This window comes from Arachis ipaensis, chromosome B6 (genome assembly GCF_059453495.1).
Source record: "Arachis ipaensis isolate K30076 ecotype BB chromosome B6, ASM5945349v1, whole genome shotgun sequence".
Taxonomy (NCBI): Eukaryota; Viridiplantae; Streptophyta; class Magnoliopsida; order Fabales; family Fabaceae; genus Arachis; species Arachis ipaensis.
The window spans coordinates 137,385,866-137,457,954 of NC_142441.1; the positions used below are offsets into that span (position 1 = coordinate 137,385,866).

General features: G+C 35.8%; 6 protein-coding genes across 9 annotated transcripts in view; 3 read left to right on the forward strand and 3 right to left on the reverse strand.

Moving 5' to 3' along the window:
• Positions 1-14,864: 14,864 nt before the first annotated feature.
• Positions 14,865-16,666, reverse strand: LOC107647455 (protein FAR1-RELATED SEQUENCE 5-like). Its single transcript, XM_016351528.1, has 3 exons — positions 15,972-16,666; positions 15,775-15,866; positions 14,865-15,328 (listed from the first exon to the last, which is right to left on the reverse strand). The coding sequence occupies exons 1-3, from the start codon at positions 16,664-16,666 to the stop codon at positions 14,865-14,867; spliced, it is 1,251 nt and encodes a 416-aa protein (XP_016207014.1).
• An 11,516-nt stretch (positions 16,667-28,182) lies between these two features.
• Positions 28,183-34,912, forward strand: LOC107605066 (NAD kinase 2, chloroplastic). Of its 2 annotated transcripts, none has more exons than XM_016306807.3 (8): positions 28,183-28,595; positions 29,786-31,741; positions 32,173-32,294; positions 32,408-32,549; positions 32,640-32,864; positions 32,996-33,070; positions 33,393-33,494; positions 34,472-34,912. In XM_016306807.3, exons 1-8 carry the CDS (start codon positions 28,383-28,385, stop codon positions 34,673-34,675), a joined length of 3,039 nt encoding a protein of 1,012 aa, XP_016162293.1. In that variant the 5' UTR covers positions 28,183-28,382; the 3' UTR covers positions 34,676-34,912. The 2 variants fall into 2 exon arrangements, with proteins under 2 accessions (XP_016162293.1, XP_088347598.1); XM_088491472.1 differs by having other exon boundaries at positions 28,250-28,595; positions 33,383-33,494.
• Positions 34,913-37,069: 2,157 nt separating this feature from the next.
• On the forward strand, positions 37,070-39,705 carry LOC148562875 (uncharacterized). The gene is made up of 2 exons (XM_088491036.1): positions 37,070-38,451; positions 38,535-39,705. The coding sequence occupies exons 1-2, from the start codon at positions 37,070-37,072 to the stop codon at positions 39,703-39,705; spliced, it is 2,553 nt and encodes an 850-aa protein (XP_088347162.1).
• An 11,137-nt stretch (positions 39,706-50,842) lies between these two features.
• On the forward strand, positions 50,843-53,641 carry LOC107605067 (uncharacterized). Its single transcript, XM_016306808.3, has one exon. The coding sequence runs from the start codon at positions 51,046-51,048 to the stop codon at positions 53,440-53,442; it is 2,397 nt and encodes a 798-aa protein (XP_016162294.1). The 5' UTR covers positions 50,843-51,045; the 3' UTR covers positions 53,443-53,641.
• Positions 53,642-55,535: 1,894 nt separating this feature from the next.
• Positions 55,536-58,187, reverse strand: LOC107605071 (ubiquitin-like protein 5). Of its 2 annotated transcripts, XR_015885639.1 has the most exons (5): positions 57,918-58,187; positions 57,517-57,836; positions 56,694-57,290; positions 55,832-56,172; positions 55,536-55,736 (listed from the first exon to the last, which is right to left on the reverse strand). XR_015885639.1 is itself a non-coding variant. In XM_016306814.3 (3 exons), the coding sequence occupies exon 2, from the start codon at positions 57,751-57,753 to the stop codon at positions 57,532-57,534; it is 222 nt and encodes a 73-aa protein (XP_016162300.1). In that variant the 5' UTR covers positions 57,754-57,836; positions 57,918-58,057; the 3' UTR covers positions 57,093-57,290; positions 57,517-57,531. The 2 variants fall into 2 exon arrangements, 1 of the variants encoding a protein (XP_016162300.1); XM_016306814.3 differs by lacking the exons at positions 55,536-55,736; positions 55,832-56,172 and having other exon boundaries at positions 57,093-57,290; positions 57,918-58,057.
• An 11,399-nt stretch (positions 58,188-69,586) lies between these two features.
• LOC107605069 (putative membrane protein At3g27390) overlaps positions 69,587-72,089 on the reverse strand; it is a 6,986-nt gene continuing 4,483 nt past the window's right edge. For both annotated transcript variants that reach the window (XM_016306811.3, XM_088489302.1), the window contains 6 exons: positions 71,865-72,089; positions 71,238-71,344; positions 71,004-71,145; positions 70,713-70,908; positions 70,392-70,632; positions 69,587-70,293 (listed from right to left, as the gene is read on the reverse strand). The exon at positions 71,865-72,089 is cut by the window's right edge and continues 64 nt beyond it. In XM_016306811.3, the coding sequence (XP_016162297.1) occupies positions 70,059-70,293; positions 70,392-70,632; positions 70,713-70,908; positions 71,004-71,145; positions 71,238-71,344; positions 71,865-72,089 (1,146 nt within the window). In that variant the 3' untranslated portion in view covers positions 69,587-70,058. The remainder of the gene's footprint in view (positions 70,294-70,391; positions 70,633-70,712; positions 70,909-71,003; positions 71,146-71,237; positions 71,345-71,864) is intronic.

Sequence of the window (72,089 nt, forward strand, 5' to 3'; positions counted from 1 at the left end):
GATGAAATTGGCATGTTTTGATTGATTTTGAAAAGAGTTGAAAGTGGCTTGTTTTGAAAATGGCACTTTATGATTTTGTATAAAACATGGTTTTTGGGCATATTTTAACGGGACATAACTTGGACTACGGATCTCTGATTTGTGCCAAATTTGTTTAGAAATGAAATTGAATCCGGGATGTCCATGCCATTCGAAGAACGAGTGAAAAACAAATTAAAATGAGAAAGTTATGTCCGTCAGAAGATTGGGGGTTGAATCTATAAATTATGCAGCTTTTAACTTAGAAAATTTTTTAGCAGAATGACCCTCCGCGCGTAGACGCACTTGGCGCGTACGCGCCGTTCTTCAAGAAAGCACCATCCACGCATGCGCGTGGTGTGCGCGGGCGCGTCGATGCGCTGCACCAAATGCCCAGCTATTTTTCCGAGAGTTGTGCCAGTTTTGTGCCTGGGGCGCAAGAGCACCCACGCGTACGCGTGGTTGACGCTCGCGCGTCGTTTGGCTATTTTTCAACCCGCGCGTCCGCGCGTATGACGCTTGCACATCGATGAGATTTTGTGGCCATCCACGCGTGCGCGTGGAGTGCGCGTACGCGTGGCCCTGTTTTCATCCCAAAGTTGATTTTTGAGTTTTAAAAGCCGAATTTCATACTTCTAAGCCTCCGATCTCACCACTTATGTCTTAAATCATTATGATATGCCTAGCAATGAGGCAAGGGGCTAGTAAATGTGATAACTTGCGAGTGAAGCAAGGGAAAATTTAATGATCAATGAGGATCAAAGATGATTATGTGAGATGCGGAGGATGGCGGTGGAAGTGCTTGTTGTGCCATGGGTCGAAGGGCCGTAATTGTTAATGAATTGGCTGGTTATGGATTTAACCGTGAGCCGGATGGCTAGATTATTGCTGTGTTAAGACGGAGCCATGATTATGGCTAAGTATAAATGCATATATGTTGTTGAATGAATTGTGAATGTTCGCACTTCCACCATCGGAGATGAGGGTTTCCTTGGGAGGAAGCAGTGGCTAGCCACCACGTGCTCCAGGTGGAGACTCGAAGCTCTTTTGACCCTATGTCGTAAGTGTGGCCGGGCACTGTGAAAGGCCCGGATGAGCTCACCTCCGTGAATATTCACCAGTGAAGGTGATGGATATGGATCATGAGTATGATCACGATTATGTTGAGTATAACTCGAGTTGGGGATGCGCGACAGAGGGACAGTCCAATGGTTAGCTACCAGGACTTGTCGGGTTGGCTCTATAACCGACAGATGATATCATCAGCCACTAGGGACAGACATTCATCATATGCATACTATATGAATTGTTTGAGATTGCCTATTTGACTGCATATTACTTGCTAATTGTCTAAATGCCTTATCTGTTCCTATTTGTAAATCTCTTGTCTGATATAGCTGTGTTTGCTATATTATACTCCTGCTGGTGGTTGGGAGGTCTGAAGGAATTGGAAAGGAAAGTATTAGTTAGACTGAAGGATCTTTAGTCAGTTGCCACTTACGGTTTAGTTTGTTTATAAGCTTTGATATTATCTGGAGGAAGTTCTAGGATTTGCCTTCGGCTTTCCTCTATTATTATGTATTATATATGTGGAAGATGTTACCATGCTGGGGACCTCTGGTTCTCACCCATGCGGATTTTGTGGTTTTCAGATGCAGGACGTGAGGTTTCTCGCTGAGGCATGCTGGAGACTTCTGGATTAGCGAAGATCCTTTGTTCTCGGGACTCTGTTTTGGTTTATATATCTTGCTTAGATACTTTTATCTCCACTAAATAATACAAACTGTGATGACTCCTCTTATAGGAGATTTTTGGAGAATAGGGTTCTGTATTTGTGTCCCTTTGGGTTTCCTTTGGGGTTTCCTTATTTTATTATATGTATATATATATTGCTATGCTCGGACCGGTTATCTTCACATCCGGATTTGAGTTTTGATATTTCCGTTTTTGACACTCTTTTGTATATATATAATATCGCGTTAACTTATCCTTTGCTCGTTGCGTTATCGATCGGAGTGTTGCGCTTTCGAGTTGCGATTTTTGTTTACCCCTTTTTCTACAAAGGCTCCTAGTTATAATCCTTATTCACACTACTATACGTACTAGATTTTTGTTTTAGAGGTCATAATACCTTGACATCTCTGGATTATGACTTAAGCATAAGACTCTGTATGGTAGGGTGTTACACTCTGTCTCTCAGTATCAGTCTTTTCGTCTCTGTCTCTCTACCAAACGCTACCTTAACAATTCAAATGCTTAAAGATGAGGTAATGCAGTTCTTTAATTTGGTGTTTCTATTCTTTTTATTTTTACTTGTGCTTTTTTGGAGACAAATAAAGAAGCATAACATTGGTGCACCAAGCTAATAATCCATTTTGCATTTGTAGTAGTATATAGAAGTCGTCGGCAAAGGAGCTTTCCTAACTGTGTATCCATTGCTTTTGCTTCCTTAATGTATGTGTTTCTTTTAGTAGTAGTAATCCACACCTTTTTGCTTCCATTGATGACTAATGCTTTGATGTGCGTCCATGCTTTGTTGCCTCTCTATTGTTTTAACATCTTTGATTTGGTTCTTTCAGGTGCAAGCTTTGTTTGATGATGCTGGAAAGCGTATTGATTTAGCCACACCCTTTATACCGTACAAGTTTGTTAATTATTAGGAAAAATGAAGACATGATGTGTTGCTAGATTTTTGCTCATATTCATTTAGAAATTATTCAAACTCATTATGTCATGCCATATATGTTGGCTTGACATTTTCCTGGGTTTTTGAGTGCTAAATTCATGATTTTCAATTGAGAAGTTACATTTTATTTATTAACTGCTCTAGAAAATAATAAACAAATAGATTTGAGTTTTGAAATGATATAATTTTAATTTCTATGACATATAGAGAAGAAAGAATAATGTTTGAAAGAATAAATCTTTGTATATTTCATTTTGACAAATTAGATCCAACACTAAAAGGATAAATGTGATGGAATTCAAAGGTCCCAAGAACAAAGCTCATCCATTCCTATTCACCTGCTTCTATGAATTTGGTAACATTTAAAATTTATATGTATTTAGCTTATAATAAACTAAGGGGTGTGTTCAGTGTCCCTTATCATTTCATCTGTAGCTTTGGTCTATAGAAGTTTAGCATTGTGAGTTATCGTATCTTTTGTCTTATTACCATATTTTTGGTAATTTTTTGGATGGTTTATGAGCGGAACAACTAAAAAGTAGTAAAAGAAACTACAGAACACATATTACTAGCAATAGGAACAATATTTAAATGATTTATTGTGGTATAGCATTTGGTTAGTCTTAGCCATTTCTTACTTTTAATCACTTTTGATGTCATTACTTAATCAAATCGGAAAGCTCTTGGTTTCTCCTTAATGAACTATGACACTTATGATTGATGTGAAAAAAATTTCATATCTGCATAATTTTCTATATCTATTGGAGATGTTACAGGAATGAAAATTATCTAACACTTTTGGTGGTACATGGGCAGAACATCTAGAGAGGAGTAAAAACTTTTGCATCATCATTTTAACATTTTTGCTCTAGAATATATTTGCTACTAAAATCATAATTTCTTACATGATTGTAGCCATAATTTTTCTTACATAATTTCTTAAATTCAAAGAAAATATACAGAAATAGTGATCAATAGTGAATTGCTTTATCTAATGGCAGTTTCTTTATAGATACTAGAAATGGATGATGTAATAGTGGTGCATACTGGAGGTTGCCATAGGAAGAGCTATTTTATATAGTATATATATCTAGTGATAGTTGTTTATATAGCGTGTATAAATTTTCAAACTGAACCCACTAGAACTTGATTTCATAAAAATACTTATATTCTTTAGCTAATTGAAATGGCACAAGGTAACAATAATTTCTTTTAATGTGGATTAGAAAATTGAATTTTAACAATTATATATAAGCTTACCAATACAATGATAAATAAACACTTCAGGTTTATTCCAATGCACCGGATGGGAATGAACCATTGGCTTTGGACATGGGAAGCACGGGAAAGGGTCAGGTATGGATTAATGGAGAGAGCATAAGAAGATACTGGATGGCTTATGGAAATGGTGGGTGCAATTCTTACAAATATCTTGAGATGATTCCACTTTGCTGTAAAGTGCCAACCCATGGGAAGCAAAAGGTGCTTTTTCATTATTATTATTTTATCTCCAATACTCTTTAACTTTTGATATTCTTACATTATTCTTTTTATTTATTTAGTAAGTTTTTTGTTTTTGTTTTGTCCTTTCCAACTTCTCTCCAAAAAGATTGATATAAGCATTACTTTTCTGTTTGAGAATGTACAAAACAATGAAGCAGTATCTTTTATGTTGCTCTTAACACCTTTCTTTATTAGTGTGCTGTTAGCTTCCATAAGTATCTAGATTTTGTTGTTGCATTACGTTGTTTGTCTATATCAATGAAGAGTAACTGAGGAATAATTATGTTAATTATTTCTTTTTCTTCCACTATTTTCTTTTCTTTGATTTGTCACACTGGCTTTTGTAAATTTGATTTTTGTTGAAACTGAGAACAGTTGTATTAGTTTTCATTCCTAGGTGGATGAAGATGTTGTTGCATTGTGTTATTTGTTTGACAATGAATTATGAGTAATTAATGAATTATGGTTTTCTTTGGAACTACAATACTTTCCAAAGACTGAGAAGTATTCTCCTTTGTCTACTGTAGGTGATGATTTGGAGAGTTGACAGAAGGAACGGGTTGCGGTAGCAAATTCATGCCAGATTGACTGCAGCCACAGCAAGGGTCAAGGACTTAGAATGTTTCATTTATTGTTGATATTTGTCTTATTAACTATTATCAATACTTAAAGTATGTGTTGAGATACATAAGTGCTCAAATTCAATTTGGAACACTTATGTGGCATTAAAAAAACATTTGTATATGTCTTTTTAACATTATTTGTATTTGTTGTTTGAAAAGATGTAATATTTGGAGCAAATGGTGATGGAATTGGTAAAATGAAATAAAAATGGATCAGAGATTGAGACATGAATTTCATGTTCAATTGCCAATGATCCTTGAATCAAGGGTTAAGGATGCACTTGGATTTAAAGATATATCAAAGTTTAAAATTAAAATATTTCTGTCTGTCATTTTTTATCATAAACAAATATCTAATCTATTGTTGTTTGTAAGACCAATTTCTTATTGCTTTTTATTTTTTTTCCAACATTTTTTATCATAAAATTAAAATATTTTTGTCTTTGTCTTTGTTGCAAACTGCTACATCTTGATGTAAATGGATTTTTGAGTTTTTTGTTGAGATCATGTGTGAGTATGATACTGTGATCTTTCTCTATTGTTGATCTTTGGCCAATACTTAATTTAGATTTGTTTTTAGATTGTGCTCTCTCTTTTTTTCTTATTTATTTGTTTTGTTTTCACTTTCAAAATTATCCCAGATAAAAAGTCAAACTATTTTGTGTAAGTTTCTGCAATTAAAAAGTTTCACTGCTACAAATTTATTTGTTCTATTTTCATTCTCACCTTTTTATGTTAGTACATCATCTAAACCTATGTTAAAAAGTGATAATTTATTAGCTAATATTCCTATGAGAAGTGCTAGGTAGTCAAAATATAATGCATAATATAGATATAGTACAGAATAAATACCAATTTCATGATAAGCGAGTGGAGTACACCTGCTTATCAATAACATACTTATCACTCTACCTTCTTCTCCATGCCTGGAGCAATTAATTTTATTCCCAAAATTAATTTCAATTTCCTCTCAATCAAATCCCTAAAAATCTCTCATCTACATTTATATCAATTAAAATGCAATTTCTATCCATTGAATTAACATCCGAAAACACTCCGAAAAGCCACCCAAGTGAAAGATCAAGATTTTTCTTCCCATTTCATTCGAGCCATAACCCCAGAACCGAGAAAAACAAAAAGACGCAGAGAGGAGAAAACCCAGTAGGTTCGTCGTCGGAGCATCGCATAGCCTTATCTCTGACTCCTATAGGTATGTTATCTAGTTTCATGTTTCAATTAATTGGCATTTTGGGGATCCATTATCTGTTGTTGTATGTGGCTGGAGTCGATGTTAACGATGAAAGTTTTGGTCTTTATCTCACGTTGATAGGAAAAAGGGAAAAAGGAAAAGCTTGAAAAAGATGGCATTTTGGGGGTGGAGATGAAGGAAAGTCATCAAAAGAGGGTTTTTTTTTTTCATTTTCATAAGTAGCCATGATTTTTCTTGGTGTGTTACGGTTCCCCTGATTTCTGATCTGTTCAACGGTGGTTTGAATTGCTATTTTGTGTGCTTGGTGTTGTGCTTTCTTTCAAGTAGTTAATAATGTGACAAACTTGAAGCAGTCATTTCGTTCAAGTTACCTCCATATTTCGAAGGTCACCACTGTAAAAGCTGAGCATCGCATAGCCTTATCTCTGACTCCTATAGGTATGTTATATAGTTTCATGTTTCGATTAATTGGCATATTGGGGCCCCATTATCAGTTGTTGTATGCTGCTGGAATCGATATTAATTATGAAAGTTTTGGTCTTTATCTCACATTGATGGGTTTGGGAAAAGGAAAAACTTGCAAAGATTTTATTTTGGGGTGGAGATGAAGGGAAGGCATCAAAAATGGGTTTTTTTTTTTTTTTTAATTTTGATAAGCATCCATGATTTTTCTGCGATGTTACGGTTCCACTAATTTTTTATCTGTTCAACCGTGGATTGATTTGCTATTTTGCGTGCTTGGTGTTGTGCTTTCTTTCAAGTTATTAACTGTGTGACAAATGTAAATAGCCATTTCTTGCCTCCATACTTCGAAGGTCTCCACTGAAAAAGTCGCGATTGTGTCTCTAGATGATAAAGTTGAGACGAAGGAGTAGAGAAAGAGCGAAATCGCTTTCATTCTAGCTGCTTCAGTACCTTTCATTTTTTTGTTCTCTTTCTCAATTCTACTATGAGACAGAAAAAAAATATGAATAAAGTATTTTTTCATGTGTGTCACTAAGATTATGTATTTTTTAATAGTTGACTGATTATGGTAGTTAACTATAGTGGGAGTACATTAGGAGTACTTAAGGTTAGTGGCAAATTATTTTTTTTTTAGATTTTTGTTTTTATTCATGTAAAGAAAAAAAATCCTGCTAGATACGGATGCAATAAAGATGTTATGCCTTGATATTTTTTTAGTGTGAATTGCTTTATCTTTATGAAAGGTTGCGTTGGAATTTTGCATTGAATTTTTTTAGTGTGAATTGCTTTATCTTTATTGGTGTTTGATAAGAACTGAACATAAAGACATATATGAATATTTTAAATAATGGTATATAGTTAAACAAATTAATTCACTCAATTTTGGAGAGTTACTTTAGTGAAATGATTATGAGAATGATGGATACATAGTAAATAATCATGATTTTTGTATTGAACCAACCTAATTAGTATGGTTATCACAACAATCACGGTAGAAATAGAGAATCAGATATGAGGGAGGATCATAATTTCATATGCAATCTTTTGATGTCATACTTTTTGTTCAAAGTTATTTGCAAGCAAAGTTGTTAGATTAGGTGGATATCGAATTTAAAATTTTATAGAGATTAACAAGAACTCTCAAAAAATTAGACATGTAAATGGTATTTTGAGGGGCCATTGTGATAGTATAATGATAGAGCAAGATATGTTTCAATCATAGATGTTATACTAAGCAAAGTTGTTAGCGTATCTATGCTATTGATAAACATGTTGGTATGTTATGATTAATTAAAGTGGGTTATTTGAGTATATATAGCAATTGTTTGTAAACAGGTGTTCAAAAAACAATAAGTAGGCATGGCTCGTACCAGGAGCAAAAAAGAGACACATAAAAATAACACTCCCGAAAGAAGACCGCAAAAAAAAACTGATGGACCAAAAAAGGTACGTTGAATGGTTAGCGGTGAATTAACTATAAACTCAGGATATTGTGTTTTAATAGTAAATATTAAAACTGACATTCTCCTTCGTTGTCACTTTGTATTGATTATGAATGTTTGTGTAGAAAACACTGGTATCTAGGTGCTCGCCATGTTGCGTGGCTTCAGTTATGAAGCAATTAGGTTCAGACGCGGGCAGAGAGAAAATAATGGAGGTGCAGAACATGGGATTTGGCTGGCTGTAATATGTGTCTGAATGGGCTGTCAACCAAGATACGATGGTGGCATTAGCATCTTCATATAGTCGGGAAGAGAATTCTTTGATCGTCGGAACAAGAAAAATCCCCATATCGGTTCAATCTATTGCGCGGTGTTTCGGACTACCGAACCATGGTAAGAAATCCTCCAAATAAAATAGGAATAAAAGGAAAAAAATTATCCACAATAATCTTGTTGAGTATATGTTTTCGGTAAAATTAGCCATTAAAGATTTGGACTGCATCGACTCATTTTATATTTGGCAGGGAATAGTTTCAAAATTCCAGAAACACCAGCAGAGCACCAACTTGTTAATGGCTTCACATGAAAGACACAAGCAGATCTGAAAAGGAATGTTATCACATGCTCGATGCAGTCCGATGCCGATAGAATCAACTTCTGGAGACAGTTCTTCATGTTGATAGCGAAGTGTTTGTTCTTTCCCTCGCCGAAGGCCACCATTTCAGACATACATATACGGGCTGCCATTGATGTATCTAACCCAAGGAAGATATATTGGGCGAGGTACATTTATGATTTTCAAATTGAGGGAGTTCTGAGGTTTCAGGATGTGGGAAAGAAGACAATGGATGGATGTATGTTCGCATTACTGGTGAGCTGTATATCCCTAACCTTTGATTTGTTGTTTGTTATTCTATAGTATACCTTGTTTATAGCAATTACTATAACTTTCAGATTATATATCTCCATGCTAACAAGAATGGAGATTTAGGAAGATATAATGAGAGAGAACCGTGGATTAGAGACTGGTCGCTTGCTAATCTGAAGAAGATGGATGAAGAGGAAAGTACATCTCACTCGGTGAGGCATATGATAGATATATAATCTTTTAATAGTGATAACTGTAAAAGATATATTAATCGGATCACTTCTCTTAAGCTCTGATGAAAATAAAACTTATACTTTGTCCACTGTAGGAGCTTCTAAATTTAATTGGGAAGATGTCTGGGTTACGGAAAAAGCACAACCATGTATCAAAGAGAGGTTGCATTAGGAAAAAAAAAAAGTCTAATAGAAAGACTCGTAAAGAAGCTCCCACGGTAGATGAAAATGAGACCGACATACCGGCTGGTCATGCATCACCTACTAAATCTGATGAACATCCTTCCAAAAAAGGCAATTCAATAATTTTTCAGTTTTGTTATAAAATTTTATTGCTCTAACTTGCGTTTTTTTAATAGTATTCTAGTATAAATATTTTTCAGATTTTGCATCTTTTTAATCGTATATAAAGTTTTACCATGTATTGAGTAATTAATTATTTATCTAATTTTAGAAGTGTGATATTGATGCTGTAACTTGTAAATCTATCTTTAAAAAACTGTTGGAGCTACTTATCTTGAGCATGTAATAGACTTGACATATGTAAATACATCTTTTTGTGTTTTAGCATTCACTTCATAACATAATAACTTTGAAAACTATGTGTCATCTTCCTTATGTGCATAGCTAAATACCCTTTACTAAGCTGCTTTGGTTTTAATGTGCAACATGGATGACAGTTTGATGAGCGTTATTCCAATTAAATAAAGATCTAAGAAATGTCAATACTCCTTACTTTAAATAGTATTTCGAATAGCTAATTTTTGTCTTATTAGTTTGGATGTTATGTATCCCTGACACATGATGTTATCCGTGTGGCCTTATGGATGTTAACTGATTGGAATTACGGATGTTATTGTCCATTCTATACTATACTCGGCACGAAGCAGCCTTGGATAAAATTTTGAATTAAACTCATTTATATATTTGGGTGTACTAGATTTACTTGATCGGGTTATATTTGTGCTAGGTGACCTTTTTTATTATTAATTATAGTTGTTCATCCTCAAATTTATTTAAACAGAAATTGTAGCCAAGATTCACAAAACAAATGCATTGAGGGGATAAAGTGTGTACGAACAAGACATGTATGAAAACGCCCACAGGGGAGAAGACATTGGCTGACACGCCAATGGTAAATGCAGCAGATGATAATGTTAATGAAGGGCCTTCCGAGGAAAGGCAAGTTACTGATTTTTCAGTTATAGTATGAATTTTTAATGCTCTAATTTGCCTCATTTTAATAGTACACTAGTATAAATTTTTTTTTGTTTGGACATCTGTGTTGACATAATTAATCATTACATTTGTTTGTATATAAAATTCTACCATCTATCAAGTAATTTTAATATACGTTACCTACGTATAATATTGTGCTTAGTTGAGGAGGATGGCAACGCTAAGAGTTGTAACTTGTGGTTTTATCTTGAATAGGAATTTGAATAGCTAATATTTATCATTTAAATTCGGATGTTATGCATGCCTCATACCCGATGTTATCTGTGTGGCATTATGGTTGATAAATGGTTGGCACTGCGGATGTTACTATCCATTTTTTACTGTATTCTGCACAAAGAAGCTTTGGGTAAACTTTCGAATTAACATCATTTACACATTTAAGCGTACTATATTTACTTGATCTGATCAAATTTTTATCAGGTGTCTTTTGTTATTATCACATATAGCTGTTCAACTTATAATTTATTTAAACAGAAACTATAGTCAAGAGTCCAAAAACAGGTCCATTAGGGGGAATACTGTGAGTATGAAGAAGACATCTGCTGAAACGCCCACAGGGGATGAGACAATGCCTGACACACCTGTTGAAAACGGAACAGATGATAATATTAATGAAGGACCTTTAAAGAAAAAGGCAAGTTAGATGAATTTAACAATAATACGAAGTATTGATAATTATAGTAGGTGCATGATTTTTTATCTCTGACTCTTTACTGCTTTTGAGGTGGAATGTTTAATCAATAATAGAAGTTATCCATCTAATCTTATGCTGGTTACACAACTTACTTTATTTTACTTCGCGCTCAATTAAGAGCACTTAATTTTTAAGAGCACTCAGTTAAGAGCACTTAAATGTTAATGAATGTGCAGGGAATCCGGAGAACTTGCAATGGTAGTGTATGTTGCGCCAGAGGACCCATCTCAAGTTGACTTTCCAATCCCGTCATTCTCGCTTGGCATCACTCAGATGCACATACCGGACTCAACGTCAGGATCTCCGGTAACAACTGAAGGAAATGCAACTCTGGAACTTGAAGCACCAGAAAACATAAGAAAAACAAAAGTTGTGGTGGATACACTAATGCCATCTGGGGGTGCTGCAAGGCCTACAGGTGATGACATGAACAGGATATACAAGTAGGTGATAGATCGTAGGGGTGCAAAGAATGCCACGCTCGCGTGGATTCGCAATGGTGATGATGTTCAGCTGCAGCGAGCGGACCTTCAATCACTGAGATGGCGTAGAAGAGTAAGCGATACGGTAAGACCAAACAAAAAAAATATAATCAATTGCTGAGTATGTGTTCTGCATTAAAGAGCTATGAAATGCAATGCGTTTATTCTATTCAGATGGTTGATTACTGTTGTGCTATATTCAACGCTTCGAGCAACGCAAGGTTCTGCACGGATTTTTACTGTATTCCGCCGAGACTAATGGTTATTGCAATCTGTCCTTACCCACTTAATATTAATTAATACCTATAATTGCCTCGGTGAAGGATACTCTAAATTATTTCATTAGGTGTTTAACTAATACAAAATGGGTTTGCAGGCCCTAATATTGACTGATGACAATATTGAACGATGTGCCGGCACGAACACTGGTTTTGTCCCTGTTCTTAGCAGCTTCATGGGCCGCGGGCAGCACTGGTTCGATGCGGGGAAGGTGAAACAAGTTAAATATGTAAGTAATTCACGTACTTACCTATCCACACACAAAATCTATTTTTTATTACAAGAATGCGAAGAAAAAATAATTGTATGCTAACATGCTTTATTCAATGATGAAGTGGTTTGTTCCAGTGTGTCGAGATGATCACTAGTGGCTATATGTACTCCACCGGTAGACTAATAACCGATGGATATTAGACTCCATGCACAATGGCCCACACTCCGAGTGCCGAGAGAAAATAGATAAATATATAGTAAGTGAGAATAGATTTGATGATGCATATTTTTTCGGGTGTTAGGTGTTACCTTCCATGTACTTTTTTTTTATATTTTCCACCCTAATTTTTTCTATCTGGCTTGTCGAATGGCTTTCTTCTCCAAGAGTTGGCAGCAACTGTAGACCCGAATGTAGTATTCACAACTGAGGGCTATGAGTGTTTCTATGAAACAAGGCTCCAAAAACAATCAAATGGGTAAGTCTAGAGATGAAAATGAAAAAGGGTTAAAAAAATCAACCCACACAAAAATTTTTTAATATGTTGGCATGACTTTTTGTTGTTTGTGATGCATAGGTGGGACTGTGGTGTATGTGTCATTAAATGGATGGAAATGTGGGATCCAAAGAGCTTGGCAGAAGATGATTTGAATATGCCTATTTGGACGACGGTTAGTGAAATCCAAAACATATGCTGATGCTTATTTGCGTATTTAATAATTGATAAATAACTCTTTTTTGATGAATTCTACTTATAATGGCTGGATTTATATTTGCTTCTTCAAAGTATTTTATACCAAACACAAATACATCTGTTTGTCACCACAGGCCCAGCTGCAACAAATTTGGAAAGAAATTGTAACTGACATACCAATTTGCAAAGACAACATCTCCAGGAGTGAGGTAGAGGGTGTACTCAATGTGCCATGTCACCATGTGGAGGATAGGGGAAAGAAGAAAAATATTGAAGACCCTTGGACGAATCTAAGGACAAGATCACTGGTTCGAAGGGCGGAACGGGCTAAGAAAGCTAAACGGAACTTTAAGCCATAAATCCCTTTTAGAGTTGGTCTGTGTGTGTTTTATGTTAATTTGATTTTAGAAATTAATGGATGTTATCATGGAATACAGATGGATGTTATTGGATTTAAACCAAAACCGGGTGCATCTTTTTTAAAGGGTTACCTATACTGGACAGCAGGATAAATATATCTACAAACAATTAATTAGGACTAGAGTTACTGTGTGTATTTACGGTTAATATGGTTGCAAGATTTATTGGATTTTATCATGAAATACTTGCGAATGTTTTTGGATTTGGGCTGAAAAAAAAAACACAAGAATTCAATATCACAGTAAATAATTATGTATGAAAAAAATTGTTTTTAAATTCTTAGTTTATTTTTTTATATGTGTTTGGCTTGTTTTTGCTCAGATAGAGAACACATTGATTGAAGTTTGACCTTTCTTTCATATATCCAATAAAAAAATTTTAATTGAACTATGAAATTATCCATACTTAACAGCCAGCTAAAAATATCTATGTCCAAGCAATAAATGCTCGATCGTCGTTGTTATTCTAATAAATTAGAGGATTTTATTGGATGTAAACAAAATACATGCCTAGATATGACTTTTTGATGTCTAATTTTTTAAATAATAAAATAAAGACCTTATTGTGTACGAATACTTTTACAATTCAAGTTTAAACTTCATGTAATGCACCAAATTATCATAATGATCAAATTATCAACTGAACATTTATTCTTTTAGATATTAGTAAGAAATAATAACAGTAAAAAGAGTAAAGGAATAAAAAATGGTATATTAGTTGCCCAAGTATGTTATTATATTTTGTTTAATAATGGTATATGAAGTTGTAGTAAGGTAAAATAAAGTTGAGTATATTAAAATATATAAAACAAACCCAATAGACCACCAAATCATTATACAGGAAAATAACGTTGAAGCATGGGCAAAGTACAAAGTACGTAGTTGCTAAACTCTAATGCTTATGATATGTAGTGCTGTTAAACTTTGAATCCTCCAAAAATACTTCCTGTGACAAAAAATTTAAAAACAAAACAAAGAGGAAACAATAAATAAATGGACATGACATTAATGCTATAGAAAATACACTAGGTACACATACACAATTGTTCGGCGTTATGGAATGAATTCAATAGTGATATGAAGGAACCAGAATGTATAGCCAAATTGTCTGTAATTTCTGAACAAGCCCATTGCGTATCTTTGTAGGAAGATGCCACATTGGTAGGAGATGGTTGTGCATTAGCATTAGGTCCCTTAACACAAATCATATTGAAAAATAACATCATAACTTATCATCCATTCAACACACTTAAAATAAACAAATGACGTGAAAAAAGGGTAGATCTCATGTGTACTTTGTTGTGATTGTGAGTGTTTTTGTGTTTGCGTGCCCTCTTTTTAATAGATTTTTCTAGATCTGTCCCAAGTCTGGTGGACATTGGACAACCTCGCGTAGGAACACGACGTGGGCCCTGTAGCTCATCCATGCCAACGGAACACTCATCACGCGTATGTGACTTAATTGCACTTGGTACATGTACAGCTTGATGCTCGGATTCCTTGTGTTCTTTGAGCTTGTGCCGAGCACTGTCCATGACATCATGCAATATAGCAGCAACCTCGGAGTAGCTACGAAATCCTGAGCGACGTTGTAAAAATCAGAACACAATTCCCTAAAAATGGTCATGCTTTCATCAGAACGGTCCATGTCAATGCTACTCCTGATGTATGTGTGTTTCCAACTAACATTCTTACTCCATCGGGATAGAATGTATTGTAAGGATACTACTGTTACACGAAAATATAAAAGAACAGCAAGACTGTGGCAGCACAGAATACCATTCGATTGGAACATAAATCAATCACATTGAACTTCTGATGACTGCGAGCAATACACGACTTGGTATCTGCTATACACTAACATGTCAAACACCATATTTTGTTGGTCAACTTCACAAACTATACTTGTGCCATGACGGTTGATTGAGGAGATGTCACAATCGGTCTTTTTTAAAAATTGATCCTGAACGTCTCGAAACATGGAGTTTGTATATTCTCTCTGGAACTGCTTCTCTATTGGTGAGCTGGAAACACAAGAGATAATCCCCCTTAAATCAGCAGCGTCACACTCAAGCTCATTTTGCTCCTTATCTATAACACATTTTTGGTATTGGCGAACAAATTGCAACAAAGAGCTCTTACTGTTTAAGTACTTATCGAAAACTGAATGCATGCTCTCGCTACACTGTGTGCTCCTCATGCCAGCCCAGAATTCGTCCTTGAAAAATACTGGCACCCACATGTGTCGGTCAGCAAACATATCTGCCAATGAATAGGGAAAACACAAAATGCAAAAAAATAGCGTACGTTAACCCTTAAGTGCAACATCCATATTGACTATAAAATAACATATATAAAGAAGCCACACAGAGGCAGTAATAAACCGGAAGATTATACTACCATTTAGCCACCTAGAGTTGTGGAGGTCATACTCTTTAATAAAATTGTACCAATCTCTCTCAAATGAGTCCTTAGATTTGGATTCAAAGACAATCCTCTTCATGCACGTGTTGAGCTGATCGAAACGACGGTAACCTACCAGCTTGTTTGATATCTTATTTAGGATATGCTATATGCACCATCTATGGCGTGTGTGTGGTAATGGGGTCTCTAACGCAGAACGCATCTGCAGGGATTGATCTGTTATAACACATATGGGGCCTTACCCATGCACTTCAACCAAGTACAAAAAAGCCATTGGAATGTACGAGTGTCCTCATTCCGCAATAATGCGCACCCAAGAAGCGTAGATATCCCATGGTGGTTGACACCTACGAAAGACCCAAACGGCATGTCGTACCTAAACAATGGAAATATAAAAACATGTAACATAGGTGTAAACTCCAAATGCCTTAGCTGAAAAAAAAATCTAATTAAGTCGAACAAAAAAATAATAATTTGGTACCTATTAGTCTTGTAAGTAGTGTCAAACGTCACAACATCACCAAAATATTCCCATGCAGCTCTACATCGAGCATCGGCCCAAAACACATTTCTAATGCTATGGTTTTCGTCCACATCTATTTCAAAGAAAAAGTTTGGATTGAGCTCCTTCATCAGTGAGAAGTGCTTAAGTAACTCTTTTGGATCCGTCTCATCCCCGGAAATGCGTAAGTGACGACTAATGTAATTTCTAACATCCTTCTCCGTAAAGGTGAAGTTGGCAGGGCCACTGGCGGCATTGAATAGTGTCTGGTATGTCTTACTCGGTCTAATACCAACTTGGTCGTTTTGCTGTATCAGGTCCTTCACATGCATACTTAGCTGATGGTTTGCTGAAAACATTCCAGATAGCTTCAGATTAAGCGGGTGTGAGTGGGATACCTCTACTCGAGAAATTCTCCACTGTTCTGTCATCTTATCTAATGCCAAATAGCAACGGACTTTGCAGTTTGTTGAGGCCACCGTTTTCCTTCTCTTGGGTGCCTTTACACGGGATGTGCGGTATCCATCTATGTTACAATGCAAAGCCTGATTAATAACCACTCTCTGACCGTTTCTAGTCTCCCAACCAGTGGTTCTTATTTTGACGACAAAACCAGTCCTAGCCGCATATCGGTAATAATATGTACGCGCATCTTCTAATGTGCCAAAGCACATTCCCTCCTCGAGCTATAGCTCCTCATCACCAATGGCTTGATTTATGACCTGGAAAAAAAAAAGAAAAAATAAATAAATGAAATTCTACCTAATAGTTAACTATACAAAAGTGGCTAATTTCACTATCGAGTATAACAAATAAAATACACTACTGTAATTTTAGGTGCTAATTTCGTTTTATTATGTATGTTAACGTGGATGTTAACTTCGTATAATTATGGATGTTATTCATATGAACTTATTGATTGCATAAAACATGAACTTTACAGGAATGTTATGCATATAACTAAAGTGTCAAAATTGACAGTTCACTAAATAGTTCAATATAATTATAATTGAGGATACAATTAGTACCATACTCGATACAGTGAATATTGTATGACTGTTCTGGTTCTTGAAATAATAATAACAATAGAAATAATACTTCATATATAGACATAAAAACATAATATGTCTATTTTGATTTTTTTTTTGTCTAATAAAAATTTGTCGATAAATAAAATAAAATGTTCCAATCTTTTAAAAAGATAATATAAAAATTTTATAGTTTTTTTTATGGATTAATGAGCTCGTTAATATAAAATAACTTTTATATATTTATTTATTTTGAATTTTCTAAAAAAATTACTGTTATTAAGGAAATTAAAATAAAAAAATCCATAACTTGATAACTAATTAATTATAAGAAGAAGGAATTAAAAGCATGTTTAATTATATCAAAAATAACATAGGTATTTATTTAAATAAATATTATTTCTTTCGTCCACATTTGCACAAAAAAAAATACAGCATAGACCAAAAGGCCATAATCGACAGGATTTTAGAATAATAAATTATAGTGCCTAGTCTTTCTTTCCTGTTGTCTTATTTGTTTCTTTTTTCTATTTAATCAAAAAAAAATTAGTGAGAAAAATAAAAAAATTTAAATACTAATTACCAAAAAAATTAAATACTCAAACAAAAAATACTTCTTATTTTAGAGATCAATATGATAAAAATATTTTTAAAAATTAAAAAATATAACAAAAATAAAAAAATTATTTTTCTTTACATAAATAACTAAAGTGCATATAACTAAAGTGCTAAAAAATAATGATTAAGAATATTATGCATATAACTAAAGTGCTAAAAAATACACAAAAAATAATCCGGATTATTACCATATCTCATCAGAACTAGTGTAGTTTTTCATATTCTCAGAAATTGATTGACTGATAACAATCTCGTCGGGTGAATCCGTCTGTTGTTCAAATTCTTCAGCACCTTCTGCCATAGGTACTGTATTAAGGTTGAAATCAATTGCCATACAAATTACAATGATAAAGACGATTTCTTGTAAAATTTCTTGGCTTATACACTATTATGCTTACAATGGTGTTATTCTTATGATTTTTGAATGAAGATGATTGAATTAACATAAGGTATATATTAGGGTAGGTTACATGTTTTATATCTCTAATAATTGATGATAAATACCATAACGGACAAAGAATCAATTACAATTATTTAATGTAATTGATATCATAATTACCGTTCTTAATTATAACTATTATTAATTTTTATTGTATTTTTTAATATAAAAAACAAATTATAAAAAAGAATATTAAGTATTAATTACAAAAATACCTAATAAAAAGGGATATGATTTCATAATTAATATCATTAATAAATAGATTTGATAAGAATATGATAAGTGAAATGCTAATAGACTGGGATAAAAAATAACACTATTATTAAGTGATATAAATGAAATAAATTATGAAAAATTTTAGCTAATTACGACAAAAAAGTTTTGGTTACCAAACTTTTTCCTATTCCTATATGCTTTGTGTTAGTCACAATTGGTTCATTCCTTTTTCTAATATTTTCTTCATCTTCGTGAATTGTTTAAATATTTTTGGGTAGGCACCCTCCTCCCGTCAGACTTCCTTCTCTCCTCCATTCTATGACCCACCATCTCAGCATTCTCCTCTACCTCCACGGCTCCCCTCTTCAACCCAATAATTGGATTAAGCTCTCCGAACGATGTTTTTCGAGCTAAGTGCTTTAGTTTCAGCTTCTTATTTCTACTCATCAGAATTTTTGAGTTTTTCCCAACTTGGAATGAACCCGAATTCTCAAGTTCTCCCTCGATTCTCTGAGCTGAGTTCTCTTTCATCATTCTGATATCTTCGATATCTTCACTTTGCCTCGCCACTGTTGTGTTGAATTGAGAGATTTGTAGTATTCCTGGACTTCTATTTTCATCCGAATCCCCTTTATCTTCGTTCCTGTTTCTATTTGAAACAGAGTTTTTCTCAAAACTTTTAATGAGACTAACTGGTGTTGGTCGTCTTGCTACCTGTGCCAAACCATATTCCTATCTTCTTTTATTTGGGTGCTGATTCTCCTTCATCTCTTCTATTTTCCACCCGACAAAGCTCGCATTTAGATTTGCCCTCCATCTTGCCTCCAAGTTTTAATCTTCATGTGTGCCTTCCATGATTATGCTGCAGTTTTTGGAATCATGACCTATGAATCCACAAAAACAGCAATATAATCCTAAACGTTCATACTTCAAAAGCACCTCCGCAACACTTTCACCTGGGCATGCTATTTTGATTGTTTGCTTCAGCTGTTTTGTCACGTCCATGTTCACTCTCACCTTCATCAATCGATCAATTTATCAAATTTATCATACTAACAAACTAAACATTTGATATATATTATAATAACATACTAAACATTTGATATAATAGTTAAAATTTATCAAATTTTATATAGATAAATTTTTTTGGGCAAGTTACTTAAATAAATAAATTGGAGAAGAAATTTACCTGAATGTGCAAAACGGTTTCTTGTTACCTGCATGTGCAAAATGGCATTTTTATGTAAACCGTGGCAACCCACCACGGTTTCTAATCGTACATAAACCGTGGAGACCCATAGCGGATTAGGGTTTAGGAAAATTGAACGTAAACCGTGGTAGGTCACCACGGTTTACTAACGAAAATTTGCATGCATAAACCGTGGAGGGTCACCACGGTTTATGAAGGAATGCATTTGCACGTAAAACCCTGTGGGTCACCACGGTTTACGTTGACAGGAAGTCTATATATATGTTGGTGAATGAAGCTCCATAAGAGATCATTTTCACAATGGCTAGTGAGGAAGAGAGTTTTCTTGCCTTAGTGCATTGCTCTGGGAAAATAAAAAAAAGCAAAAGCAAAGGTGTGAAGTTTACCGACAGAGAACCACTAAGTGTTTTCATCAGGTCGTCGATGACTTTGTCAGATCTGAAGAACAGCATCTTGGAGAAGCTTGGCGTGTTGGGTAGCAAGTGGGTGAAGAAACTATTCTACAAGATTCCCATGGCGGTTGTATCGACCGGTGTTCAGTATGAAACCTTTGCGGTTAAGGCTGATGAAGATATTAGGGTTCTGTTCTACTGTGTACGGAGTTTTCCGGAGATCAGAATCCATGAGTTGTTCGCGAAGTTGGAGGTTGGTGTCGATAGTTCTGGGGCATCCGCGCCAGTTCCCTGCCCAGCTGCCGCGGGTGGTGCATCTAGTTCGATGCCTGCGGTCAGACCGTATGTTCCGCCGGTTCAATCACCTTCGTTTGCGGCTGATTTAGACCCAACAGAGGTTGTTGGTTCTATACCTTTGGAGAATGCAGCAGTTATTGAGCCTCCGCACGTTGTGGGCACCGGTGGTGGCCTCGTACCTTATATCGAAGACTTTGGTGGACCTGATCAAGTAGAAAATGCAATGCGTGACGAAGAGTCTGACCAGGAGCCTGTTGATATTGATGGTGACAGCGACGATGACAGACGAGGCGATCCACATGCGCAGCATAGGCCAGGAAGTTCTGGTTCTCATCACTACCCTCCACACTTCTCGACACTAAACTTGGAAGCTCTTGGTCAACAGGAAGACAGCGGTAATAGAGTGGGGGGATCTTCTGCAGAATTTCAGATTGGGCAATCATTCCAGAGTAAAGATGAAGCTGTGCTGAGTGTAAAAGACTATAGCATCCGGCGAGGTGTTGAGTACAGAGTCGTCGAATCGGATCATTTGAAGTATCATGGAAAATGCAAGGAATTCGGCAAGGGTTGTACTTGGTTGATTCGTGTAGCGCTTCGTGCACGAAAGGGGACTTGGGAGGTTAGGAGGTACAACGGGCCACACACATGCCTCGCAACTTCTATTTCAAGTGATCACCGTCAGCTGGATTACCACGTTATCTGTGCTAGGATTCTTCCTATGGTTAGGGCAGATGCTGCGGTTACGGTAAAGGTACTTCAACAAGCGACAGAAGCTGATTACGGTTTCAGGCCTAGTTACAGGAAGGTTTGGATGGCTAAGCAGAAGGCAGTGGCAGAAATATATGGAGATTGGGAAGAGTCTTATGCGGAGTTGCCACGTTGGATTCTTGGGATCCAGGCGACAATGCCGGGAACAATCACGGTGCTGAAGACGTCTCCTGTTCGGATTGGTGGTGGGGTTGATGAGTCCACCGAGTACTTTCACCGGCTATTCTGGACATTTTCACCCTGTATCGAGGCATTCCGGCATTGCAAGCCCCTCGTCAGTATTGATGGTACCCACTTGTATGGGAAGTATGGAGGGACGCTGCTGTTGGCGATAGCTCAGGACGGGAACTCGAACATCCTCCCGATAGAATTTGCCCTTGTGGAGGGCGAAAATGCAGAGTCGTGGTCATTCTTCTTGTCCAATCTCCGAGAGCATGTGACTCCTCAGGAGGGTATCCTTGTTATCTCTGACAGGCATAATGGCATCAAGGCAGCGCTTGAGGCACCTGAGACTGGGTGGCTGCCTCCTCGGGCGTTCCGGGCTTACTGTATTAGGCATGTGGCTGCGAATTTCGCCCTAACATTCAAAGGTAAGGACTCCAGGAGGCTGTTGGTGAATGCTGCCTACGCAAAGACTGAGGCTGAGTTTTACTACTGGTTTGACATCATGCGGACTGAGAATCCGGCAATGTGTGACTGGGCCAACCGGATGGAGTATGACAAATGGACCCAACATCAGGATGCTGGTCGACGGTTCGGGCACATGACCACAAACATCAGTGAATGTGTGAACTCCGTGCTAAAGGGAACTCGCAACCTGCCGGTCACATCTTTGGTTAAGTCAACCTACGGGAGGCTTGCTCAGCTATTTGTGGTTCGGGGACAGACAGCAGCCGCACAACTAGGTTCTGGGCATGAATTCTGTCAGGCGTTGGTAAAGTCTATTGATCGGAACCTAAGAGACTCGAGGTGCTTCACTGTGACATTATATGACAGGCAGCAGTCCGAGTACACCGTCGCGGAGACAACACCAACCGGCAAGTTCTCCCTGGGCAGCTATAGAGTCTCCCTTAAAGATCACCGATGCGACTGTGGCCACTTTCAGGCGCTGCATTATCCTTGTTGCCACGCCATTGCGTGTTGCGCCTACTCCCGGCTAAATTGGGCGTCATATGTTCACGAGGTGTATCGTATGAGTGAGGTGTTCAACGTCTACAAGGAGGGGTTTCTCCCACCTATCCCTGAAGGACTATGGCCTCCATATGCTGGGCCTACCATCATTCCTGACCCTAATCTGCGGCGTGCAAAGGAAGGTCGTCCAAGGGTAACCAGGATCCGTGGAAGTATGGATCAGTCTCAGGAGAACCAGCCGAAGCGATGTGGACTATGCCGTCAGCCGGGGCATACGTGGAGGAACTGTCACCAGCGAAGCCAGAGTGGTGGAGGGGATGCGTAGATCTCATGTCCTGTAACATGCAGTCTATGATGTTTCAGTTGCATCAGGGTCTAGATAATGTTAGTAATGTATGTTTGGTTAAGTCTGTGACTGTCAACATGTTTATCTAATGCAAAAATTTCATATGTAATAATTCCTGTTATTTTACCTATTAATGTATCGTTCATTATAATGTAAACCGTAGAGCTAAATATCAAAGCAGCTGATAGCAGATCAAACTGATTGGTCAAAAGAAAAATAACATTTAACATAAGTCTGAAAGCGATAAACACTAAGTAGCATGCTCAATACATAAATTAACAAAGTCCCTAACGGACAGTTACATATAATATAACTAATCAGAACCCTCAATGGTGTCACTGTCATCATCGTCGAACTGGCCAAGCAGGTGACCTCCGGTACCACACAAAGGAGGACGCCTCACACGCCTAGGTCTCTGATCTGCCTCTGGTGCTGAGGGCTGTGCGGGAACGGCGCTGAAAGCAGAGGCAGGTGTCCCTCCTAACGCAAACCATGGGTCAGACGGAGAAACTGCAGGCTCGTTGAGGTCCACTGGCAACTGAGCCTGAACATCGTCAATCCTGGGCTGCTGCTCAGCAAACTGGGCATGCTCCTCAGGCATCTGTGGCCTATAATGAGTATCATCCTCCCTAAGCATGTCTGCTATGTCCATGTAGAACTCGGACTGAGTAACAGGATCATCAATGTCCATCCCGACAGCCGCGGTAGTAAACTCGGCAAAAGCATGTGGGCTAACGTGTCCAAAGAGCTGAGAGCTAGAACCCACCTCGAACGTCGGCCGATCCATAGCTGATGGTGATCCAACTACCTCCTCACCGGGCACGTGATGACTGCCGTCCCCCTGCTCCGATGGTCTTCTATCAGGCGCACCTCGACGGATAGGCCTCGCAGGTGGCCGTCTGCCTCTACGTCGAGGAACACGGTAGTCCACTGCATCCGCAGGCTCAGCATCAGGAACATCCTCCTCTAAACGGTCCGCAAACTCCCTCCACTCGCGATCGGTGGTACAGGTCCCTATACGGCGACGCCGATCGACTCGTCTGTTATCTGGTCTGTCATAAACGTGCACTCTAGGAGGTGCTTGCGACGACCCTCTGTGGCGCGCCTCCTCAGTCAGCACAATCGGCCTCGGATCCTGAAATGCTACATCTGGGGATAGGAACCTGTGCGCCACACGGCACCACCAGTCCAAGTACTCTGCTGATGGACCAGGGTCCATGACTCGATCGACCCATATGACTGACCGAAGCCTGTCCTCCCAATGCTGGTGCCACTCCTGATAATATGAAGGAAACCACCGGTCCCCACCCCTACCGTCCTTCGCATGTAGCCAATCTATGTTCAGTGCTGGCTCTGGGAGATGCTGAACACCCCCGAACTGGGGTAGAACCCTATCGACCAGGTGCCACTCGATCGCAGCAAAATATATCAGGCTAGTCACGGCCGTCCATAGCCGTCGGTGCTCGTCAGCTAGTATCTCCGGATGAATGACAGCACCAACATCAACAGAAGAATAAGGCTCCCACACAAACTGCATAGAAACAGTAAGAGTTTGCTGAGACAGTGACATTTAACAAAAACTAGTACAGGTATCAGTAATAAATAAATGACTCACATCGTGGGGACTCAGCCGATCCAGTGCAAGGCGTGCGGAAAGTAATCTCTGTGCCCCTGCATCGTTCCTCGGCACAAACTCAGCCCACCTACAATTTTAATTGAAATGATGTCAAAACAAACCATAACACATGATGTATTTAATATTTATTAACGGATAATACTAAACCCTACCTGGAAGCAAGAGGAAACCCGAACCGGTCAAAACCAGTGGGCCTCAGAGTGGGAAACCTCCAGAAAATCCAAGACTGTAGTAGCTGTAGCGGCCCAGCCAAGTTAACGACGTTCCTGTTTGTTCCACGACAAAGACACCTATACAACCAGGCCAGTGCAGCGGAGCCCCAGCTATATCTGCCCAACTCGTCCAACGATGCCAAATAAGGCAACCAGCGAAGGTGAACCCTGTTTGCGTTCTTGTCCGCAAACAGCTGAGACGACAACAACATCAGGATATAAGCGCGTGCGTATACACGCACGGTCTCATCAGTAGCATCTGCAGGGAGAACCCGGAACCTCTCGTGGAACCATGTGTAGCACACTGTCATCTGCTTGATTTTACTCTGTGGAGGTAACTCCCCGAACAACTCTCGAAACCACACCCATGCCGGTCTACCGTGTTCCATCAGATTCTCAAACTCATTCAAGCACCCACTAACGGGCACACCATCAATCGGCAAACCCAGCTGATACGCAACATCCTGTAAAGTAATGGTGCACTCACCAAACGGCATATGGAACGTGTGGGTCTCCGGACGCCACCGCTCAATAAATGCGCTAAGGAGAGACTCATCAACCCAGAACCACTGACTGTTTAGCCTAGTCAGATGATACAAGCCGGCAGTCTCCAGATACGGTATAATCCGGTCATGTAAGGGCATATTCTGCTGCCTCCTAACGGCGCTAATAACCCTACTAGGCTGCAAAACGTGGGTAACAAAATCCCTTAACATAAAACAATTACAAACAACACCAAACATAATTTTCGTAAAAATTATTAGACTCGTCACATTAAATTCATTGATTCTCTTAGTGTGTAATACACCGTCAAGCTACGAATACTATGCACTCATTATAACAATATAAATACAGAAAAAAAATATTATTCAATAAAATATTTACATTTATAACAAAATATTTTAGAAAAATACTATTAACCAGACTTACAAGATAAATAAGCATAATAAAATATGCATTATTCAGTAGACAATATTAATAAATGCCTCACATTTGGATTGACAGTAACCATAATAATATCAATATTTATGTAAATAACATTAATCAGAATAACAATACAAATAAACATAATAAAATATTTTTACTAACAATATCCCTAATAATATCAATTGCTACATTAGTATGAATTTTAATAACAATAATAACGACAGAAACAGTAACTAACCTCTTCGTCGATATATCCTGCCACGTGAGCGACGCCATTTAGTCGGTACAAGCGATCCTCACCCTCCATTGGCTCCACCACCCACTTCTCCTTCAAACCTCCAAAGTTTCCCAAATCCTCTCAACACAACAACTTCCTTTTTTTTTTTTCCTTACCAAATGATCCGTCCTAACCTTCCACGGATTACTTATATAGCCACACACACGTAAACCGTGGTGACCCACAGGGTTTTACGTGCAAATGCATTCCTTCATAAACCGTGGTGACCCTCCACGGTTTATGCATGCAAATTTTCGTTAGTAAACCGTGGTGACCTACCACGGTTTACGTTCAATTTTCCTAAACCCTAATCCGCTATGGGTCTCCACGGTTTATGTACGATTAGAAACCGTGGTGGGTTGCCACGGTTTACATAAAAATGCCATTTTGCACATGCAGGTAACAAGAAACAGTTTTGCACATTCTGGTAAATATTTTCTCCAATTTATTTATTTAGGTAACTTGCCCAATTTTTTTCCATGAATATGCAAACTGATTCTTAAAGTTAAAATTTATCAAATTTTATATATTATCAAATTTTATATAGATCAATTTATGGATTATGATAGATTTTACTCTTTTAGCCCATGTTAGATTTAATTTGCCAAATACTGATTGATCTAAGAGTTTAGATTAAAAATTAGCTGAAATACATTAAAAAAAATGTGAATTCTACCATACCCTCTCTAAAATAAAGGATAAATTACCTCTTGTGATATATATATATTAAAAGTGATTCACCATATGAGTTCTATGAAGTCGAAGAGATCTTTATGAATGCAATTGATATATTTAAAGGTAGAGGAGAGTTTGGCTCTCTTATGGTCCGTGATAATAGAAGTCATAAAAACATTTAGAAAGATTCTTTAAATCTTCAAGTCATAAACACAGTTAAAGACATTGTTGTTGATGATGTCAAATACAAGTTTCAAGGGATGGTAAATTCGAATCCTCATGAGGTTAAAGACATTGTCGATGAGGTGGAGATCAAGTCGAATTCAATTGTAGACAATAGGATTTGTAAGACGAGGTGACAATTATGCACAAGAATTTAATCACTTTCAGGGAACAAAAGTTTTGCGGATAGTGAACTCCGAAGATGTTATCATCATACAGAAGAAGATGGAGGAGGCGTAGTGGGTGTACGGTGAAGTTGGGAACCTATGTAGCAGAGATTCTCCGTACTTCGGTAGCACAAATGTTGTCATGCATGTTGAATACGTACTTGCACCTTGTTGATGGGTTTATGAGTTCATTACAAAAAAATTTCTCCAACAATGGCTCCCACCACCACTACCATAGACTGGTGGTACTAAACTAAATTTAAAAAATCACAAGAGAGAAAAAGAAAAATAAAAAATATATACTTAATTGTTATAGTTAACATTCAACTTAATTGTAATTATAAATACTATATATATCACAAAGAATAATTTACCTTTTATTTTATACAGGGTATGATAGCATTTACCTTAAAATATATTATAATATGCAATTTATTATATATAGTATATAAATGATCTTATATCGTATTCTGATTTCTTTCTTTCTTTCTTTCAAATAATAAATGTAATAATTGGTATCATATATACACGAAATTTCTTTTAATTAATATTAATATTTTTATATAATTTGCAATAAAAAATATAAATTTAATTTTGATGTACGGTCAGTATAAAGCAGTTTTATACATACATTAATCACGTAATGTCACATCATCCAAAGTAACTATTATTTTTATTGATCGCGTGATTGGATGACTGTGTAAATTTTACACCGTCAATGCATCAAAATTAAACACAAAAAGATATACACATGATTGATTTATTGAATTAAAAAATATAGTATAGGGACAAAATAATTTTTAAAAATACATTATCATAGTTCACAATTGTTTTTATCTTGTATAAGCTTTAGAGTTTTAACTTTCATTTTTAGTTTTATAGACTTACTGTAAACCCGTTCAATTTTTTTAGATCGTTGATTTATAATTTGACCCAAAAAGGAGAGCAGAAAGTTTCTGAAGATTTTCAATACACCTTCAATACTGCCATTAAAATCAAAGCTCAGATTACAAAACAGCCAAAGTTCAAAATAAAACAGTAAAAAGCATCACACAATACACCTACTTTTAAACAATTCAACTTGCACAGTAAACACTTTACATGCTCCTGCTTATGTGAAGTTACTACTTACTCCATTGCATCCAGCCATCCACCATAAATTAAGCATGAGACCACAATTACAATGATCTCATTTCATTCCCGCGCATGTAATTTCTATTTTCTCACACTATTTATATTACTTTTTTCTTTTTTGGTCATACACACTATTTATATTACTTATCTAGTATTTATTCCTCAAGCACCCAATGAATACTAGTTTGCCCTTTAACTTAAAGGATTGTGTCTTATAATCTCCTAGAATATATAATGTTGTCGTGGCCCAATCATATTATAAAAAAGGTTAAAAAAGAGGATCGGATAATGCGAAGAAAAATAAAAGAAAATCCATAAGTATCACATCACAAAATAATAGCAACAAATATAAATATGAAATATGAAATATCCACTAGCAGGCAGGACAGTTTGCCTCCACCACAAAAATCATTTTGTTGTTATTATTATTGTTGTTATTGATTGCAATACGATATTCCCCGCCATCATCCAACCACACATCTTTTGTGTAAATCCATCCCAAACAGACAGGCAAACACCAACAACGTATAACTGAACAGGGTAAAGCACATAAAAATATAAATATAAAACATAAAACAAATAATAAAAAATTATATCTTGGGTGATCGTTCGTTTCGTATTACCGTAGTCTCCCTCACACTCCCTATGGTAACATGTAATGTATCTACAAGTGACACGTGGTGTTCTTCGTCGTGATGAACCCGCGTCTGGCGGCCGGAGCCTTCTGGCCTTCGTATCTGTGCTTCTTCAAGCCTTCTCCTCCGCCACTGGCCAATGCTGGAATCTTCCGCTTCGACTTCGTGTTTCAAAGGAAGAATAAGAGTGGACGGCTCCGTAGACCCTTCAACTTTTTCGTTAGCGCCCAACTTTCCAACTCCTTCTCCTTCAATTTTGGACTCGACTCTTCGGTACCTATATATCTCGTCTTCTTATCATCTGTTATACACATCTATATGTCCTAACTTGAAGTTGAAATATGTGCCGTGTACAAGTTAGGAAGTCAATCGTTCATGTTTCTAGTTAGCAGAAAAAACTTAGTTTATATATATATATATATTATTTTTTTTATTTTTTATTCTTAAAGAGAAATGAGAGCGTTTAGTTTTCTTGTCTGCATTGTTTCTATGACCTTCATCAAGTAAATGCAAGAAATAGTTACTATTACTGATATGGTAATACATAATTAGATTTTTGTATCAAAACCTTTCTTACTAGAATAGTGACCATACATAGAATTTAAATCCAATATGAAATGTTTTGCAAATAATAGAAAGGGTAGTTCAATCTACAAGCTTGCATTTTACCGAGGAGGGTCTGAGTAATGGCAGCAGTTTGTGGATTGTAGGCTGTCTATCTTGACAGAAGCGTCGATGGCTAACTGTACAGTTTGGACTGTGACCCTCAAGTTAGAGAGAAAACTTTAGTGGTTGCTCAAAGCTTGAAATTCTTTGCATAATAATATTATTTAAAAATTACTTTCTATGAACTAACAATGTAAAAAACACTATGAGTGGATGAAATTTGAATGCACTAGTCTAATAGTGTAAAACTGATGCAGTAAAATCAAAATTGAATCTCTTTATTTGTTGCTAGGGTGTACTGTGATATGGCTATGAAACCATTGTCACTAGTATGGTTATGCTTTTGGGATATATTCACTTGTGGTCGTGGATAGTGTAAATCCCATTTTTAATTATCATCACCTTCAACACCTATATAATGAAGTCCACGTTTATTTGAATGGCATCAACTAGATCTCGATAGGGTGTCTTGTCTAACTCACTATATAGTTATACAAATATGTAGAAATAACATTTTCCTAAATTTTGATTCTATATTTGTATGTTACATCTTAGTGAATTCTGGTTGTGTTCTTGTTTTATGCTGATGCAAAATGCAAAACCGAACTAACTTTGAATGAATTTCATTTGTGATATACATATAATTTGCTCAGCTTCTTTCTCCTCACCTTCTTTCTCTGTTTACATAATAGATAATAATTTTTTAAAATTTGGTTTAAATGGATTAATGAATAGCAAAGTTTCATGTCATCTATTGACATTCATTTTCAATGTTCTTTTTCCTTTGTACGTTTTAGAACCCAAGTTCCTTCCAATCCAATGATCAAACAACTTCGTCATGGATGGGTCCTGTCCCAGGTGATATTGCAGAAGTTGAGGCATATTGTAGGATCTTCAGGAATTCTGAAAGGCTTCATTCTGCGTTAATGGATGCTTTATGTAACCCTTTTACTGGGGAATGTAGTGTCTCATATGAGGTTCCACCAGATGAGAAACCTCATCTTGAAGATAAAATAGTTTCTGTTCTTGGATGTATGGTATCCCTTGTCAACAAAGGCAGGGAGGATGTTATTTCCGGAAGATCCTCGATTATGAATTCTTTTCGTGGTGGAGATCTTAGTGCAATGGACGAACCCCCACTTGCTGTTTTTAGGAGTGAGATGAAAAGGTGTTGTGAAAGCTTGCATGTTGCTCTTGAAAACTATTTAATAGCTGGTGATGATAGAATCTTAAATGTTTGGAGAAAACTTCAGAGATTAAAGAATGTTTGCTACGATCCTGGTTTTCCTCGTGAGGAGGGTTATCCTTGTCATACACTATTTGCAAATTGGACTCCTGTGTATTTATCTACTTCTAAAGGCAACACAGAGTCCAAAGACTCAGATGCTGCTTTTTGGGCAGGTGGTCACGTAACAGAAGAGGGCCTGAAGTGGTTACTGGATAGAGGTTATAAGACTATTATAGATCTCAGAGCAGAAACCGTGAAAGATAACCTCTATGAATTGGCTGTCAATGAAGCTATTTCATCTGGAAGAGTTGATTTGGTAAAAATCCCAGTTGAAGTTAGGACTGCTCCTACAATGGAACAAGTTGTAAGATTTGCATCCTATGTCTCAGATTGCAGGAAAAGGCCTATCTATCTTCACAGCAAAGAAGGAGTTTGGCGAACATCTGCCATGGTTTCGCGATGGAAGCAGTACATGACTCGCTCTGCATCACAGATTGTTTCTAATCAATCAGTTGCTTCGAATGACATGTTACCATTTTATTCAAATGGATCTGAGAAACTGCAGGACTCTTTAATGACTGCAGAGCAATTGTCCAGGGGAAAAGATATCAATTCATTACAAGAGTGTTTGGGGGCAACACATAGTTCTTTTGGAACATTTGACAAAAGTGACTCTAGTTATGAGAAATCACAAGCTGGGGCTACAAGTGGAAGTACTCCTGAGAATAAGAAAATTTCAGAATACAACGGGACTATTGCGGACAGATCTTATCCAAGTTTCTTTGGCAAAATAAATCCTTTAGAAGCTCAAGTTCCTCCTTGTGATGTCTTTTCCAGAAGGAAAATGTCTGAATTTTTCAGAAGCAAGAAGGTAACACCTCCCTATTACATGAATTATCAGATTGAAAGGTTGGAATGCTTACCCAAATCGGAGAACAAGCATGTCGGAGGACTATCTCGGGATGTGGTTAACACCAATGGTGATAATCCTGCTCCTAAAACGGTGGGTCCAGAAAGTTCCAACGGTTCAGCTCATCTAGATTATCCAATTGGAGAGCCCCAGAATACACTTGGTGACAACTGGAAGTTAGTTAATGGGAGTACATCTCATTCTTCGAGGAAAACTGTGCATGGAATTAGTGAAGGAAAAAGGCAATACATGTCTAATGCCAATGTCTCTTCCATTGCGAACAATGACTTCAATAATGGAACAACCAACTCTCAAAGGGTTAAAGATCGTGTGGTTAAGCCTGGGTCAGCATCAGATTATGAAGACTTAGGATCCATCGAGGGAGATATGTGTGCGTCTTCGACAGGAGTTGTAAGACTGCAATCAAGAAAGAAAGCAGAGATGTTTCTTGTTCGAACAGATGGGTTTTCTTGTACCAGGGAAAAAGTGACTGAATCTTCTTTGGCCTTCTCTCATCCTAGCACCCAACAACAGATGCTTATGTGGAAATCAATGCCAAAGACAGTGTTATTGTTGAAAAAGCTGGGGGAAGAACTAATGGAAGAAGCAAAAGACGTATTACTTCCTTGATTTTCTTTTTACTCTATATATCATTATAAAATTGGCATCTTTGAAAAAGTTATTTGCTAAACACTTTGTGTTTGTATTTCTTCTAGTATTTTAATGTTTTTCTAATATGGAAACTGGATGGCCAAATAAATATTGTTATGGCAAGATGTCTTACATTTAGATAGAAAATGCTGAAAATATAGCGCAGAAAAGTTGATATATGGACAGTTGGATCTAGATTATCAGTACTGAAAATGGAACAGTGACATCTGAATGTCCTTGTTTAATAAAGGAGTTGAATTTAGGGATCAAAACTTTTTTGGGTTTTGAATGTTATACCAAGAGAACTTTGGTCAATTTTTTGTTCTTAAGGAAATCATGGCTGTCATTGTTGTGAAGTGTATAACTAATTTACAACTTCTATATCTATTCTGTAGGTTGCTTCTTTCTTGTATCACCAAGAGAAAATGAATGTTCTGGTCGAACCAGATGTACATGATATATTTGCTAGAATTCCAGGCTTTGGCTTTGTTCAGACATTTTATAATCAGGATACCAGGTATCTTGAGTTTCTATATCTATATGAATTGACTTGAATCTTTTTTCCCTTCATTTGCATAAACCTGTGCTTTCATTTAACGATATCTTAATATTTCAATGCCTTTGATCCAGTGATCTACATGATAAAGTAGATTTTGTGGCTTGCTTGGGTGGAGATGGTGTCATACTGCATGCTTCAAATCTGTTTGGAGGAGCTGTTCCCCCGATTGTGTCCTTTAACCTTGGCTCTCTTGGCTTTCTGACTTCTCATAGTGTAAGCTAACCAACTCCATTATTTTATCGTAAAAGGATATGAATAGCTTCTTTCTTATTGTTTGATTTCCATTCTGTTATCTGTATGTAGTTCGAGGACTATAAGCGCGACCTTCGACAAGTCATCCATGGAAATAATATGCGGGACGGTGTATACATTACTCTTAGAATGCGTCTGAGATGTGAAATTTTTCGCAAGGGTAAAGCAATGCCAGGGAAGGTATTTGATATTCTCAACGAAGTTGTTGTCGACCGGGGTTCAAATCCATATCTTTCAAAGATCGAATGTTATGAACATAATCGTCTTATAACCAAAGTAAGTTTGTTCTCTAACTGAGTTACTGTCAACAGATATATGCATTCATTGTATTCCATATTGAGAAAAATGAATTTTTAACATTTTCATGAGGCAGTGGAATATATTGAGACAAGTGTCGTGTCTTTCAGGTACAAGGTGATGGAGTCATTGTAGCCACTCCAACGGGAAGCACAGCTTATTCTACAGCTGCTGGAGGTTCCATGGTAAGCTTGAGTTAGTGTTTGACTCATTATTGAGTTATTTAGATTATTACCAGTCCTATATCTCTCAGGGTTAAGATTTTTAGATAGTTTATAAGTGACATCACTTACTTCTTGAGCTAGTTGTTGGAGTTTAGTTATGTTCATTTAATCTCAAATCTAATATGGTTTCAAGACCCCAGACGATCATTCCTTCATGTTCTAGTTTCATGTTAGAATTATAAAATTTTGAGCTGTACATTGTCAGCATGACATTATAATTCATTGCTTTTTGCACTGTGAATTTAACTGATCTGATGTGAATCATGTGATAAGAAAACTGCAGGTCCATCCAAACGTTCCCTGCATGCTGTTTACCCCGATCTGTCCACACTCGCTCTCATTTAGACCGGTTGTACTTCCAGATTCTGCTCGACTTGAACTAAAGGTGAGCATATTTTTGGAAAATATTTTTATTAAAAACAGATTTTGCTTCTGCATTTTTTCAAAGCTGAGTATTGTTAATCATCTAAAATCGGATAAATTAGTTTTTTTAGAAAAAAAATATAAATAAAAAAGGTGTTTCTTATAAAAGTTGTATCCAAATATACACACAATATTATGGAGGTACTTTTTCTTAAAAGAAGTAGATCGGTTTTTGCTAGAACAGCTTATTTACTAACGATTCTAGGGAAAGTATTTTTTTTTTCTAAATAATAATAATAATAATAATAACAATAATAATAAGGTATCTATGAAAGTCAATCCTAACGCAAGGATACCGAAAAATGGGGAAGGGGGTCGAAAGACACCAAATGCAACACTAAAATTCAGCCACCACGTCTTTATCTATATTTATATGTATTGTCTTATAAATTCTTTTTTATTTTAAGTAATACTAGGCCATCAGAATTTATTGGTTTTAGTCATGACTTAGTTATCAACTCAATTTCTTTAGTATAATAATTCAACAATATACTTTATAGCTAAACCGATAGCAAAAAATTATAAATTCTGATGATTCTTTATCATTGTTCATTTATTTTTTTAACAAAATAATCAACTTTAAGAATAATCAAATATTTCATAAACACAACAAATCAACCATCACTATTTTTGTACTTTATTTCGTATTTTGATTATAAGTATAAAGCTATTGTGACTATATTATTTATGAACTTTGATTATATTTTGTGATTTTTTTATAAAATTGATTATAAATGCATATGTGTGGGTTATTATACGTGTAGTTGATTGCTGAATGGTGTTCATCATGGTTGTTTGTCTTTTTTGTGGTACTTAGTAGATATGCTTATTTATTACTGTGGGATATGCTAATTACTTGTTTGGCATTTGTGGCAAATAATTTAGTATTTTATAATTGAGAATTTGGTATGTACCTTACGTAGGTTTTATTAATAACAGATTCCAGAAGATGCAAGAAGTAATGCCTGGGTTTCATTTGATGGAAAGAGAAGGCAGCAACTTTCAAGGGGAGATTCTGTCCGAATATCTATGAGTGAGCATCCGCTTCCAACTGTTAATAAGTTTGACCAAACAGGTGATTGGTTCAGCAGCCTCGTTCGGTGCCTGAACTGGAACGAAAGGCTCGATCAGAAGGCCCTATGATGCGTGTGAAAGTCATGCACTGACAGGGTTGTGTAATTACTGTACAGATTGTACATTCAGACTATAGAACATAAATATAGCATATACGTCCAGTTGCTTCCATTGGCATTCATTGTTAAGGTAGGGTTTAGCCAATGATTTTTCACATGTGATAATTGCTAGATACTGGTGTATACATACACTTTAGACAAATGTGGTACATTAAATTGCTAATCTTATTAGGGGCTCTTTATTCCATCTGAATGTTTATAACTTTTTGCTATACTTCATCTGTGTAAGTGGAAGGAGATGTTTTATTTTGGTTCTGTGTTGATTATTGGTTTAAAATGTTACATGTGTCCTTTTGTACATATTTTAAAGAATAATTATCCACATCAGTCTCCAAGAATTTTAAAAGTGAATATTTTAATCCAAAAAAAAATAATACATAAAAACATATCAAAGATTTTATTCCGACAAACATAACAATCTTCCATCTTAAAAAAAAAGTAAAATAATTATTATTTGTACAATAACATTGTACTATAATTTTTATATTTTTTAGTTAAAAATAATGATAAATTTATTTATTAAATTCTTATATATATATATATATATATAGTCACTCAACAACAACAATAAGAATAATAATAATAATAATGTTCAATAAAATTATTAGAGATTATTCTACACAAAAGTTAAAACCATTTGATATTTTTATATTTAACGTAATCAAAAGATGTCCTATTTTAAAAAATGTTTGAATTAAAAAAAACATTTTAATTTGAATTTCAAACTATCATTATTCACCTTACTTGTTTCTAATGAAATGAGTAAATTAATATGCTATTATCATCGTCTCACATGCACAAATAAATTAATAATAATAAAGGTTGACATATAGTAAAAGTAGAATGGACCGAAGATTGTTATGTCTAACAGAGCAAAACGTTGGGATTGATTTGTGTATTAATTTTTTTTGGAGGCTAAAACGTTCACTTTTAAATTCTTGAGGACTGATTTTGGTAATTACTCTGCCAAAATATAAAATGAGAACTGATTTGTCTGTCAGAATAAAATTTTGAGATTAATCTGTGTACTAATTTTTCTTAAAAACTAAAATATCTGCTTTTAAAATTGTTAGAAATTGATTTGGATAATTACTCTTGCTTAAACATGTTATGCACCAGAACTATTTTTTAATTAGCCATACTACACCATGAATAATGTTTTTCTAAACCAAATCTAATTAAATCGGCCTAATAATAAATTAGTGAGACAAATTATTCACACAAATGTGAGTAAATTACATCGTTCAAACTCACTTCATTTTTATTTTTAGTTGCGTTTTTCTCATTTTTTCTTCTTTTGTTGAGGTTTTTTTATGTTCTTTTTTTTTTCCTTTTTCTTTGATATTTTTGCTTCTTTTTTCTTCTCTATTTCGTATTAAAAACAAACAAAACAAAGATAAGAAAAAACGAAGAGAAGAAAGAGAAGAACCAAAAAAACAATAGAGCATCAAAAAAGTATATAGGAAAAAAATAATTGTTATATTAATAACTATGCTCATCCTCTTTCTAAAGACAGAAATTATATGTTTTCATTCACAAATTTCTGTGTTTTTTTTCAAAAATTCATGTACTATTTGTCTAAGTATTTTTTATGCTTCTATTTCCACTAATTTTTCTCTGTGTTTATATTCTAAATTTCTGTTTGTCATAAAAATGATGTATTTTTCTTCTTTTGTTTATCTAACAATAATTTTTATTTAAACTAAGTGATACGTCACCCACATCCTCGGTCTCCCGGAATTTTCGGCACACAAATATCTGAGGCTGATGTTACATCAAATAAGCTCGGCACGTCAGCTGATAAGCTCGGCCTCACCCATTCGAATAAAAAGACACGTGCATCATAAAGTTCGGTTCCGCATCAGCCGTCCGAAAATCTCGGCACATGATCAGGACCGAAGCTGAATCACCCAACTGAAAATAAGAAACGTGCTCAGCTGGTTTATAGCACCAAAATAGAATATCTCAACCAACCTACAAACTAGGACTTATCCACCAACGGGTAAAAACTAACTCCTATAAAACCTAGCTAATATGCTCGGCTAGGTCTTAGGTTCTATCACTCTCACTTTTCCACTCTTTACTCTTAACTCACTCACTGAGAATCATTACTGACTTGAGCGTCGGAGTATCTTGTGCAGGTATTCCCGCCGCGGTGTTTGACTTCCGGCCGACGCAAAGCTCTTCCTCTTCGGTGTTAACTCACTCGGAAGCACTTAAGCTCGACCTCCCTAGTGTTCGGACGAACCACTTGGCGCCCACCGTGGGGCAGGAGTACATATAACCCCATTTTTTCCTTCGTTTAGTCTTCTACTTTATTTTGCAGGATTCCCGATCCTCGGACATGGCTGACAAGAAAATTCCACAACTCTCACAGGACGACCTCCTGGCTCAAATCGCTGAGCTTCAGGCGGAGGTACGAAGAATAGCCGAGCTCTCAACACATAACAATGGAGAGAACTCCAAAGGCTCGACTCAAAGTGCGGCGGACCCTTTAAACATCGTTCCGCCAAAGGAGAAGCTCACCCTTGACAACCCTTTCTCCGAGGAGATCACAAACTACCAAATGCCGAAAAACTTTACGCTGCCTACCGCGCTAGAACCATACAAGGGGTTCGGCGACCCTCGGGCCCATGTGAAGAAGTTCCAATCAATGATGTTTTTCAACGGCCCTAACAATGAGCCCGTCCTCTGCCGAGCATTCCCCACGTACCTAGACGGTGCTGCGTTACTCTGGTTTTCTAAACTTTCTGCAGGTTCGATTTCCTCCTTTGAAGACCTCGCCAGATCATTCATTGATTATTTTGCTGCATCAAGAATCTACGTACATGGCTCAGACTATCTCGGCACCATCAAACAAGGTCAGCACGAGAGCCTGAAAGACTACATGACCAGATTCGCTGACGCCACTATGGAGATCCAAGACTTGGACCCGGCCGTTCACCTGCACGCTCTCAAGGCCGGCCTTAGGCCTGGCAAATTTTGGGAGACCATTGCAATAACAAAGCCGAAGATGCTAGAGGAATTCCGAGAAAGGGCGGCAGGTCAAATGGAGATCGAAGAACTCCGAAAAGCCCAGAAGTCGGACAAACAACCACATCGGAGAGACGAAGAAAGGACTTTCAGATCGCCAAGCAACAGGGACACTAAGAAACCTTCTAATCCCGCGTCAAAGTACAACACATACACCAGATTCAACACTAGAAGAGAGAACATCATCAGAGAAATCCTCAACGCCAAAATCATAAAGCCACCAGCCCGAGCAGGGAACTACCATGATCAACGGTTCGTGGACAAGACAAAGCATTGTGCCTTCCACCGGAAGTTCGGTCATACTACGGATGACTGCATCGTTGCGAAGGACCTCCTGGAAAGGCTAGCACGCCAAGGGCTCCTGGAAAAATACATCGAGACCCAGAAAGGAAGAGGAGGAAACTCGGACAGGGTAGAACATAAGCAAGCAATCGCCGACGACAAAAAAGAGAGAACGACTCCTGATCCACCAAGAGGAGTCATCAACCACATATCAGGGGGATTCGCAGGCGGAGGAGAAACAAGCTCGGCCAAGAAACGAAGCTATAGAGCAATGCTGGCAATCGAAGGAACTATACAACCAAAGAAGGACAAAGAACCATATGTCACAATATCCTTCAACCAAGCAGACTTCAAATCGGCAAGCCCTAACCTCGACGATCCCGTGGTAATTTCAATCCAGGTCGGAGAACTGTTGGTAAGAAAAACATTGTTAGATCCAGGTAGTAGTGTTGATGTTTTATTTTACTCTACTTTTACAAAAATGAAATTATCAGAAAAATTGATACAACTCTCCTCCGGAGAGCTAATTGGGTTCTCCGGAGAGAGAGTCCCCATCATAGGACACATATGGCTAAAGACCACAATGGGAGAAATCCCTATGTCAAGTCGATCGATATTCAATACCTAATAGTAACCTGTTACAGCCCTTACAATATTATACTTGGGAGACCCGCCCTGAATATATTCAGGGCAGTGGTGTCCACATTACATCTGTGTGTCAAGTTTCCAGTGCATGAAAACAAGATCGCTACGGTGTATGCCGACCATCAAGAAGCTCGGCAATGCTATAACGCTGGTCTAAAACCAGTACAAACAAAACAGGAAGCTCGGCCCCAGGTTCAAGCAATCCACACGTCCGCCAACACAGCGACACTAGCCGACCTCGACCCAAGAGAAGACCTCGGCGAAAGACCTCGACCAATGGACAATCTTCAACAAGTAACACTGACATCAGACGACAAACAATGCACATATGTTGGAGAAGCATTAGAAGGGGCAGACCGAGCAAAACTCATTCACATACTGAGTCAGAACGCCGACCTTTTTGCATGGACGCCAGATGACATGCCCGGAATCAACCCAGAAGTCATCTGCCATAAGCTAGCAATCGACAAAACAATCCGACCAGTTGCACAGAAGAAAAGGAACCTCGGAGAAGAGAAAAAACAAGCAGCACTCGAAGAAACCCAGAAGCTCCTCAATGCAGGTTTCATCAGAGAAATTCGCTTCACCACATGGTTGTCCAACGTGGTAATGGTAAGGAAAAACTCAGGTAAATGGCGCATGTGCATCGACTTTACAAACTTAAACAAAGCTTGTCCTAAAGATGCATACCCATTGCCTTGTATTGATAAGTTAGTTGATAACGCCTCTGGTTTCAAAACTTTGAGTTTTATGGATGCATACTCTGGCTATAACCAGATTCTAATGCACCCAGAAGACCAAAGCAAAACAGCTTTTATAACAGAACATGGGAATTTTTGTTACAAGGTAATGCCCTTTGGCCTAAAGAATGCAGGTGCGACATACCAAAGGCTAATGGACAAAGTATTCCAGCAGCAGATAGGCCGCAATATGGAGGTCTATGTAGATGACATGGTAGCCAAAACACCTATGCAGGGATCACACTGTGACGATTTAGTAGAAATCTTCAAGCAACTCTGAGCATATAACATGAGACTCAATCCAGACAAATGCGCGTTCGGGGTACATGGAGGGAAGTTCCTGGGATTCATGTTAACATCTCGAGGCATCGAGGCCAACCCAGAAAAGTGCAAGGCCATACTGAACATGACAAGCCCAAAAACGGTAAAGGAAGTCCAGCAACTTGCAGGACGAATAGCCGCCCTGTCACATTTCCTACCTGCAGTGGCAAACCGATCTTATCACTTTTCCATACATTCTCTAAAGGCAGGAAGTTCAACTGGACAGACGAATGCAAAAACGCTTTTACCGAACTTAAACAACACTTGACATCACCACCAATCCTCCAAAAACCAGAGACAGGTAACCCACTGTACTTATACCTATCAGTATCTAACCATGCTATAAGCTCGGTTTTAGTAACAGAAACAGGAAGAAAGCAAAGCCCAGTATACTTCATCAGCAGGGTACTACAACCAACAGAAACACGGTACCCGAAGATAGAACAACTGGCGCTAGCACTAATCACCACAGCAAGAAGACTGCGGCACTATTTCCAGAGCCACACAATCATAGTACGAACAGACCAACCGCTAAGGCAGATATTAACCAGACCCGAGCTCGCTGGCAGATTGATAAAGTGGTCGGTCGAGCTCTCCGAGTTCGACATTCAGTACGAATCAAGGAAAACACTGAAGTCACAGGTTCTAGCCGACTTTATATCGGAGATGACCAATGACACACATAATACAGAGGTCAGTTGGAGCATACATGTGGATGGAGCATCAAACAAAGAAGGCAGTGGAGCAAGGATACTACTAAAAGAAGGAGACAAAGTGGTGGCCGAGCAGTCACTACAGTTCCGCTTCAACGCAAGCAACAATCAGGCAGAATATGAGGCCCTACTCGCCGGACTAAAGCTCGCCCTACAACTACAAATACCTTGAATAACAGCCTACTGCGACTCTTCGTTAGTGGTACATCAAATAAAGGGCGAATTCCAGGTAAAAGATCCTTTGTTAGAGAAATATTGGCTCATAACAAAGGATCTAATTTCAAAATTTAAAGAATTCGATATTATTCATGTAAACCGAGAACAAAACACCAGGGCCGACGTGTTATCTAAGTTAGCCACAACTCGGCAAGCCGAAAACACATCGGCACTGTCCCAGCTAACACTTGACAAACCAAGTTTTGAACAGGATACAATTTTGAGCATTACACAGGTCCCAGATTGGCGGACACCTTTTCTCGATTACATCAACACAGGCACTATGCCAAATGACGAACCAAACTTGCCGCTCTTCCGAAGAAGAGCAAGCTTCTATACAGTGCTCGGAAATACCCTATACAGGCGAGGACATTCACAACCACTACTCAAGTGCATCAGCAATAAGGAAGCCGAGGAAGTTATGGCTGAAACGCATGAAGGAGTCTGTGGCAACCATATCGGCGGCCGAGCATTAGCAGCAAAGATCTTGCGAACAGGATACTATTGGCCGACGATAAAACGGGACTGCATCACTAAGGTCAAAGCATGTGATAATTGTCAAAAGCACGCCACCCTCTCAGAGACCCCAGCCGAGGAGCTTCATACCATAGAGGTAAGCTGGCCTTTCGATAGGTGGGGGTTGGATATCCTCAGACCTTTTCCGAAAGCGCCAGGCCAGGTAAAGTTCCTCTTAGTATCAATCGACTATTTCTCTAAATGGATAGAAGCACAACCACTAGTGCACATAACAGCAGAAAAAGTGCGATCTTTTCTATGGAAAAATATCATATGCAGATTCGGTATCCCAAGAGAAATAATCTCGGATAACGGAAGACAATTTACAGACCATAAGCTCGCCACCTTTCTAACAAATTTTAACATCAAACATCACTTCAGCTCAGTAGAGCACCCACAGACTAACGGACAAGTTGAATCAGCTAACAGAATTATCTTGCAGGGATTAAAGAAAAAGCTCGGGGAAGCTAAAGGAGAGTGGGCCGACCTCATTCCAGAAATTCTATGGAGTTACAACACTAGCATTCAATCTGCCACAGGAAAAACTCCCTTCAAATTGGTATATGGCGCAGAAGCGTTCATTCCAGTAGAGGTCAGCATCCCAACATTAAGAACCGAGCTATATAATCAACCAAATAATCAACAAGCTCGGACAGCCGAATTGGACCTTGTAGAAGAAGAAAGGGACATTTCCGCCATAAAACAACGAGCCAGAAAATAATATCTAGAGCTAAGACACAACAAAAGAGTAGTACACAGATCCTTCAACAATGGAGACCTCATACTCAGACGAACAGAGGATGCTCGAAAACCGTCATCACATGGCAAATTAGCGGCAAATTGGGAAGGACCTTTCCGAGTCCTCCAAAACCTCGGAAAGGGGGCTTACAAATTAGAAACCCTTAGAGGAGAACAATTCCCAGGAACATGGAACGTCTCCTCCCTAAGGGAATATCAGTCATGACACAGCCTGTATAATAGCGAATAATGGTACTCTTTTTCCCTCCGAAGGTTTTTTCCCAAAAACACAAGGGTTTTACTCGGAAAGGGTTTTAATGAGGCCGGACGCAACAAATCATTGTACAAATACAACTTACTGTGAAATCAAAACAGTTTTCATCCTGACAGTCAGCATACATTTCAGTTGATAAACGCTCCAAATTATCCGAGCATTATCCTCGGAACCCTAGCATCACATATTCCTCGGAAAACTTTCACCATAAAAATAAGTCAACGTGTTTCCAATTAACAAACTAATCCGAGCTTCATACTCGGAAAACAACACGCGCATACCGAGCATAATGCTCGGGAGAAGTACAAACAAACATTATCATCAAACAAATCTTAAAGCGCTTCCATTCAAAAAGACAAGTACTACATTAGAACATCTATTCACATTTTTGACAAGTTCACTTAAACAAAGAATGGCTTAGGCCATCTTCAATACATACATACGACTGTTTCCAACACATAATCATAAATTCATCCAAAACATCAACCTTTTTTCATAATTAAGCCGAGCTATATGCTCGGAAACAAAAGTATCACTACCGATAACAATATTCGGAGTTACCCAAAAAAAAAAAGCAAAAAAGTTCTAAAAGAACCACAACACTACATACGAAGCTCACAAATTTTAACTAAGAGCCTACTCGACTTTGTCACCAATGCTGGATCCTTCACCTTCATCAGCAACAACAGGTTCGTCTTCCACAAGCTGCCCACCCACAACCACCTTCGTCGCATCAAGCTTATCCACATCCGACTCAGGAAACAGCACCCGCACTTGAGAAACAGCACGTTCAAACCCTTGTGCAAAGGCCTCGTAGACTTCAGTCTGCAACTCCTTAACCCTTGACCCCAAGCGATCATTCTCAACCTTAGTAGTCCTTACCTCTTCCGCAGAAGTAAGCCGAAGGCGCTTCTCCTCAGACAGCTCAGAAGACAGCTCAGAGATGGTTTTCTCTTTCTCCTCCAAAGCCAAGGATAACTTAGCGACATCCAAGGCAGATTTATTCTCCTTCTCAATGGCGAGCTCTTGAGCACGCCCATCAGCCACGATACGCGCACCAATCACCTAAGACAAGAAAAAAACATATTAAAACTACACCAAAGCAAGAAGATACGAAAATAGAAATTATAACACTTACCTGCAGAAAGCGACTCACTCCCACATGTCCGATATCCTCAATCATTTTCATGTCTTCCGGAAAACAACAAAGTTCATCCGCCATAACAGAAAAAGGGTATAACTTACCCCATAAGGACCGACTATGTATATCTTCCGAATAACCATGCAACTTCTTCTGAGACTCATACACTGACTCCACCCTTCGGAGTTCGATGGAAGACTCCCCTTTCTCCAAGAAAGCCTCAACAACTCTCTCTTTCACATGACCTCTCTTGCGCTTAACCTTAAGAGCAGATTCAGGATGAACAACAAAGTCTTTCTCAGCATTGGTGGTCGAACCCTCCTTTTCAGCCTTTTTTCGCTGACTGAAGAACAACTTCAGACCAGCAGTAGTGATCGTCGGCGCCTTCTCACCTATTCAGAAAACAAAAGCAATAAGAACGAGCGAGAAGAAAACAACAATACATCCAAAAACAATTAAATTACCTAAATACTTCAGAACAGCCACCCTATCTGTGTCCCATTTCAACAACTCCGACACGGATAACAATCCCTTTGGGCCCAACTTTTCAAACAAAAATTCCATCATAAGCTGATCATCAATCGACCTATCCGCATCTAAAGCTTGCATAGGTTCAGAACACCAAAATAAAGGGAACCTCTCAACAAGGTACTCATTAAGGTAGAAAGGAAACTCCTCGGGTACACTCCTCACTTTAACATACATAGTTTTGAAGTCCTTAAAAGAAGACTTGTAAAGACCAAAAATCGCACGACGAGGATAACTACTTAGATTAACCCAAACACCCCGATCAACCCCTTTCACCTGAAATAAAGAAAAGAACAAACGGAGAGAAGGCGGCTGTTCAAGAAAATCCATCAACACTTCGAAAGCTCTAACGAACCCCCAGGAATTCGGATGAAGTTGACTAGGAGCACAGTTTAACCAATAAAGAACGCTACACTCAAAATCAGTAAACGGAACCCTAACCCCCAACTCAATAAACAGGCAACTATACATATAGAAATAAGCCCAATCGTCGCGACAATGGAAGACCCGGTCATTGGCATCACAGGGAAGTATCTTTATCCTTACCCCACTCCCACTCCTAACCCAGACATTAGAGCCTAACATGTCAACTGCCTCCTTATCACTAAATTGAGACACATATTCCTTGACCTTTGAATCAACCCATCCATACATATCGCCCTTACCCACACCAGAATTTCCCTCTTCCATAAAATACGGCAGAGAAAACTAAAATTAAGGCAGGAGGAAAGAAATAAAAACTCAAAATCCACACTCACCTTTCTGGCTCATTTTTTCTCCAAAATGCAGAAGCTCCCAACATCAAAAACTAAAGGAAAAAAAAGCCTCGTTTATTACAGAAAAAGGAGCAGTTAGAAACGAAACGTTAACCTCTAATCAAAGCCATCAAAAAACCCACGATCAACACTCTGCAAATCAGACGGTCAGGGGTTCGTTGGAATGCGCAGCACAATCAAATCAATCATTCATTAAACGCACGAAGAACGACGCCGGAAATTAATGATACAAACCGTTTCAAAACACAAAATGCGCCAAAACTAAGACAAGCTTGGGGGCTGTAAGGGACACACATAACAAATAAAGCGACCGAGGATTTTGCCATCCGAAGTGTACAAAGCTCGCCTTAGTCTTGTCCAAACCAAGGCAAGCTTGGGGGCTATGATACGTCACCCACATCCTCGGTCTCCCGGAATTCTCGGCACACAAATATCTGAGGCTGATGTCACATCAAACAAGCTCGGCACGTCAGCTGATAAGCTCGGCCTCACCCATTCGAATAAAAAGACACGTGCATAATAAAGCTCGGTCCCGCATCAGCCGTCCGAAAATCTCGGCACATGACCAGGACCGAAGCTGAATCACCCAACTGAAAATAAGAAACGTGCTCAGCTGGTTTATAGCACCAAAATAGAATATCTCAACCAACCTACAAACTAGGACTTATCCACCAACGGGTAAAAACCAACTCCTATAAAACCTAGCTAATATGCTCGGCTAGGTCTCAGGTTCTATCACTCTCACTTTTCCACTCTTTACTCTTAACTCACTCACTGAGAATCATTACTGACTTGAGCATCAGAATATCTTGTGCAGGTATTCCCGCCGCAGTGTTTGACTTCCGGCCGACGCAAAGCTCTTCCTCTTCGGTGTTAACTCACTCGGAAGCACTTAAGCTCGGCCTCCCTAGTGTTCGGACGAACCACTAAGTAAAGTCAAGTTGGTCTAATAAGTAATTAGTTAGATCAAAATGATTCACACAAATATGCACCTGAATCACATAGTTCATTTTCAGGCTTCATGTTTTACCTCTTGTTACGTTATTTTCATTTTTCTTCTTTTCTTTTTATTGCGACACTTTTTTATGCCTTTTTACTTTTTTTGTTGTTCTTGCCTTTTTTTTCTGTTTTGTATTAAAAAAAACAAAGAACCTTAACTATACTGTATGACTTAAATGTTTCTGTAACTCCTTATTCAAAGCAGAAATTTTGAGGACAAAATTTCTCCTCAAAATTTCTAAGAAGGGTAGAATATAAGAATATGATTTTTCGTAAAATCATTTTTCGAACTTTTTTGTGTAAGAATCTGATTTTTCTCTTCAAATAATTTTTTGACCTTTTTGCGACTGAAATTTGTAAAATTTGAGAATTACGGTTTAGTCTGTCTTAACGAGCGGATCCAAATAAAATATAAAAAATGTGATGAGTTTGAAAAATTCTAAGATAACATTTGTGATGACTAAACATTATTAATTTGATTAATTACGAAAATATTAATTTAATTTCAATTCAAATATGTTGATTAAATTAATTTTTGCTATGCAGGTTCTGTTTGGGCCGAAAATAAAAGAAAAGTGTTGCAAGCCCAATCATATTGAAAACACATTCAGCATTGATACAAAATTAATTTGATCCTATGGCTGAATAGTTGCTGTGTTATTTGGGTCAGAATTTGTGATACAGACCCAATTTAAATACTTGTTACTAGACCATTAAAGTTGGTCCGAAATAAAAAGGAAATTGGGTGAGATTGAATTTTGTTGCTATAAGCCCAAATATAATCTTTGATAAATTATCCAATGCTTGGTCCGAAACCTATTTTGAGAGAAAGCAAATGTATTGCTTCTAGCTTCCAACGGAATCCATTTCTATCATGTAGTGGAATTCAAATTTTATTAAAGTGAAGTTAATACATGCATTGGAAACATGAGAGAGAATTGGTCTTTGATTTGATGGACATCATCAAGCTACACGCTACTCAGCAAAGGGAGTGGAAAATTAGTTCACTTTTATTCTCTTTCTTTGTTTCATTAATTATTGTTCATAATTTCTCTTTCCTCTCTCTCTCATTTCTTTCTTCTCTTTTCGGTCATTACACAGCAAACCATGGAAGCTAAAGCTAGCCACCGAAGAGAAGAAGATGCACGCTACAAGACCATCACAATGATGGCAAGAAAAAGAAAATTAAAAGTATGCTGTGGCTAAGATTCTCATCACTTGTGGTAAGATTTGGTGAAGAGATCTTGACTTCTCCATACCAAAAATAGAAGAGAAGATTTCGGTCAGAGAAGAAGATCCTTGGAGGGATGGCTTGTCTCTGATTCTACTCAACCGCCACAGGAGGTAGCTACAATGGCTACGTGATGGAAGAGGCAGAGATTGGAGCAGATGAAGCATCAAGGGCCAGGAGTTCACCTTGGAGAACAAGGCAAGGATGGAGGGCTTGGATTGATGAAGATTGGTGACCAAGGAAGGACAAGAGGTAATTGCATGTTGGGTTTTGCATGGGTTATCTCTTCTCTCTCTCTGGCAGAACCAGTTCTGTTTGAAGAAGAAGAAGATTGGCTTGGTTTGTTTGGTTTCAACCTTAGAGGTTTCTCCCTATAAGTAAAGGTGAACAATCAGGGTTTGATTCAAGGAGAAAGAGTGAGAGTGCAAAGCACAGAGTTCTCATAGCTACCTAAGTTAACAGAAGTTCTTCTCCTTCAATATTTTCTGTTTTGTAATTTTCTGTTTAATTTTGTCTGTCTTGAGTCTCATAGAAAAAGGCATACAGAGAGGTTTGTAAGAAAAAGCCATAGAGCGAAAAAGGCAGAGCATACAAAATTAAAAGAAAAAGCCATAGATGTCCTTAGAGGTCTTTTGTACATCTGTGTTGTGTTTCATGATTCTGTGGGAATCCCCTTACAAGTTGGGTTAGCACTTTGCAGTAAAAGCTTGGCAATAACCAAGTCAAGTTCAGGATTGGATTTAGATTCTGGACTTGTCCTGGATAGGAAGGGTAGTTCTTAGGGAGAATTGGTGTTTGTAATCAAGAATGATTATAGTGAAATTTCATCATCTTTTTTATGGAGACTGGATGTAGGCTGCACTGCACTTAGCAGCTGAACCAGGATATATCTGGGTGTAATTTTCTCTCTCTTCTACTCCATTTCTGTTTCTGCTACACAGGAGATAAAACTGAAAAATATCTCGTGCTGTTTGACGAGACAAAAAGAAAAGTCTCGTGGTTGGGTACGAAACAAAAGAAAAAATCTCGTGGCTGGTTACGAGACAAAAAGACAAAAAGTCTCCAGAAGTTGTTTCAAAGATCAGCAAGTGTTATCAAGTGAAAAAGGACTAAGATTCAACCCCCTTCTCTTAGCCACTGAAAACCATCAAAATGGTTTCTAATAATTATATTACAAAGAATGAAATTGTGTATAAGATATACTCATAATATTTGAGATTCTCATTCCAAAATATTATCAAGTGTAACAATTCCTCAGATTGTATTTTCTAATCTATTATTACATATTACAAAATTACAAAATATAATCTAAATCATAAACAACTTAAAAACAAGTATTCTAAGATATGAAAAGTGTACAACTAGTGAAAGAAAATAAACAAAACTTAAGACGAACAATTAAAAAGAAAGATATTTTTTTTGAAGCAAAGAAAGCTCAACACATTAGAGTGGAGCAAAACAAACCGGGCAACACAGTACTGCATACAAATTCATAAATTTCCTGTCATCTCCGGCATTGCCATCAACAATTCAAAGGATCACTGCCAGTCCATTCTTTGTAACTCAAAAATGTCTTCCTTTGTATGATCTCAACACCTGCTTCCTTGTTATTAAAAATCCTAGCATTACGTTCCAACCAGATGTTCCAAATCACTGCAAAGAATCCAGTCAGCCACGTCTTCTGCTCCTGTTTTTGATTATGCATGCCAATCCAACACTCAAACAGTTCTCTTATGGTTCCAGAAATAGCCCAATCTCTATCAAAAGACCTCAACCAAATGCACCACACCTGCCATGTTAGTTCACACAGGAGAAATAAATGCTGAACAGATTCTATCTCCTTCTTGCATAATACACATGTATTATCACTGTGAATAATAACGCCTAATCTACTCAGCCTCTCTTTGGTATTAACTCTACCAACAAGCACAAACCATCCAAAAAGCTCAATTCTCGGAAGTACGTCTCCTCTCCAAATTGAACTTGTGAAACTGTAGCTCGTTATCTCATCTGACAGAGTCTCCGTTTGTAGGACCTGCATAAAAGAGTTAGTAAAAAAAACACATTTACTATCAAACTTCCAAACCACATTATCCTCTCTACCATTTGATAACTTCACTGGCCTTAACCTCTCATGCAGTTAATGGACAAATTCCAACTCCTATTGGAATAACTCTCTTCTCCATTGGCGTAAGATTTCAATTTTTTAAATTCTGTTTAGGATTCCTTGATTTGTATATATAGTGAGAGTATGACAATGATATTCGATTTTTTTTTCTTCGCCGAAAAGTTGATTCCTTACAAATGCAAGAAGTGTATATTTTTTTCACTAATACAATGCTTTTAATATAAATATATAGTAAAATGTCTTGTATTGGCAGTAATAGAATGAATTTTTTTTATTTCAAATGAAAAATTATTCAACATATTCATGTTTTGTAGCCAAAAGATATTCGTCGGTTTGAATGTTTTTCTAAAGTCTTAAAGATATATCTTGCTTTTGAGGTGTAGAAATTAAATTTTCAGATTTTCATAGCTTGTGAAATGGGTTGATAATTTAAAAGAATTTTGTTAGGGAGATAATGAAAAATCTTGATAATGTGTACAATGAGTTTTAAATTTGATTTAATACAAGAAAAAAAATTCAAACAATTATTTTAAAAAAATTAATCATGCCAACTTTAATTTACCAATAAAATTTACCCACACCCTCTTCTGTTCCTCCAACTGTCTGTTATCCTATTCTCATTAATCATCCTACCTCTTCGGTGTTAAAAACTTTTTCACCGGACATCAAACAACCATCTATATAGTTATTAAAATAATCATTTAACTACCTATTGAAATGACCATCCAGCATTTGTTAACTGTATATACTTAAACTAAATCAAATAAAATAACCATCCAGGTAAGAATTAAAATAACCATTTAAAAACCTAGTAAATTGAACTTCCAGCATCTAAAACAACAACTCAGACACGAAATCCTCGATCCTTTCTATCAGCCTCTCCGCGAAATTCCCTCCCTTCGGAATTATCAATCCAAACACGAAAGCGCCGAAGATCGAGTGAATCCCGATCAGGTCTGTCATGAATCCCGATACCATCACTCCGACGAGAGTTGGCACGTGGTTGTAGTAGCAACGGCATGTCCGACGGGTGTTGCAGCGGCAAAAGGATGTGGCTGCGGATGGATCCGTCTCCGCTACGGATGAACAAGTGCATGAGGCCTGGTTTCGGTGGTGTCGGCAGTCTCCTCTGGCGGCACGGTCGGCGTGGACAGGGTGAAATGGCAAAAGTGAAGGTGCGGTGGCACGAAAAGAAGGGGATATTCGACGGTTATTATGAGATTAGAATTACTACACATAGTGTGAATGAATTTAATTATTAATCCTAATTTTTTAAATTTCAAAATCTGAATTTAAATAATTATTAAATAATTAATTAAGAATTTGATTTTTAATTTTTAAAATACCTTTTTTTTTAAATTTATTGTACATATTATACACTAAGTTTATTGGCTTTTCATACTTTTTCAATTTTTTTTTTGTGACTATATTTTCTCAATTTAAAATTCTATTTTAAAGTGTTTCCATAATAAATACACTGTTGTCAGATCTTAATATTTGAAGTTTATAATAAATGATTTAGAAAAACAATAAAATATAAATATATTTTTTATTAAAAATATTATTTATATATTAAAATTAATTACTAAAATTAATTATTAATATATTTATATATAAATATATATGTGATTTAATTTATTTTTATTATATATTTATATAATTATATTTTAATATTTATTTTATACTGTTAGTTAACTTTAATAGATAATTTTAATATACAACATTAAAGATGGTATGGACTATTTTAATATTTATTTTAATATATTTAGAGGATTTAATATCCAAAAATTGTTCGATAAAAATTTAAAATAGTCCATACTTGCTTAAATTGCTTTTGCTGGGGCTTTCTCTATTCGAATTTATCCCTTTGAAACAAATGGCTAAGAAGAAGCCAGCATTGCTGGAAACACTGCAATTCTTCCTTTGATTCGGACCAGCCTCATTTGAAGGTACGACTATGAAACCATCATCTAATGCTGCTTCCTCAATCAATTTCATTTCATAATCATTTATTTCAACCTCTAAATTTCACCTAGAATATGCACGCTTTAAGCCCTTTTCCTTCTAAAGGTAACCACTCGTTGGTTCCTTCTCCTTTTGCGGGATTTGAATCTAGTCCTTCTCCCAATAGGAGAAGAATGGTGAAGCTTGGTTTTGTGTTTTCTCTGTCTCGTAGAACATGTATTGGTGATATTCGATGCTCAAAAAGCTTTTCAAGTGGTTACAGTATTGTATCATGTACTGGGAACCCAAATTTTGATTTTAGATTAGGGTTTTTGTTTGGATACTCTAAAGTGAATTTTGTTACACCTATGGCGTGGACGCTGGAGGATCAGGGTATTATTGGTAATGAATTGGTGGAGGGGCGGACTAATTCTATTGACAGTTCATCTGTTAGTGGCGAGTCTGAGGGGGCAAACTCTTCGAATTCGGATCAAAGTGAAGGTATTAACTGTCAGCAAGAGATGCATGGTGGTGAATGCAGTGGAACTGAGTTGTTTGAGGAGGAGGCAGTTTCTGCTGATGGTTCCTCAGTTAGCAGTGAGTCAGAGGGTGTGTACTCTTCGAATTCGGATCAAAGCGAAGGTATCAACTATGAACAAGAGATTCAGAGTGATAACAATGCTGGGGAGGATGGAAGAGAAGAGAGTGATGTTAAGGTTGATGTGAGAGCACTTGCAACAACCTTGCAGTCCGCTAAGACGGTTGAGGACGTGGAGGATATTCTTAAGGACAAGGGGGAGTTGCCCCTTCAGGTGTATTCAACCATAATAAAGGGTTTTGGTCAAGACAAGAAAATGGATTCTGCGTTGATTCTTTTTTATTGGATGAAGAGGAGGAAGATAGAAACTAATGGTTCTTTTGGCCCCAATCTTTACATATATAATGCCGTGTTAGGTGTTGTTAAACAGTCTGAACAATTTGATGAAATGGAGACCATTTTAAATGAAATGGCACGAGATGGAATCGCCTATAATGTTGTGACATATAATACTTTGATGGCTATTTACATTGAGAAAGGGGAAGCTGGCAAAGCGCTCGATATGCTTGAGGAAATTCATAGAAATGGCCTTATCCCGTCTCCAGTATCCTATTCTCAAGCTTTGCTGGCATATCGAAGAATGGAAGATGGGAATGGAGCTCTAAACTTTTTTGTTGACTTCAAAGAAAAATATCGACAAGGTGGAATAGGGAGAGATGATGATGGTGAAGATTGGGAGAGTGAGTTAATAAAGCTTGAGAAGTTTACAATCCGTGTTTGCTATCAAGTAATGCGTCGTTGGCTTGTCAGTCATGATAATTCGAGCAACAATGTATTGAAGCTTCTCATTGATATGGACAATGCTGGAATTCCACTGGGGCGTGCTGACCTTGAGCGACTTGCATGGGCTTGTACTCGTGAAGACCACTATATTGTTATCAGAGAGGTATACACAAGGATAAGGGAAAGGTATGATAAGATCAGCTTGTCTGTCTGCAATCATGTAATTTGGTTGATGGGGAAGGCAAAAAAGTGGTGGGCTGCTTTGGAGATATATGAAGACTTATTGGACAAAGGACCAAAGCCAAATAACTTGTCATATGAATTGATAACCTCTCACTTCAATGTCCTTCTCAGTGCAGCCAAGAAAAAAGGAATTTGGAGATGGGGTGTGAGGCTGATTAACAAGATGGAAGATAAAGGCCTAAAACCGGGAAGTAGGGAATGGAATTCAGTTCTTATGGCCTGTTCGAAGGCTGCAGAAACTACTGCTGCTGTGCAAATATTTAAGAGGATGGTGGAAAATGGTGAAAAACCGACTGTGATTTCGTACGGGGCTTTGTTGAGTGCTCTTGAGAAAGGAAAACTCTACGACGAGGCTCTCCGTGTGTGGGACCATATGATCAAAGTTAGGGTTGAACCAAATGCATATGCCTACACAATCATGGCATCAATTTATACTGCACAAGGAAATTTTAGTAGAGTAGATGCAATCATCCGAGAGATGGTAACATTGGGAATTGAGATAACAGTAGTTACATATAATGCAATTATTAGTGGTTGCGCACGAAATGGTATGAGTAGTGCAGCATATGAATGGTTTCACCGGATGAAAGTTCAAAACATCTCTCCCAATGAGATCACTTATGAAATGTTGATTGAGGCACTTTCGAATGATGGAAAGCCTAGGCTGGCATATGAGTTGTATATGAGAGCTCAAGGTGAAGGCCTTATCCTTTCTTCAAAAGCTTATGACTTGGTTGTGCAATCCTCTGAGGCTTATGGTGCTACCATCAATCTAAGTTCTTTAGGACCACGTCCACTCGATAAAAAGAGGAAGGTGCAAATTAGAAAAGCAATGAAAGAATTCTACAACTTGGCTGATGTTTCCGGGAGAAGTAAACCATTTGATAAAAGTGAAATTTCTTACACACAGTCACAAGAATTGAATTAGTTAGTACAGAATAGGATAATCAGATATTTTACGACCTTTGTATATTCGGCTTTGTTGTTGTTTGAGCTTTTTCTATTCTCAGAGGGTAAAGGGGAAAGAATTGTAATATTTCTTCTCCATATGTGAGCAAAATCTGGAAGTCAGCACATTCTGTGAAATTATGGCTCAAATCATAATCAAATGTTTAGTTGCAAGATAAGTACATTCCTTTAGAGAAATTTTTGTTTCTGTCCTAGTTTTTCTTTTAGTTGGCATTATAATCAAAATGATTGTTTAAATATGCTGCCAAAACACGTTATCCTTGAGTAGTACACTTGTCATGATTAAAATATCAAAGAATAACATTGATATCTTCACTGATCTCACTGTGCCTAAGAATCTTATTCTCCCTCACTTAAGAAAATGAAGATATGGCAAGGGATAGAAACCAAATATTCTAAAACTAATGTTGTGAATTTATCAGTTAACTACATATTTAAGGACCATGTATGATGTGATGGTAGTTTTCTTTTTTCCCCCCAAAATTTAATTCAGAAATTATTATTATTCTTATTCTTATTATTATTATTATTATTTCAAAATCAAAACCCTACAAACATACACAACATACACATTGAAGAATGGCTGCATCTACTTACGAATAAAATAAAAAATTTCCTAGCATGAGTTAAAAACAATGGAACACAAGTGGAACATACCAGTCCACAAAAAAAAATAAACAAAAAAAAGGAGAAGAAAGAAAAGGAAAAAGCTATTATAGAACGCTCCCTTAGCTTTCACCGCAAGCAGTTCATAGGCAGACATAATGAAAAATGATTACGCTGCTAAAGGAACTCGTGTGATTCAGTTTGCATTATCCTACTAGCGACAATATATGCTACAAAACTGTTATACATTGACTTTTGGATCACAGCCATATGGTCTAAAAAAACATGAATACATGATCAATCAATTGGTACATTCCTATACTTTTCATTTTTTCAATATGAAAGCATCACCACTCATGCTGAAATACGTTTCAGTAACATGAACAAGTGTATCAATTACACTTCAGTCTTCTATCCAACATGGAGTTGAAGACTACTGTACACCTGCGGCATGATATTTTGTTTCTTTGAGTTTGTGTTCACTTTGGTCTCTACAAATACACGTGTGAATCATTTGGTTTCTATAGATTTTAATGAATCAAAATAGTAATTGTGGAACAAACATGATTTAAATTAGTCCTTTAATGGAACTAACTTCACTCATGTTTGCTATCCAACAGAACTATCTTGACTCGTTAAATCCTACAGGAACCAAAATAATACAATCATGTACCTACAGGGACTAAAGTGAGCAATAACCTAATTTGTTTCTTTGGGTTAATGATAATAGCTTGGAATTCTCAATCAAGGGCCTTTTGATTCTACATCTTTTACATCTTCCGAACCTTGATTGGAACCATTATTTCTTGGTCCCTTTAAGGATTTGAAGCTAACCATCCGAGCAAATCCGCTCTTTGATCTGGTCATTGTTTTCACTCCATGCTTCTCAGCAAAGTCATCCGACAATTATTTTACAAGATCATCGAAGCGGCGCTTGTAGGTTGGAAACCTTGTCATAGATTTGGTGATCCCTTGAAGTTTAAATATGTGAAAAAAGAAAAAGAAACAAATAAACAAAGCCTTGTTTAATGGATCATCAGGAAAATTAAAGTAACTATCTTTTGCGTGATAAGTACCTTCTAGCCAATGCATCAAGCTCGGCACGTTTGACCTCAGATACAGGGGCTGGCGCAGTACTGGAATTTTTCAACCTCTCTGAATCCCCACTCAGAAGTACTAGTTTGCATAGGTAATCCTCTTCTGGGGGAGAAAGTTGTTCCGCTCTGAATTGTTCTTTAATTATCAAAAGAAGATTAAGAAACCATTCCAAAAATTTCTCCCTTGGTCTGTTTGTGGTAGTCAGTTCGGTATTATCATTTACAATGAGGAAGCAAACAAAATTTCTTCAACTTGGTTATAGCAAAATAATCTTCACGAGTTAAAACAAAAGGTGGAAGAGAGAGAAGAGAAAACCAAAGGCTGCCAAGAGTTCAGATTTCCACTTACTTATCAATATACCGGTGGCATTAGCTTTTGCAGGGCGCAACAACCCCCTGGAGAAGGCAATATGCATGCAGGTAAACCGATACTTATAACTCGACTCCCTTTACTAGACTTAGCTTCTTTAATGTCTTTAGGTGTTATTAGACCTTTGGAAACCATTTTTTCTCCAACATGGCGACATTCCCTAAATAAGCCATCCAACAGCTACACACATGACGATTCATTAGTAGAGACCCTCAAACAGGGGAATATTTAATTTGTGCATCATTGGAAAGGATACGAAATAATACAAAGCGTACCTCAAGTGATTTCAACTCAACAATATTATTTTTTATTGATGATGAATGAGAAGGCACCCTTCGTAAGGAGCCTCTGTGTCTTGAGAAGGAATTTGAATGTGCAGTTTTCTTTGTTGAGTCAACCATTTTCCGATATTGAGGCCTATTGAATCAAGTATCACTTGTGGAAAAACCCAAGACAAGAGCTTTAGCAAGCTAGTCACATTGACAAATAGAAGGGGAGTAGAATAAAAGCTAGGAAAGCAGGATCCTTCTGGCATGTCAAGAATATCATTGCTGTATTCATCATAGAGGGCCAAAGCTGCAATGATGAATCGAAGGCCCAACACGAAAGAAGACTCCTGTTTTTCCAAAGAACAAATGAATGTACTTCATCTCAACATAAATGAAACTTTATGATGATTTTTATGTATGCCTTGAGGATGTTTCACTTGGGATTATCACCATAAAGGTACAAATTTGGAAGGAATTTGTAAAGTTTCCTTGCACCAAGGTTTAAAATATTGCTATATTAGTTTTGTTTTTATCATGTGATGGGTACAAAAGACAACCCGCCATAGCTAACATATTTAAGCATTTTGGGTTTGCAAGTTATTTTTATCATGTACTGTAAAAGGGAAGGGGAACAACACAGTCTCAAAATTGGACGCTGTGATGTATAAAACAACAAATGCTATGCCTTCCTATCCACAATTTTTGCTTCCACAGTTTAGTTTTACCGTACAATCACAACACTAGTTTATCAGTCCGGAACCAACTAAATTAAGTGTACCACTAAATTGCTACAAAGTTGTAATTTTGACTCAAGTATAACATAATTGTTTATGCCTATAGTACACAGGAAGTGGATATGAACATTCACCTGATAAGCAATAACACCTACATATGCACCAAGAAAGTAACTTGCCATCATGGATGCCAGAACTGCCCCAGCAACTGCCAATGGCCATAGAAGGATAGCAAGGCCAACAAAATCTCAGACATACATGCTCAGCAACGAACCCCACAGCAGCATCAACAGAAAACCTTACTACATAACAATTTAAAGCATGCACAACAGAACCATATATCGGGAAGCAACCATTGAATAAGAAACTACGGATTATTTACAGGCCACAGAACCATCATTTCTTTCTCAGTTATGAAGTATGTTCTTGTTCTAGATAAAAGTTAGAAGAACAATACCTCAAAAGATTGTCTAATCAAACAAAAATTGTAATTAAGCACACTATGCAGGGAAGACAAAAAGGGGAGGTTTCAATTAATACGAATCAAACAAGAACATGTCAAATATATATTATATAACAAAGTAACAGATTGTTCCAACAGCAAATTAAATCCAATATCATTCGGGTATGTACATTATTCCAATCAAAGGGGTCTTTTGCAAGTCAAAAATTACATTTGACACATTTATCCAGTTCCCAGCACATACTATATATTACGCCATTAATAGCACCTGAAACAAACAACAGCAAAAGATCAGTCTCAAGTACTATTATACCGTTCAAGGAAGCAGCATGCACAGAAACAATAACATGAGCACATAAATTGGGCAATTCCTCAAAGAAATAGCCTTTACTAGTGATGAACAAAATTATGAATCCACAATGTTCAGCAAAGGTAAATTCTAACAAGCCAATTGTTAAATAAAGGCAAAATCATGGGGAACCTAAAGAAGAGACCTTTGAAGAGGGATTTTAGTTGTAGTAGAGCTCGAGACCCATGCCGTCGTGGATCTCGTAATCTTTGAGGGTGATGTGATCCTTGTAGATGGTGTACCACTTCTGGATGCGAATCTTGTCGGCCCTCGTTCCTGTCTGAGCTGCAACCAGCTTCTTCAGGTCTCCGATGGTGTCGTCATCGTTGCATTTCACGCGGACCTTCTTCCCCAATCGATCGTTCAGAACCACCTCGATCATCTTCTTCTCTTGGTTAATCGTTCCCAGGAACTCGGAAGAAACCCTAATCCCCAATGCCTTCTTCCCCGCCTTTGTGTTTGAGTCTGTGAGTAGAGAGAAAGAAGGGTTGATTATAGCTTTGATTGAAAAAACTTTTTAAAAGATAAAATTTTTAAACTTCTTACTCTGAAAGAGACGAGCACGACGGCGACGCGAGCAGAGAGGAGCACAACTTCAGAAGCAACGATGAGGAGATGCGAGCAGCGACGAGTACGACGTCAATGCGAGCAGCGACGAGCACGACGGCGACGCGAGCAGAGAGGAACACAGCTTCACAAGCAACGATGAGGATTTCGAAATGGATGGGATTAGGGTTTCTAATTTTTTTTTGGGTGACTTTAGAGTTTCTAATTGAAAATAAGGCTTGGAATTTTGTTTTGAACTCGATAAAGATTTGAATCAGTAAATTATATATAAACTATAGATAGGTTTTCACATATGCCATTGTACTTTATTGCCTTATTGCTATACCAGTGTGCAGAGACGTTGAGATTTATAATATAATATTCAGATGATGGAGATGTGTGATTAAGTAATGCGGTAGACCATTGAAACAGAGAGTGTAGGTAGATTCTAGCACAGGTCATTTCCTTAACCCGTTTTATGTTTATGAGAATGACTTTATAGACAATTGCATTGATTTTTGTCCTTTTCCTTAGTTAAGCTTGAGAGAAAATTTGTAGGCTGGGACTTGCAGCCTATGGAAATAATGGGCCCATATTTTTGTCGAATTGTGTGGGCTAAACCCAGTGTAAAAGTAAAAAATGTGGGTCAAGAAAAAATACAGATTGACTAGATATCTTTTAAAAGTAATTTTTTATTCAGTTTTTTATTATAATAATTAAAAAAATTTAAAACAAATACATTTAAATAGATTTAATGTCTTTTTAAAATTAAATATATATTTAAAATACAAACTAAATAAAATTAAAATTTAAAATTTAAATTTCTGTTTCAGTTTTAGCATTTTTAATTATTAAAAGATTATCATTTAAAATACACATTCAAAAATTAAATTCAGTAAAATTGAAGATTTTAATTTTAAAAAATTTTAAGGGTTTTAATTATCAAAACACACATCTAAAATTCCTAAAAGAGATAATATTTTAAATATATTAGATATACTTTTATTGAATAAGATCTAAAAAATTTAGCTTAATTATTCATTTTAATAATTTTAAAAATGTTAATAAAAAATAAGAAATATTAGAGGTGTTTTTATCGAATAAGATATAAAAAAATAGTTTTATTTTTAATGATTAAATTTAAATTTTAGATTTATGATTTTGGATGTGTTTCAAACATATTTTGTATATAAGTCAATAATTTTAGATGTGTAATAATTGAAAAAATAACCAACTTTTACAAACATATATTTTAATAATTTTAAAAGCGTTAATGTTCAAATAAGTAACGATAAAATCCAACAAATAATAAAAAAATAAGAAATATTAGATGAGTTTTTATCGAATAAAATATAAAAAATTAATTTTATAATTAATGTTTAAATTTAAATTTTTAATTTATGACTTTAGATGTGTTTCAAAAATATTTTGTGTATAAATTAATAATTTTAGATGTGTTATAATTAAAAACAAAAACGAATTTGTAGGAACTTACATTTTAATAATTTTAAAATCGTTAATATTAAAAAAAAGTAACGAAAAAATCTAACTATTAAAAAAGAGAAATATTAGATGAGTTTTTATCGAATAAGATATAAAAAATTAATTTTATTTTTAATGTTTAAATTTAAATTTTAGATTTATGATATTGGATGTGTTTCAAAAATATTTTCTTTATAACTTAATAATTTTAGATCTGTTACAATTGAAAAAAATAATTTTTACGAACATACATTTTAATAATTTTAAAAGCGTTAATGTTTAAATAAGTAATGACAAAATCCAATTAACAATAAAAAAATTGTTAAAAACTATAAACCTTTATTAAATTTTGAGTAATTACCCAAATTAGTCCCCAAAGATTTTAGAATCGGACATTTTAGTCCCCAAAAAAAATTAATACACAGATCAATCCTCAAGGTTTTATTCCGGCAGACAAATCAGTCTGCAGTTCATTTTTTGACAGAGTAATTACTCAGATTAGTCCCTAAAGATTTTAAAAATGGACATTTTAGTCCCTAAGAAAAATTAATGTACAAATCAATCTCTAACGTTTCTCTCTGTTAGATATAATAGTCCTCCGTCCAAAAATAAAATAAAATAAAATAATTATTATTATTAATTGCACAATAATATTGTACTATATTTTTTGTATTTTTTGGACAAAAATAATCATAAATTTATTCATTAAATTCTTATATATATATATAGTAACTCAATAATAATAATAATAAATTATTAGAGATTATTTTACAAGAAATTCAAGGTTAAAATCATTTGATATTTTTGTATTTAATATAATCAAAAGATATCATATGTAAAAAAAATATATGTTTGTATTAAAAAATATATATTAAAAGAAAATATTTTAATTTAGATTTATATTGAATACATATTTTTTTAATATAAACATATTTTTTAAAATAGAACATCTTTTGATTATATTAAATATAAAAATATCAAATGGTTTTAACCTTGAATTTCTTATAAAATAATCTCTAATAATTTTATTGATTATTATTATTATTATTATTATTATTATTATTATTATTATTATTATTATTATTATTATTGAGTGGCTATATATATATATATATATATATATATATATAAGAATTTAATGAATAAATTTATCATTATTTATGTCCAAAAAATACAAAAAATATAGTATAATATTATTGTGCAATTAATAATAATGATAATAATTTTATTTTATTTTATTTTTGGACGGAAGACTATTATGTCTAACAGAGAGAAACGTTGGGGATTGATTTGTACATTAGTTTTTTTGGGGACTAAAATGTCCATTTTTAAAATCTTTGGGGACTGATCTGGGTAATTACTCTGCCCGAAAATGAACTGGGGACTGATTTGTCTGCCGGAGTAAAATCTTGGGGATTGATATATGTATTAATTTTTCTTGAGGACTAAAATGTCCAATTCTAAAATTCTCGGGGACTGATTTGGGTAATTACTCTTAAATTTTTATTTGTTATCTTTTTTTCTCCCGAATATCTGCAATTGCTCCTTTATTTATCTTTAATTCGGTCTAATTATTTTATATTGGTGGTCTTCTCTAATCATTTTATAGATAAAGATTAAAAAAATAAAAGAAAGAATGAAAATAAAGTAAAGAAGAAGAAAAGAATATTGATGCATAGACTGATAATTCATTTATCGTTTAATTCAAATGTTGATATAATCTTATTAAAATTTCATTCGACAATGATGATGAATGAGTTTTGAGTTAGCATGCAAGTTATTCGAAATAGGAACAAATCATATAATAATAATAAAAAAAATTTAAATATAAACCAGTAAATTTACCTGTAGAGGAGTAATATTCTTCTCTAAAGATTTTTGTAAAGAACGTGAAAGAGAAGAAGAAGAGAATTTACAAGAGAGAGGAAAAACATACAAAGAAAATGGAAAAATGGTAAAATAACTACTCTATAAAATGGGTAAAAAGTTAGAGAAATTCTAATATTTAAAATTTAAATTAATTTTAATTACTAATATGTTTTTTTTTGTGACTAATTACTAACATGTTTATCTACAAATTAAAAATGTGTTTTAATCAAAATTTAATTAAATAATATTATTTGAATTAAAAAGTTGATTGAAGGCTAAATTTTAAAAGACACATAGCATTTTCTGAAAAAATAGGGTAACATGCCATACAAAATAGAAAGGTAACTAAATACCAAAAAAAAAAAGGTAGCAGTTAGTAAAATATAAAACAAATAGAAGTATCTTTGATAGGTTCTTTCATCTAAAGGGATTCATCGAAGAGAGAGGTAAGGTTGATCGACAAGTCTTATAAAAAAAGATTGATGAGTGAAGATAATTGATAGCAGTTATTCATATCATTCAAAGCGCGATTATCTAAAGATTAATGCACGTTGAAAATATATTTGAACTAAATTTGTCGAAGAGTCTTATAAATAGATGAAGATTGGAAGGAACAGAGATTGAAATCTTATTTCAGAAAACACTCTCGCACTCTCATATTTCTAATGAACTTTTGAGTTTGCTAAGAACTTTTTTTTTAAGGTTCCTTCCATGTCTTTTACATTTACTTTCAATTTATTATAACCTTTATCTTTTTGCAAATTTATCTTTTCAACAAGTTTGTTCTTTTATTTTTTTTTTTTAATTTTGTACTTTGTATTTGATTTTAAAGTCCTTCAATTTTATTGAAGATAGTTTCTTGCTTTTTTTTTTAATTAAATGTCATCTCGTTCATTTTCAGTTATTTTATTTTTTAAAGTTATTTTTTTTTACTTTTCAAATTTTTCTTTGTCATTTTAATCAATTAAAAGAATCTTTGATGCACTTTCAAAAAATTGATAAGTATAAGAGGAATAAGTTTGGCTCCCAGATCACTATATATCAAACTACCTAGATTTGCTAAAAATCTGCAAAAGAGTAACACAAGTAAACGAAAAAGAGGGTAACACAATCGGTTGTAGGCAAGGTTCTGAAAACCAGACCGGTCATCAAACTGCTCTATTTATTGGTTTATTAATTTACTGGTCTAACCATAATTCAACCGAACAAATCATTTTAAAATAAAATAATAAATAAACATCTTAAAATATAATTATAATGTAACATAAATCTTAAAATATTTTTAAAATTTAAAGAGTACATGAAATATCATCAACCAAATCCATATGATCTTATCAAAATACAAACTCAAAAGTTAGATAGTACAAAAAAATATCTAAATAGGATTAGCAACATCATTCGAAATAGAAGGATTGACAGACATATTATTATTCACAGATGTATTATTATCATCAGCAATTACTTTTTGATTAATACTATTATCAATAATTGAAATCAATAAATCATTCATAAAGTTAAAAACAGTAGCAGCACAGCCAGAAATCAAATAATTATCCATAAGACCATAAGTGAAATAAAAAATACTATTACCAACAGCACAACAGACTGAATAGAACCAGAAATCAAGAACAATCAACAACAAAAATTAATAAACAGCAAGGGAGTAATGCACTGACGTGTTAGTTTTTATTTTTTTTAAAGCCATCCAAAACGACGTCGTTTTTAAGAACTGGTCGATTCACGATTCAGTTCAACCGACTAGTTCTAGCCAATTCAACAGTTAAATGATGATTTTTTATTTTTTATTTTTTTTTTAGTTTTGATATTTGACCAATTCATTTTTTTCTATCGATTTACGGTTCGATAAGTCGGTTCAAACCAATTTTTAAAACCTTAGTTGTAAGTTATAATTAAAAAGTAATTTTTTAAAGTTATTGTTAAGAAGCCCTCTTATTAATGATGCCTGAAAGCGAACACAATATAAGAAGATTAATAAGTCTGTTAATTATAAATAATATAAAAATAAAAATAAAAAATGAATATGTAATTTTGTATGATTATAATATTAAATACCTATATTTTTTTAAATACATAATATTTCACTTCATATTTTCTTCTATTTGAATAACTATATTGAATTATATATACAAATCATAAAATTAATACTTTATATAATATTTTTAAATTTAATATTAATTTATATATTATTTAATCAATTTATAGATAATATGATATTTTTAAATTTATATTATAAATTTTTTTTTGTGTATCTTGCAGATTTTAGTCTAATTATTATAATGTGAGTTATTATTATCGTTGAATTTTTACTATTATTAATATCATGACTAATTCATTACCAATGTATCTATTCCACTAAGCGGTGGAAGACTTAGGAAGCACGGATTCTCCTATGGTGTCGGCGTATCCGTGTCGGACACAAATCCGATACCGATACTCGACGGATACTTGAAACGAGCGTATCGGTAGCGTGTCTTTTTGCGGTGCAAAATTTTGGTAAAGCTGTCACGAATCCGAACGAGTCCGACACGAATCCGAACGAGTCCGATCCGATTTTGTTATATATTTATTTTCTTTTGTATAGGTATTATAGTCCACACTGGCTTCAAGAAGCTCCAAATAGAGTTGCTCCTCATCAAGATGAAGAAATTTCTATGGAGAGAAATAAGTGTCTAAGAAGATACTTTCCTGATATTGAGGATAGGAAGAAGGTTGCTCTTGAGTTCTCTAAATTCTCTATGTTTGGAGGAGTATTTTCTAGTTTTGACTCAATTGCAGATAGATGGGAGTTAGACCCACAATCCTGGTGGTCTAATTATGGATCTTCTGCCCCTCTTCTTCAAATAATTGCATTAAAACTTCTTGTTCAACCTAGTTCTTCATCATGCTCTGAAAGAAATTGGAGCACATATTCATTCATTCATTCTAAGAGGAGAAACAAATTGAATCCTTCTAGAGCTGAAGATTTGGTATATGTTCATACTAATCTCCGACTTTTATCTAAAATGAGTGAAGATTATAAAAAAGGAGATACCAACATGTGGGACGTCAGAGTTGATGACAACAGTCCAGATCTGAGTGAAGTTTTGTATTTATCTTTAGATGAACCAAACATAGAAGCTGTGGTATTTGCGGATGATGGACTTGGAGGAGAAGAAATTGATACATTTCCTGTTAGCGAGATGGCAAGAGTAGATTGAAATTTTTTATTTTTTTTTAATAATTGCATAATTTTTAGACTTTTTTATGCAATTATATTTTCTCTTATATTTATAATATGATATTTTATTAATTTAATATATTATTTAAATTTTAATTCACAACGTATCCTAAATGTGTCGTATCTAATTTTTTATAAAAAGAACGTGTCGGCGTATCCGTGTCGTGTCGTGTCCGTATCGCGTGTCGTATCGGTGCTTCCTATAGAGATCCTAATAACAAAAAATAAAAAACTTGCCTTTGACAAAAACAAGTAAACATTGTACATGTTTATGATCATAGAAGCAAATTCACTTTACATGAAACATAACAGTTGATTTAACAAAATTTTATTAAACTAGTTTTATTTGGGATGCAAAATTATTCGTCATCATACCTTAGATTGAACAAAATTACTAGTCTTGGTCATAGTAAGTTAGTGCTAATTAACTTTTGACTGAATCGATATTTAAGGAAATTTTTATGAAACATTATTTTAATTTTCTAATAAATTTTAATTAGCAAATCATTCTTTAAAGTTTTATTTTGTTAGAAAAATTAGTTTTTATATTAAATTATTTGTCTATATAGATGTTCATATTTTTATTAAATAATAAAAAAATACTAAAAAGCTATCAAAATTTATTTTTTTTGTCATTATTTAGTCATTAATATTTAAAAGTATATTGTTCGGTTATTAGATTAAAAAAATTAAACTAAAAAATTGAACAGATAATTAAATGATGGTAAAAAATAATAAATTTTTATGACTTTCTAATATTTCTTTAAATAATAATAAAGGTTGATTTGTCTATTTTTTGTAGAATTTAACATGAAAATTAATTTGTGTAATACGTTTAGTAACTAATTTAATAATTAAAATTTGTTGAAAATTAAACTTTTCGACCAAAAAATTTAAAAAACGAATTTACTATATTATTCTCAATTTATTGTTTATAACCTATGTATTTTTCTGGGTCATTATAACGTATTAGAATACTAATTAAAAAATTATCTATTTTTTTAAGCATGCATCAATATTAGTAAAAAATAACTCAGCCTACTTTATTATTTAATTATTTTTTCATTTACAAACCAATAAACTCCATGTACATACACACCTGATTTAATTTACATAGCCGATCAGCTCTCAACCTTCCAAAGTTTATTCTAATGCAGTGACTTACCAATACAAATCATCATTTAGCCATAAATTTATTACCCTTTGGTGTCTTTTTTCTGCCCTTTTGTGGATTTTTTCGTCAATACATATTATGCAAGAGGACAAAAATTTTACTGGCCACCGAATCGTACATGGTATACGGCTGTATTAATAAAGTGGCTGGTATATGTGAAAATTTTCCTAAACTATAAGGATGTATTTTGTGCTAACTTAAAAGAAAGAAAAAGTATTTTTTCTTAAAGTATTTGGAGAGAAGGTCAAAATTTTAAAAAAAAAAATTTAATTTATTTTTGACAATATTTATAACGAAAAATTTATTAAAAATTTAAAAACAATATATAAATATCATAAATGTTGTTTGTTTAATTTACAAAAATAACATTTTTTATATGTACCTTAATTGATCAAAGAAAATATTTATAGTGTGTTATTAAAAAAAATTATAACAGCTTTGTCTCTATGTAACAAATATTAAGTGTTGGGATAATTATAGTGTACAGATTTCATTATATAAAGATTTACAGATATTCGAATTGGAAGAAATCAGAAATGACACGTGTCCAAGAGGAATGCAACTGGGAGCAGCGTGGTAGTCTGTGTAGAACGGTACGGAGCCGAGCTGCTGAAGCTGGAAGGGTGGATGGCTCCGTTGGGTTTTTATTTATTTTTTTTTCGGAAATGTCAAAACGGATAGTTGGAGCCAAGCATGCTGTTGCAGTGCTTGGGCCGGGAGACCAAAAAATTTCACATAAGGCCTCGGTTGTGTTATTATGGATAGTGAAAACCATGATGTAGGAGGAATATATCATTGAAAAGTTTATGACTCCTGAACAAAAAATGAAAGAGTATATCACCCAAATGAATATAGCAAATGTGACCAGAAAAAATATTTTTAAGTTAATATAGTAAATGTGATTTAACTAATATTAAATATGCAATTATGCACTGTAGTATTAATAATAGATGTATGACATATTTTGCCCAAAAATTACAATAAAAAAATATTTGTAAGTTAATATACTTTAGATGTATTAATTACAGTTATTTATTATATTATTGTCTAACTAATATATGTGAAGATTCAAAAATATAAATACATTAAGATTAAATATTTTAATATTTTCGTATTTTATTTTTGTCCAAAAGTCAAAAATTTTTCTATATCCGTTACTGGTTGACGTTATAATTACTGAATGTTAAACCCCTAATCTGATGTGGAGTGTTCAGATGACATTTTTTTTGTATTCTAAGTATTATTTCTAATTAAAAGAAGGCAATAGAAAATGTTACTTTGATTAGTGTAGATGTGAGTATGCCTCTTATGTAAAAATAGTATTGGTGACGAGTAGAAGTAAAATCAGAAAACAGTTGGCAGTTGGTCTTCAGGATATTTTGAGTGAAAATAAAGGTTACCCAATGTATTCCTTTCCTTAACAAAACTCACCAATTTTAACTTTTCTTCACTAACTTAAAAACAGAAACTAATAGCCTATACATCATATTAGGCACAACAAAGTTCTCAGCACAATTGTTAACATGAGAGTAAAAATCCTTTTTAGATTTTAATCACAGAAATTAAAAAAGAAAAAAAAATTATGTCTATTATAATATCAACAACAAATTAATATCTAATTATAATTCATTCACAAGCTTCATTATAATTTACATATATGGCCTGTCCCCTATGAAACAAAATTTTGGATTTACCATATCCATGTGTCTACTATCTTTGAAGTTACCCATGCTTAGTAGAGTGCAACAAGTCTTTAACTCTACAACAACTCTAATATTCAGAGGCAATCAAGCATAGAACATTCCTTTCTGAATAAACCAAGCAATTTACAATGCAACACATGGAACTAACAGCTTAAATCAATTTCCATGGAGAACATATGAACCATCAAAGTGCATACTAAAAGATGACAAAAACCTACATGGGCAATACCAGGAAGTGCCATCTCAACATCTATATATTCATTTATCATGCCTACCTTGCTAGCAGTACCCATAGCAATAAGACCTTTTAAAACCCAGCATCATCATACACATGTTAAAATTAAATTCTCTATAGTTGTCCATGTTGTAATTACAGTGCTTATTCTTTCAATTCTTTGCCTTTTCACTCATATTTTTCCTGCAAAAAAAAAAAAAAAAATTACTCCTACAGTTTGATCCCACAATTACGACTTCAACAGTAAAAGATTGGTTATCTTAAGTTCTTAACTAATCTTACATCAACTATTTATTCACATATAAACAATGACATAACCAAGAACAAGAAATCAATTATGTTCGAAAAAATACTATGCTTATTATGTATTTCTACTCTAGCAAACCTAGAATGACATAAGCGAAAAAATTGTTTTGATCTCATGAAGATGCGTCTGCTAATCATTTACGGAAAGAATAACTGAACATAAATGACAAGCAACTGCGGAGATAACGCCAATGACCAGGGTGAAGGGCCGGGGGACAACGACTCCACCGCTGCAACGAAGCAACTGGCGATTTGCGAACTAGGAAGCGAGCTTCACCACGACGAACACACGCAGATCCCAAGCGCCACCAGCAGCGATAGCGAGCAGACCAGTGGCGGCGACCCTCGTAGACGGAGCTAGGTTTTGCTCTGCTGAGAGGAGAGGCGTGAGGTGAAGACCCTAGTTGCCTTTTCTTCATCCATTGTTTTTTTTTTTTTTGCGTCCACTTAAGCCCAAAACGCAAATGTCTTACCAACGGAATCCGGCGCACACAAACCCCGTTCCATTTCACGCAACTACCTCGGCTCACTCGGCCCACCCGTGAGCAACTGAGCACCCACACAGCCACGCCTCGCTGAAAGCCTGCTCCAGCGGCGCACAAGGGAGACAACACGTGTCGACAGAAGACACAAGGAGATGGTATATCTGTAAATCTGTACAAAATTGCATTTGTACAGTAGAGCGACCCTAAGTGTTGTCTTTAATTAGTAAAGACAATATTTGTTTAGTGTTATTTGTAGTACATGTTGTAATAGCTAAAAAATATTGTAAGACTCAAGATCAATTTTGTTCCGGGGCTTACCTAGAATTGGACAGTGGTTGGGCTTGTTTGGGAGGCCCAAGCGCAGGAGGAGTGTGGTCTTACGACTTGGTTTACGTCTGGGAGCCGCCTCTGAGTTGTGAGTTCCAAGAGATGGGGGTGGTACCTACAAAGACACTCCGATGCCTAAGTCAGCAAGGGTGTGAGCAGGTCTAGAGAGTATTGGGACTTAGCGATACCTGAGAGGTGTCAGTGTATTTATAATGGTAAACCAATAACCACCGTTGAAGTAGTGCCACTTTTTTAGGGTGATAACCGTCCCTTTATCTTAAGGAGGTTGAGATATGGCTCCTGGAAGTGGTTAGAGAGATTCTAGGGGCAGTTACTCACTTAAACGAGTGATTATCTGCCAGCTAACCCTCGTCCCCGACTTCTTTAGGATAAGTCGTGATAAGAACCGACTTCGTAGGAGGAAGGTCGGTGCTAGGTGAGGCTCAACCCTTCGGATTGGGCCTTTTATTTGTACCTGGGCCTTTTATTATTATTATTTACTTGGAAATCAAAACCCTATAAACATACACAACATACACATTGAAGAATGGCTGCATCTACTTATGAAAAAAATAAAAAATTTCCAAGCATGAGCTAGAAACAACGTAACACAATTGGAACATACCAGTCCACAAAAAAATAAATAAATAAATAAATAAAGGAGAAGAAAGAAAAGGAAAAAACTATTATAGAACGCTCCCTTAGCTTTCACCGCAAGCAGTTCATAGGCAGACATAATGAAAAATGATTACGCTGCTAAAGGGACTCGTGTGATTCAGTTTGCATTATCCTACTAGCGACAATATATGCTACAAAACTGTTATACATTGACTTTTGGATCACAGCCATATGGTCTAAAAAAACATGAATACATGATCAATCAATTGGTACATTCCTATACTTTTCATTTTTCAACATGAAAGCATCATCACTCATGCTGAAATACGTTTCAGTAACATGAACAAGTGTATCAATTACACTTCAGTCTTCTATCCAACATGGAGTTGAAGACTACTGTACACCTGCGGCATGATATTTTGTTTCTTTGAGTTTGTGTTCACTTTGGTCTCTACAAATACACGTGTGAATCATTTGGTTTCTATAGATTTTAATGAATCAAAATAGTAATTGTGGAACAAACATGATTTAAATTAGTCCTTTAATGGAACTAACTTCACTCATGTTTGCTATCCAACAGAACTATCTTGACTCGTTAAATCCTACAGGAACCAAAATAATACAATCATGTACCTACAGGGACTAAAGTGAGCAATAACCTAATTTGTTTCTTTGGGTTAATGATAATAGCATGGAATTCTCAATCAAGGGCCTTCTATTTCTACATCTTTTACATCTTCCGAACCTTGATTGGAACCATTATTTCTTGGTCCCCTTAAGGATTTGAAGCTAACCATCCGAGCAAATGCGCTCTTTGATCTGGTCATTGTTTTCACTCCATGCTTCTCAGCAAAGTCATCCGACAATTGTTTTACAAGATCATCGAAGCGGCGCTTGTAGGTTGGAAACCTTGTCATAGATTTGGTGATCCCTTGAAGTCTAAATATGTGAAAAAAGAAAAAGAAACAAATAAACAAAGCCTTGTTTAATGGATCATCAGGAAAATAAAAGTAACTGATCTTTTGCGTGATAAGTACCTTCTAGCCAATGCATCAAGCTCAGCACGTTTGACCTCAGATTCAGGGGCTGGAGCAGTACTGGAATTTTTCAACCTCTCTGAATCCCCACTCAGAAGTACTAGTTTGCATAGGTAATCCTCTTCTAGGGGAGAAAGTTGTTCTGCTCTGATTTGTTCTTTAATTATCAAAAGAGGATTAAGAAACCATTCAAAAAATTTCTCCCTTGGTCTGTTTGTGGTAGTCAGTTCGGTACTATCATCTACAATGAGGAAGCAAACAAAATTTCTTCAACTTGGTTATAACAAAATATTCTTCGCATGAGTTCAGATTTCCACTTACTTATCAATATACCCGTGGCATTAGCTTTTGCAGAGCGCAACAGCCCCTGGAGAAGGCAATATGCAGGTAAGCCGATACTTATAACTCGACTCCCTTTACTAGTCTTAGCTTCTTCAATGTCTTTAGGTGTTATTAGACCTTCGGAAACCAATTTTTCTCCAACATGGCGACATTCCTTAAATAAGCCATCCAACAGCTACACACATGACGATTCATTAGTAGAGACCCTCAAACAGGCGAATATTTAATTTGTGCATCGTTGGAAAGGATACGAAATAAGACAAAGCGTACCTCAAGTGATTTCAACTCAACAATATTATTTTTTATTGATGATGAACGAGAAGGCGCCCTTCGTAAGGAGCCGCTGTGTCTTGAGAAGGAATTTGAATGTGCAGTTCTCTTTGATGACTCAACCATTTTCCGATATTGAGGCCTATCAAATCAAGTATCACTTGTGGAAAAACTCAAGACAAGAGCTTTAGCAAGCTAGTCACATTGACAAATAGAAGGGGAGTGGAATAAAACCTAGGAAAGCAGGATCCTTCTGGCATGTCAAGAATATCATTGCTGTATTCATCATAAAGGGCCATAGCTGCAACGATGAATCGAAGGCCCAACACGAAAGAAGACTCCTGTTTTGTCAAAGAACAAATGAATGTACTTCATCTCAACATAAATGAAACTTTATGATGATTTTTATGTATGCCTTGAGGATGTTTCACTAGGCATTATCATCTTAAAGATACAATTTTGGAAGGAATTTGTAAAGCTTCATTGCACCAAGGTTTAAAATATTGCTATGTTAGTTTTGTTTTTATCATGTGATGGTACAAAAGACAACCCGCCATAGCTAACATATTTAAGCATTTTGGGTTTGCAAGTTATTTTTATCATGTACTATATAAGGGAAGGGGAACAACACAGTCTCAAAATTAGACGCTGTGATGTATAAAACAACAAATGCTATGCCTTCCAATCCACAATTTTTGCTTCCACAATTTAGTTTTTACCGTACAATCACAACACTAGTTTATCAGTCCAGAACCAACTAAATAAGGTTACCACTAAATTGCAACAAAGTTGTAATTTTGACTCAAGTATAACATAATTGTTTATGCCTATAGTACACAGGAAGTGGATATGAACATTCACCTGATATGCAATAACACCTGCATATGCACCAAGAAAGAAACTTGCCATCATGGATGCCAGAACTGCCCCAGCAACTGCCAATGGCCATAGAAGGATAGCAAGGCCAGCAAAAGGTACACATATTGTCTCCAAAAAAGGACCTTCACGGCCAACGAGGTCATGAAACAATCGGTGCCAACCCTTAATAAGCATGAAAGGGCCTTTGCATAGAGCAACAACTGATAT

Bases quoted from the DNA above. Each gene is read 5' to 3' on its own strand.
- LOC107605071 (XM_016306814.3), bottom strand. From the start codon at position 57,753: ATGATCGAGGTGGTTCTGAACGATCGATTGGGGAAGAAGGTCCGCGTG.
- LOC148562875 (XM_088491036.1), top strand. From the start codon at position 37,070: ATGGCTGACAAGAAAATTCCACAACTCTCACAGGACGACCTCCTGGCT. The intron at 38,452-38,534 runs GTTGGTAAGAAA...TGAAATTATCAG, and splicing joins TCAATCCAGGTCGGAGAACT to AAAAATTGATACAACTCTCC.
- LOC107605067 (XM_016306808.3), top strand. From the start codon at position 51,046: ATGCACGCTTTAAGCCCTTTTCCTTCTAAAGGTAACCACTCGTTGGTT.
- LOC107647455 (XM_016351528.1), bottom strand. From the start codon at position 16,666: ATGTGCTTTGGCACATTAGAAGATGCGCGTACATATTATTACCGATAT. The intron at 15,867-15,971 runs GTACCAAATTAT...TCCATTGTTTAG, and splicing joins ACTACTTACAAGACTAATAG to GTACGACATGCCGTTTGGGT. The intron at 15,329-15,774 runs GTACATTCCAAT...ATTCATTGGCAG, and splicing joins ATTGCGGAATGAGGACACTC to ATATGTTTGCTGACCGACAC.
- LOC107605066 (XM_016306807.3), top strand. From the start codon at position 28,383: ATGAACCCGCGTCTGGCGGCCGGAGCCTTCTGGCCTTCGTATCTGTGC. The intron at 32,550-32,639 runs GTAAGCTAACCA...ATCTGTATGTAG, and splicing joins GCTTTCTGACTTCTCATAGT to TTCGAGGACTATAAGCGCGA. The intron at 33,071-33,392 runs GTAAGCTTGAGT...AGAAAACTGCAG, and splicing joins CAGCTGCTGGAGGTTCCATG to GTCCATCCAAACGTTCCCTG.